The following is a 54,077-nucleotide window of genomic DNA, read 5'->3' on the forward strand; positions in this document are numbered from 1 at the left end:
GCATTCGGGTTTTTTTGCAGCAGTCAACTTCCCTTGGTGCACGGGAGGCATTTTGTCCCTTCACCCCTCCTCAGAACAATTCAGAGAGCCCCAGCTTGGTTTCAGGTGAAGGCTTGTCCCTCTGGGTCACCTTCCTGCCCTGCTGTGTCCTTCTGACTTTCCACCAGAAGAGCCAAACCTGAGGTGAGCAGCAGGTCAGGCATAAAGCAGAGCTCCAGGCTTGCTTGGCTTCTAGGTCTCAGCCCCTCCGAGCCAGCAAAGCTGCTGGGGACATCTCTGCGAGGTCCACCAACAGCAGCAAAGCTGTTAACGTGGTTTTTCCCAGGCTAGCTCACCAGTCAGCGGTGCTGGCACCCCCTCCGCACCAGCCCTCTACTCAACAGCCTCAAGTGCCAAGCGAGGCTCAGGCTGTGCCCGTCCGCTCCCCACGCAGGGCTGCCGGCCAAGGCAGATGAAGATGGCACGGATAACTCCACTCAAGCTATGGCTCAAGGAGGACCAGGCTGCCATCACAAGCTGGGAAATGAGGGAAATGAGGCAACGCAAAAACAATCGGATGCTGTAGATACTTCTTGGTTGCTTTTCAACAGCGCATCCCAGAGAGTGATGGACCCTCTTTGTTTGGAGCAAAGATGGCCTGGCATCACCCAGGAGGGGCTAGGTTTTGATGGGAGAGATGTGATTTAAGCAGAGGCAGGTTTAATGTGTGGGAAGGGCTTGACTTTCTTGACAAAAATCCCCAACCTGCAATCACCTAATAAACAGACTGAAATTTCTACCAGAGCTTCTGCTGCATCAGCTGAATTACCATGTGCTAGCTTTAGACAGCAGCGCCCCTCAAAGAACTAAATCCCCTATTAAAAAGAAGAAAAAAGGCGAGATGAAAAGCCGGGGATGCAGGCATACTGCGCACGTACGTGCCAGATGAGTAACGCGGGTCGGCAGAGACAAACCGGAAAGACGCACTGCATCATTAGCGGGGCTGGAGGACGCGTGCTGTGCCGGGGAGGATGCCAGGGTCATGCTGTCATTGGAATCTCCACACAGGATCAAAGCAGTGGTCCACCTCACCTCATCCCCCCACCAGCGCTGCCTAATAACAGGTAGTCTACAAAAGCCTGGGAGAAGCAGGATGGTGGGTACTTATGGAGTAGTCATGGAATAATTTAGGTTGAAAGGGACCTTAGAAGCTCATCTCGTCCGGCTCCTCTCTCCCTTAAAGGAGAGCTAACGTCAACACCAGAACAGGTTGTCGTGACCTTCTGGTCACCGAATGACTTGTTCCCAGTCATCAGCAGTCTCAGGAATTATGCCCCCCATAATTCAGCATGCAGAAATGCTGCAGAGAGAGACTCTTTTGCAAATTCCTAGAGCACCCCAAAGGGCTCTGGAGAAATTCCTGAAGAACACAAGGTCTCTGCCCCCAGAGAAAAGGTACAATGAAGGCAGACAAGTCATTCACACACACATCGGGGTGGGTGAACGGGAACTGTGAGGGCTTTCCACACACAGTAAACAGGGAAAAAGGCATAAGAGGAGTGGAGGCAGGAGGGAAGAATAAAAAAAGAAAAGAAAAAGAAGAAAGATGGAATCAAGGAAGGATTTCCAGCCCCAAATATGTTGCTGGGATGCTTTTAAGTCAGTACAAAATGCATCACCTATTTCACCTTCATGCAACACAGTACCTGCATTCCTGTGCTGTTATCATTCCTGTTTGTGCTAGGTGATTCTCCATGTACCAGACCCATTTCCAGTGAGCACCTCCAGGTTCTCCTCCAATCCCAGTCTGGGCTACTACCGCACCTATCTTCCGAAATACTGATACTTCACAGGCACCATGCAAACAAGCACTACCTGCTACTTTTGGAAACTGGAGGTCCAGAGCAGCAAAAAAACCTGCAGAAGCTCTGGGGAAAGCAAAGGAAGAAGCCCCCTGCACACCAGCCTAAATTACCTTGTCCAGCTGGGTTTAGAAAACCTCAGAGGAAGAGCCAAATAGCAGAGAGATGGAGCAAGCCATCCTACAGGCAGTTTGCAGCATGGGCTGGCCAGGGCTCTGTGCCAGGTACAGCCCCCCAGCACGGCCCCCCTTTACTCTTACTCTCCTTGCTTGAAGTGGAGGTGGCTGAGAGCCAAAGGAGCCTCTCAGACAGCACCGACCCAAGAGTTCGGGGTAGAGAGTCCACAGACATCTCTTGGAAGAGGAAGAGATAAGACCCTGTTTTCCTTTCGATGACCTCCCGCTAAAGAGGAGACAGGGTGACCAAGGCACCTGCCACGGCCAGATCTCCATACGTTCCACCGCGGTCTCAGCTGCTGGCCTGCTTCTGGCAAGGCAAGGCATCCCTCCATGGGGATGTAACACATGCCATGGTCTCTCCCTCCATCTGAGGAGCGGGCAAAGCCATCAGGCCATTGCGGGGGTGCCATCCACCACGCACCATCCCTGCGGGAACCTGCACTACCGCTCATCATGCTGCAAGCTCTGCCTGGCTTTGAGGGCAGCCCCTGATGCCCTTAGTGCACAGCACCTTGGCACGGTCAGGTTTTACCCGCCCCTCCCCCATGCTCCCCTGGTTGTGTTATAATCCTGCACACAAGGTACACCCAGGTCTCCTGAGCAAGGCTGAGAAAATCTTGAGCAGAGAGCTCGTTTAGCTTCTTATCTGATGAATGCTCCCAGGCCACTCACCTCCCTTCCCCAAGCCCGCCTGTAATTACGTCAGGTGCCTCCTTCCCACTCGGCATCAGGTGGGACAGGTGTATCTTCAGAGAAGAAATGTAAAGCTTGAAAAACAGGTTTTAAAACCCAGAGGGCACAGGGATGCAGAGGAGCCCGTTGAAGCTTTCCCCACAGGATGACGGCATTGCTGCTCTGGCTGCAGGAGCTTCTCTGCATAGCAGCAAGTGAAAGAGTGGGGTGAGACCCAGCAGCTGCGTGGGGAGAAACACCAGGAGCACCCGGGTGTTTCTGCAGCCATCTCTCCTGTAACACTGCCATTACACCCACGGCAGAGGGCAAAGAGGTCTACAAACCCTCCCAGGGCAACCTCCCAGCTGTTCTACCAGGCAGAGAGGAGCCAGCATTCACAAGCCCCTTCTCTTTATCACCTCCTTCCCTACAAGACTCAGTTTGCCGGAACTGTTTCAGTATGACGGCAGCATCCTACAAACCCATGCCATAAATCCAGGCTGCCAAGCGCTGGAGCACCTCCTTTTCCTCCTTCCATCCCCGAGAGTGTTAACGTGCTCTGCACCTGCCTGCGCCCAGGGCTGCGGGAGCCTAGCTGCGCATCAGAGGAACCAACCTCTGATCCCTAAGAACAGCCCTCCTTAAAGGCAACGAAGCAAATCCAGAGAGGAAAAGCACCCATAACCCACACCCCATCTCTTACGCAGGTGAAAGCAGCTGGCGCAGAGGTAAGGGGTAGGGATGGAGTGGGGACTCGCTCACATTTGTGCCAAGAGGAGTCATTTCAGAAACCCAGAGCCACAACTGGTTTCCAGCCTATGGGGAGGTCTCTTGGGGGAAGACATGGCTGCAGGGGGAGAAGCTAGTTTTCTCCCACCTCCCCAAATCCACTTGGGTAGTATGGGATAGACACTGCTGCAAAGTCCTACCCAGCCCTCAGGGGCTGTCTGGGTAGTAATAATGGTGCTGCATTTAATTTTAGGTGAGTTTAAGCTCTCCAAAGGCAGGCACCTCAGTGGTTTTCTCAGCCAGGTGCCTGGCATCCAGCAAAACCACGCTCGGCAGACACACACAGTGCAGTATTTGCAAGAACAATCTCCACGCAGAGCCCCCAGCACACGCTCCTAAGGACCCTGCACACTTTGCTTTGCTCTCCCCAGTGTAGCTGAGGCTAGATTTTAAACAGCAATGCTAGATCCAGGTTTTCCCTACCCTTGCATCAAGGCAGGGACAACTGAAAGCCACAGGAGAAAATCTGTTGGGTTAAAAGCCTTTTGGTGTGAGATGCAGCCATCGCAGTTCGCAGACCCTCCAGCCCCAGGTCTGTGCTGCTCCAGCGTGTTGCCGATGGGCTGAGGGCAAGAATTTCTACCTACTGGCATGGCAATGAGGTGTTTGGGCATCCATCTGCTGCTCACGCACCCAACTGTCCTCTCTGGTCCCAGCCATCAGGACAGTCCTAGACATCCAGGACCTGCCAGCAGGGCTGTGCCAGGCAAAAGCAGGGACAAGACACCTGCAGAGCCCTTGCAGACATTTTAAAATCCCCAATACCTGCAGCTTCGGCCAGGAGGGTTTTGTCGGTGCTGCAGTTTATTTCGTTTTGGGAACCGTTACAAGCAAAGCCAAAGCGAGCGCGGGAACCCCCAGCCAGCCCCCAAACCCCAACAAACCTCTTCCACAGAGACAGCCCTGGCATGGCCACCCTCCAACAGCACGAGCAAACCCTGTCTGACAGAGGCAAGGCCAAACCCATAAGCGCCAATTCCCGAGCATCGAATCCTTCCGAAAACAAAGCTCCCCGCAGCCGCGTTTGGGGCGCAGGGAGCCATGCCCCGAGCCTTTCGCCCTAGCACAGGAGGGTGAGACAATGCAAGCGAACGTTACACCGCTCCACGGGCGAGCTGCTTTCAAGGTTAACATGGCCCCGGACTGCCAGGCGCAGCCCTCAGCGCTACCTGTTCAGGGCTCCTTGGACATTCCGACCATCTCCCGGTGGGGGGGTGTCTGCCTTTATACCCCAAATGCGAGGGAGATCAAAACCTCCAGCAACTATCCCCAATGCGTTTGCCATCGCTAGCTGCGTGGGACGGGGACGGTCTCTTCCACACACGCTTATGCAGCGCCCAGCTCCCACCAGCGAGCTGCCAGCTACCGCAATACGAAGGAGCAACGCATCCGTGCCTAGAAATATCCCAACAGCCTTAACAGAGCAGCACCGCACCGCGTCCTTCCTTCCAGCAAAACCGCAAATTACTGACCTGTGCACAGAGCTCCCCCAATGCGAGCTGAAGCACTGACATCAGCTCTTGCTGTTGCTCAGGAATTTAATTCTGGGGGAGGAGAAAAGGGAGCGGGGAGGGGGGGGGGGGAGGGGGGGGGAGCAGGAAGGAGAAGGAACTTATTTATCAATAAGGGAAATAACCAGGAATCTTTAAAAACAACCAAGGCTCGGCACAGAGGGCAGCGTTTATCAGTAGAGAGTAACTGGGGAGGGGGGTGCTCGGTGGGTCCACGCACGTTGGGGGAGGTGGGGGGTGTATTTTAAAGGGGCAGCTCAGCTCGCTGGTGCCAGCGGCGCCTCCGCAGCCGCGGCAGCGGGGTTCGCACGCACACGCCGGCCGCCGGCCACCGCCAAGGACACGGGGCGACACGCCGGCCCCTTCCATCCCCTGAACACCCCAGCGCTGGTACCGCGGGTCCCTGCGCCACCAGCCCCGGCCCCCCAGGAGACCCCCCCCCTCCCCGCCATCGGCTGTCCCGGCGCTCCCCGAGCCCCCCCTACCTGCCCGGCAAGCGCAGGCGGCATTTCCAACGCCCCCACCCCAAAAACAAGCGCAGCGCCCCGACATGCGCGGCCGCGCAGCGCCGGTGCCCCCTCCCCATCCCCGCCCGCTGCAGGGCTGCTCCCTCCCAGCCCCAACACCGCCCCCCCCTCCCCCCCAGTTTTTTTCCTCGCACCGCAATAATTCCAGCTCCCCCGGTAAAGCCCCAAGCCCTATAGCTCCATATACACGTACGTATATAGGCACATGTTTTCGCGCTGTCCACCGGCGCTGGCCGCGATGCCGGCTCCGCTCCGCACATGCGGGCGCGCTGCCCCCCCCCTCCCCGCGCCCCGGGGCGCGCAGACCCGGCGCGTATAGACATCTATAGGGGATGCACTGACCCGGCGCGGCGGCCGCTGCCGGCGCCGCAGGGCCCGCATGCCGCGGCGGGCGGGGGGGGGGCAAGGGGGGGGCCGCTCCGCGCTGCTCCGCGCTGCTCCGCGCCGCTCCGCGCGGCCGGGAATGCGCCGGCGATGAGGTCATGCCTTGGGAACGGGGGGGGGGGGGAGAGGGGGGGAAAGGCAGCGTTGACGTCACCCGCAGCCAATCAGCGCGGGCGGCGCAGGGGCAGGGTGACGTCATCCCCGCGGGCGCGGAGCGGCGCGGGAGCTGCCCCCTGCGGGGGGGTGTGGGTGCGGGGCCCCGGTCATCGCTGCTGCGCGCCCCCCGACCCGGCCCGCGGGTCCCTGCGCAGGGGGTGCGCTGCCCCGCGGGCCAGCGGGCTGAGCATCGAGCGGCTTTGGTGTTCTTGGGGGGGGCTGCACCTTCCTGGCTACTGGGGTCCCGGGGGACACCCCAGGGCTGCGCAGCCCCCGCCAAAAACTGTGCTTCCCTGTATTTTTGGTCCATAGCTGGTTCCCACTGATGAATATTCCCTGTTCACAGCGATGCTCCCCCCCCCCCCCCCGCGGGCAGGACCACCGCTCCCGCCTGCTCGTGCCCCCCACCCGCAGCCCACCCCCAGCCCCCACTGCGGAGCGCAGGGCAGTGGGGTGACACGGCCGGCGGTGCTGGCCCGCGCTGTGCACCCAGGCTGGGAAAGGAGGGGTGTAAGAGGAGCGCCCTGTCGGGGGGTGGCACGGCAAAGGGTGGCCCAAAAGTTGGGGGGCTCAGGGCGAGCCCGGCCCATGTGTCGGCTGCCGGCTGGACGGGGTGGGCTCACCTCCATCCCGCCGCGGTGCCACCAACGTGGCCACTTTGGCTAATGTGCGGGGGCTTGTCGCCGTCCTTGGCCCTGGCCCGGCAGCTCCAGTTGAGAGGAGGATTAGGGTTTAGAAGCTTAGGTTTTGCTGGCGCTTAGGAAATCAAGGAAACCTTCCTCCCTGCCGATACGGATGCCGGATGTTTTAAAATTAACTCTCATCTCTCTGGCAGCTTGCTCAAGCAGGGTGTTGAGCTCCCACAGTTACTGGCGGCAAAATCTTTCCCAGAAAGGTCATATCTCGTAGAGCACCAGAGGTATAAAACCCTGCTAAACTTCTCGCCCTCCCCGTTGCATAAGCAGAGTTGAGTTCAAACCCTTCTCCTACCGCAGAAAATCAGCTCACCCAAAGCTGTCAGCAGGGAAGCGTGCAAAACCAGGGCTACTCTACCTAAACCGCAGGGATCTCAGCCCAGTGCCCATCATCGGTGGCAGGATGCTGGGGCAGCACCTCTGGCAGCACTGGGTCCTGGTGGGCATGGGAGCAGGAGCAGGAGCGTGCCCAGCATGGCTGGAATGGAGCCGTGGTCTTTCTTCCATTCTGCCTTTCCTGCTGGTTTTCCTGCCCAGCTCCCTCCTTGCAGCCGTGCGAAGTGCCCCGGCCAGGGAAAACCAGAAAGACTTCTCTTGCTCCAGGCTTAGGGCTGTTCCCTCCCCTCCCCAACACCCCTTTTCAGGCATAAAATAGAAAAAAAGAAGGGGAAAGAAATGAGTTTGAAAATCCCGAAGCTGCCTTGTCAAAGCTGTTACCTAGGCAGAGAGCCACGAGCACACAAAGCATGCTGAAGGAAGAGGATTTCAACTTTTTTTCCCAAACCCCAGTTAAAATCGATGTTTCCAACCCCAGGCCTGGCACGCCACTGCCCGCTGAGTGTCCCAGACCGGCTGTCAGGAAGGTTGCTCCCCGGCCAGCAGCATGGTGCAGGGGAGGAGGGCGAGGAAGGAGATGCAAGAAGGCTACTGGGCTGGTGGAAGGCAAGGGAGGAAGGGAGGTTGGTGAGGAAGAGGCAGAGGATGGGGTGTCCCGAGGGACTGCCAGACACCTGCCTTGGACTGTTCATTCCAGCAGGAGGCCGAGCTGAGCTCCCTCTTGAGCCTGCAGCCCCAGCAACCTCTCCACAGCCACCCTCCACAGCCACCCCACGCACCCCCTGGTGCATGCCTGGGTGACGGGGACCACCAGAGGTTTGACCCATGTGAAACCCCTGATGGCAGCAAGGAGGAGGAGATGCTCTGGCAGGGCCGGGGGCCAGTGGGACGCCGGTTCTCGTAGCCAGCGGGTGAGACTCCAGCCCACGAGCGGAGCGTGCATCTCTCCCACGCCCACTGCTTCTGAGCGAGGTGCTGCAGCCAAGCGCCTGGTAGGGAGAAACCAAAACAAATGATTCACTGCTTTTAAACTGCTCCTGGGATCGCATGGGGCCGGGAGCAGGCAGCGGCGGCGGCTTGCAAAACCTCACCTGCCTCCTAAAGCTGGGAGCTAACCCTGTTTAGATCCCAACCCTGTTCAACCTGAATTTCTGGCATTCGGGTGCAGACTCATGGCTACCTGGAGGAAGACTGACCAGGGGCAGCACCACGAGCATGCCCGGCCGGCTCTGGGTGGCTCGGGCGCACTGACCAGGCGAGCAGCATCCCTGTTTTTCCCGGAGGAAATTAAGCGGGAGAGCTGGGGCAATGCTGTTGTGGTCAGGCAGGCAGAACAAAGCAGCCTCACGCTCTAAGCTCCCATCTACCAGATGTGAATCTATTGTCTCAGCCCCAAGGCCGGCATCCCCCCCCCCTCCCCATCGCAACCATCCTGAGCCAAGCAAAAATTATTTAGCAAGTTGGTTATTGCTAAAGGAAAGCACTTTATTTCAGGTAAAGCACTTAAAAAATAATTCGCTCCACTCTGTTTTTTCCTCTTTCCCAGATTTCAGGCGCATCCAAAGATGGATTGCATCCCAGCTATGTGTTTTGAATGCGAGTTACGCTTGTACGCTCAATAGTTCTTGCTAAAATGTTTTCCAGGCCCCCTAATTGCCATGGCAGGCCGAGTGCAGAAGAGCACAGAGGAGCCTTCTGCATCCTACAGGGATTAAAATCAGAACCTGATCATGAAGGAGACTAAGCCTAGGAAAAAGAAATTGCTGCCAAACCAACTTTCTTACCCATCAAAAAGGAGAGACTTTTTGCCCACCTGCAATTACTTTCAATGGCAGAATAATTTTTATTTTGAGCCCTGCCCGGTGGTCAGACACAGTTCCTCGCGCCGCCGGCTGAGCCAGCCTCCCGCCCCCCGAGCCGGCAGTGGTGCAGGGGGCTGCTGCATTCCCACCACAGCAGGCATCGCCACCCCAAAACTGTGCTGATGGCTGATGCTTGGAGCCAACCCTCAGGCTGCCCTGGCTCTGCTTCTGCCAAGGGTGGTTGTTCCCACCACACGTGTGCCCGTCACCCTGGCCGCGCTGTCCCGGCGTGGGGCACGGCAAGCTGCTGCACGAAGGGGCTTGCCGGGTGCCGTGTCACCCTGTTTGGTGAAGGAACAGATTGGCTGCGGTGAGCTGTGCGTCCTGCTGTAGGAAGGGCATCACCGCTCCCCTCTTTGGCTCCTGTGCTCTCTGGGAGCAGGGCTCCAGCTCTCCCACCCCACGGCTGGGATGGAGCCCAGCAGATTCCCGGTGAATCCCAGCACACCATCTTCCTCCTGCAAAGCCCAGAATTGTGTCACTCCTTTAGTGAAGCGAGCTGACATGCTCGAGCAGGCAAAAGGCACTTCCAGCATCACCAGGCAGCTGTGTTTCTCACACAGTGGGCTGTCTTGGATTGGTCTCCATTTTTCTGATAGAAATATCTGCCCGTGCACAGCGTGGCTCAGCGCTTGCAGGGTGCGGAGCTGCGCGTGCATGTCGCAAAAGCAGCTACCGCGCAATTAATTGCAGAAGTAGCAGGCTGGAGGGTTGCGTGCTGTGCCATTCAGCTCAGCGCATGCTGCAGAAGCATTCATTCTGCGGCTCTGACTGTGCCGCGGGGCGCTCCTGCCAAAGGGAAAAGGGGAAAAAACCCATCATATGTTGAATAAATTCCCTCCGATTCCCTCCACCCCGGACATGTCTGAGAAAAGCTGGGCAGGAGTGTGCGGATGTGCCAAATGCAGGGCACAGTTGCTGGGTACTGGCATGACGGGTCGAAGTCAAGGGATGGGAGGGGCAGAGGAGCAGGACCTTTGCACCGGCCGCAGGAGCAGCAGCCAAGCCGTGCAGAGGCTTTGCTTGCACTAACACCCCTCAGGTGTGGGAAGCATGCCTGCTCCTTGGACCCCAGTGCCAAAACAGCGTGGCATGTTGGCACAGACGGGCTTGTCCCAGGCAGTGAGGGCGAGCGAACGGCTTTGGTGTGCCTAGAGCCATCTGGGGTCAGATTTGCTTTGCTGAAGGCAGTGGGAGGGGGTGGAGAGAGAGGACTGGGGAAGGGGAGAGACACCAACCGGTTTCATTTCAGTATATCTGAGTCTTAAATAATAATCACTGCCCAGTGCTCCGGGACAGGGCATGGGTTTTCTTCGCCATATGTGAATGGGGGGTGGGAAAAACAGAAAAACATTACCCTGGGCCAGAAGGCAGCATGGAGTTAGGTTCTGTGCAAGGGTCCATCAGGTCTGGACCCTTTTTCTCTACCCCTGCGCTGGTTTTTGTTAGGCTGCTCACCAGTTGCTAGGGTTTTTTGTTTTGTGTTTTGCTTCAATCATTTTCACTGATGAGAGCATCTGCTGCCATCTGTGCCTCCCGCTCCTCCCCCCGGCAGACCCTCGCTCACCGCCGTGGTCTGCCTGCAGAGCTGGGCGCTCCTCGCTGCCCGCCGCCGCACGTATCCTGCACAGCCTGCCGGCACCCAGTGATGTAGTGGAAGGAAGGGGCAGCTCCATCAGCCCCCTGCTCTTTCCCTGGGACCGCCGCCCGTGTCTGGGCACTGCTGCAATTGCAGCGGTCGCAGGACACCTGCGGTGCCAAGGTCCCAAGCGAGCCCAGGACCTGTTGGCGTTAAGCAAGACTTCGGTTCCTCTTCTGAGAAGCCAATGGCCAATGAGATGGTGTCGGAGGGGAAAACAGAGAGGTGAAGGGACTTTACTAAGGTAACCCAGGACATCAGCACACAGCTGGGAAAAAAGGCAGAAGCTGCTACTCACTGGCAGCGTGACTCTGCCTCCCGGCCCCCGCAGCACCTGGGAAGCAGGGTTATGATGCTACAGCTCCATGCTGGGTTTGCTGGTGGCTTACACACCCTGCCGAAGGATGGAGCTTGCCGTTCGCATCTCTCTGACTGTTAATTTGGGTATCCAGGCTGAGGGCCGCTCCAGCCCTGACTCGCAGCGCTTTGCCCGCACGCCTGGCAGCTCGCCACCGGCGTGGGAACCGGCGGATGCCGGCGCGGGGCTGGAAGGTCGTTACCAGAATTAGCTCCACCTCGCCGTGTTTATTCCCACCAGCCCCTAGACCTAGGAGACCTGTGGGGTCACATTGACTGACCAAACCCAAACCCGTCCACCCCAGCTGGGATGCGACGCCAACCGGCTCGGCAGCATTTGTGCAGGGGCGGCATCACCGAGCCCTGCGTGGCAGCTGGGGCAGAGCTGTGGGTGAGCACGGTGGGGTTTGCTCACAGGCGGGTGGGACGCCCACCCCTGGTGCTACTGGCCCCCCAGCCACCTCCCCCTGCCAGCGTGGAGGGTGACGGCGGGTGGGCCCTTGTGTCACACGTGTCCCGGCTGGCACCAAGGGGCTCATCCCTACGGGGAGCTGGGGCTGCCACGGGGGCTCGCATCGACCCGGCGGCGGGGCTTGGGGCGGGGGGCGCGTCCCTGGGCTGCTTGGGATGGGAGGGGATGGACCCGGGCTCCCTACCGGGGGCCAAAGGGCCCGAGGGCTGCTGGGCGCCCAGAGGCGGCGGGGATGGGCGGGCGGCCGGCGGCGGAGCGCGGGGGCCCTCTGCCTGCCTCCCGCAGCACGGCTCCGGCGGGGCAGCCCCGGCCCGGCTCCCTCCCGCCGTGTCCCGCCCCGGGGTGCGGGCCTGCCGTCAGCCGCCCCCCCCCCCAGCCATTGCACACCCCCCCCCAGCCATTGCACCCCCCAGGCAAGCGCCCCCCCCGCCCCCGCCTCGGTGCGCTTTGCCCAAACGCCTTTCGTGTACCGGGGGCACAAACCCAGCAGCCGTATTTTAAGCACAATCTCACAATGTCGGCTGAAAGGAACAATCACCCCCCCCCCCGCCCCCTTCCCCATTTTCCCCCTCGAACTAAAGAAAAAGTGAAGAGAGATCCTCATCAAGCTGTCAAGCTCAGTTTCCTGAAGGAACGCAATTAAATCTCTATATGGCAGCGTGGCCGTCAGTTCTTCCCCATCTCAAAAGACGCTTCTCAAGCATCATTCGGCTGCTCCTCTCCCACCCCCTCTCAGCTTCCCTTCGCCGCCGAGTGCAACAGAGGCTGCAGCTTCGCAGCCAAGAAAAGGTGCGATTTGGAGAGTGCGGTGCAACGCTGTGAGTGGCAGAAGTGAAAAGGCAGAGAAGCAACCCTCGAAAGCCTGCCTTCTGCTGCAGCGGGTGTCAGCCTTGGCAAACCTGAACTTCCAGAATTTTCTTGCAAAATTTAAAAAAAAAAAAAAATGAGGAAAAATAAAAGGCAATTAGAGGACCTGTCAGATTTGGCGGCTGCTTTTCTTTCCCTCGTTCCTTCAAAATGAAAAGAAGTTCGTTCTTTTGCTTAACAGCACAGTTGGTGTAATCTGGGGTGTACTTGCCTGCCAGTATATGGGGGTGCAGCTCTGCCACCTCAGTTTGGGGTTCCCGACACCGGCAAGGTGAAATGAATGCTAAGCACCTTGATGCTGCTGCACTTGGAAGACCTCTGCATGAATAAATTACTTTTATTTTCCTAAAGAAGCTTGGAAATCTATGTGTTCCCCTCATTTTTCCCATCTGGGGAGTGCTTTCCTACTGCCATGAGTTTGGAGGGGCTCTGCCAAAATGAAGGGGGGCACCAGGAATGAGGAGGGGAGAGCGCGGGGGCTTTGCAGCTCCCAGCCCAGAGCTGCAGGTGGGGTCGAGGGAGGGCTGTGGCAGAGCTGAGCGTCTGCCTGGGGTCCATCACCCCATCCTCCAGCCACGGGGTTACTGCATCCTCCTCCGCTACCCTGGTCTTGTCCGAGGCAGGTCTGGGTGGACCTCCAATCTGCTGCAGCACAGCAATTTCGGTCTTCACACCTCCTACAACGTGGGCAACAAATAATAAATATGATGATTACTAATGACAGCCAACCCTCTCCATCCCTGATGGTTTACACATGCAAAAATGCTGCAGAGTCAGTTCAATATTCCCCCTGGTTCATTAAACCAGCATCCATTTTCCTGCAGATAAGACGGTCCGTCAGGGGAAAGGATGATGGTAACTCATTTGTCACACTTGTTAAATGTAGGAAAGGCTGGCTTTGGGTCACTTCCAATTTTGTGTCAGCTCTGCCTTTTATCTGAGCCGCCCCATGCCTGCATGCCAAGCAGGCAGCTCTCTCCCACGTGGCAAGGGAGGTGGGGACAGCAGCACTGTCCTCGCAAGATTTCAGAGTCAGGGGGGTCTCTGAGTGCAAAAGCACCTGCTACATGGCTCCGATGGGTCCCAGCTCATAGAAAGGGACACAATTGTTATTGCAAGATGTGCCAGGCTCGTTGTTCCCACAGTGACCTAAACCCGGGGCTCTGAGCCCTGGGCAGTGCAAGTGGGGTCACCCTGCATGAGTTACCCCCGGGCCCATCCTGCTGGGCTTGTGTTTGGGCTGCAAAGCTTGAGAGGGCACCGGGTGGGGAAGGGTATGGAGCCACGACCTGGCTAATGGCCAGCGGGAGCTTGGTGCAGGTACGGGGGAGGGAAAAGTGATGCAACCCCACCTCTGCGCTCCTCCTAACCCTCGGAGGATTTTGGGGTGACTGGTCCAGGTCTTGACTAAACTATCACCGTCCCAGCCAGCTTTAATTTGCTCCAATTATCAGGTGCCAGCTCAGGGTGGCTGCAACGCAAGTCATTGTGGCTGCACCCTCTTTGGAGGCATTGCCACTGTGACAGGCCACCTCCTTCCTCTGCCAGGGACAGGGACCAGGTACAGCCCCTAGGTATGTTGGGGTGGAAATGCAGATGGCTGTGACCCCTCAGAACTTGCTTCAGGGGAGGGAGCAAGAACAAAGGTTGGGAGGAATCTTGCCCTCTGGATAGGTGACTGCGGTGCAGTTCACGGCTGAGATACCTCCCAGGGCAGGAGGTACTGCACCACCAGTGGACACTTCAGCGCAGAACAGACCGCTCATCTGGTCTGGTGTGGAAATGGGGCAGGTCCTTCCACCCATAGCTTCCCCCACAAATGAAGCCCAGGCTGGGGTTAAGGCGTGGAGACTTGGGAAAGAAGGAGGAGACATCTCATGAGGCTTGCAGGGAAGCATCCTCATGGTCTGTCCCCGTGGCTCGCTATGGCACAACCCTCACTGAGCACAGCCCAGAGACAGCACGCTGACTTAACCACGCACTCAGCAGTAGATGAAGTGTCCTACCATGGCCTGCCTTCATTCCCCATCTCTTGCTGCCTCTCTGCTGTCGTGGTGGGCACAAAGGTGGGTGCTGATCCCTCCTCCCGGCTCCATGGCTGGTCTGCAGAGACTGGTTTCCCTCTGCCTGAGGTCATCTTACAGCTGGAAAAAGGTGAGACGGTTGTGGCATATGAGACGAGACAAAGTGTCAGAGGGGCTAAAACTATCTTTCAGTCCTGGTCTTGCCATTAATTTGCGGTGTTTCCAAGCCAGGGTGCGTTGATTTGCAGCACTGCGGGCAGCCACGGGCAGCTCTCAGGAAGGGCTCCAAGCTTCTGCCTCATTCAGCAGCAAACATGCAGCGTCTCCAAAATCTGGCTCTTGGTGATGACCCTGGGAAGTACCATGGTAGCAGCAGGTTCAGACTGCGGCGATTTATTTCTGTCTTCGGCGCTGGTCCTATGAGGGGAGGAGGGACCTGCCTGCTCAGCTGCCTTTGCCTGCTTGCCATTGATCGACCATCACGGGAGTTGCTGAGGTTTCTGCTCTTAAATCTGGACCTGTGCCCTCCTTCACGGCCGCATGCGGCCCCGACCTGCAGCAGCATCCCTCACTCTGCTTTAAATCCCTCCCAAGCAGCTGCTGGTGACACTAGCATTTTCTCTTGCCAGCCCATAGGGACTAGGAGCCCAGCCCTCCTAAGGAAGGAATTAACCCAGCAGTGTCTGATATCAGAGGTATCTTTTATTGACCATTTACAGAAATACAGTAGCACTCAGTTTAGGGGACTTAGGCGAGTTCTCCAGAAGGTGCCTTCCTTCTCCACTCTGCCGGGAGATCCCGAGGAGAAACCTGCCCTTTACACTTTGGGGTGTCTCTGGAGGCTTTGGGGCTTCCTAGCATGAACATCCTAACACCCTCAGCTCCCCGGGGGTTGGGAGTTGTTTGAACCAGGGGATGAAACCCAAAAGAGGAAAAGAAACCCCCTCAGCACGGGGGGGCAGTGGGACGGTCTGAACACACCTGATATGTTGTGAGCCAGCCCTGCCGTGGTCCCCAGTGGTCCCCATCCATCACCGCATGTGCCTGCCGCTCGGCAGGACCCCGCCGCTCCTCCAGGCAGAGCTCAGCTGCCTGCCGCTAGCTGCACCTCGCTCTGTGCGTTGCACACTCTTGTCACACGCCTTGTTGGCCATAAAATAAATATTTCTTAGTCTATTTTTCTCCCTGTACATGTGTACGAGTAAGACCCTTTCCTACAGCAGTTCACGTACTGTTTGGGGGCAGGCAGGGTATGCTCAGCTGGGCTGATAAAACTTATTTAATTTTTATTTATGTACTTAATTTTATTTTTTTTTTTGCAATCAAGATGGAGTGTTTGTTTTTTGGATCTTGTTTGTTTGGTGGGTTTTTTTTTTTTGCGTCCTTGCTACAAGAAACAACTGCAGACACTTCTGGCATAGAGGCATTTTGGCGGTGGCCACTGCTGTTGGCCTCACTCTAGTAGTCAGTGAGGGGGTATCGCAGGAAGATGAAGATAAGGATGATACAGAATGTGGCAAGGGCTGAGCTGGTGATGTTAAAAAGCCGGGCTGTCTTGGCATCTTCGACTGCCCCATTTAAGTCATTGAGGAGTTTCTTATCCCGGACCTGAGACCAAGAAAAAAAAAAAAACAACCAACAAAAAAAAGAGAGAAATAAAATAACTGGGAGATGTATACAAGACATAACTTGTTTCAAGCAACACCCGCAAAGCCCAATGCACTCGTAGGGTACCTGTACAGCGGATGAGGGCTGGGATGGGCCTCTTTGCACTTGAACACTTGGGGTGCTGTAAGACACCCCCAGGTGAGGTTTGCATCCCGGCTCCGCTATGGGCTGAGCTCGCGAAGCCAAGCACTGTAATGCCGGCAGGCTGTAGACCCCTGGCAGTGGAGGACACCTGGAAGAGTGACCCGTTGCTGTTGCCAACCAAGCAAACCAGGTCCCGGTGACCCCTGGGATGGGGCAGTGTCATTTGGAGCTCGAGGGCGCACGAGGGAATGGAGGTGCCGTGGTGCACCCCATGCACGTGGGCACTAAAGCATCCTTCCCACAGCGTCACAGCCCCCTGGCCCTGCAGCACTGGGCTTTGGGCCGCCCGGCCCGCGAGCCAGAGGGCTGGCTGTGGTTTTGGTGTGCAACCCCCACACCTCCGTCTGCGCTGAGAGGCTGCACGGGTGAAACCTGGCACCGCATCCTACTGCAGCTCCAGGGCTGTGCACCAGCCTCCAGCATATTAAGCAGTCCTGGGTTAATGAGTTCCTTTTGCAGGTCTGATGCGGCTCATGTAGCGTTTCTGCCGCTGGCAGTTTTCAATCCTGACAGTGTGGTCTGCTCTCTTCATTATCCTGCAGGCTGGGACTTACGTGTGCTTGCCTTGGGACAGCTCTGCAGTGGGTAAGGACTGTGCATGTCCATGTCGCTGACCCGTCCCCACCTCCTCCAGGCTGCCAGGCAGCGGTGGCACCAGCAGGCAGTTGATGGCAGAGGATGTGATGGCGTTATGAAGCAGCAGATGGCACAGCCAGGCAGTGCGTGGCACTGCGAGGCAGTGATGCCACTAGCAGGAGGGGATGGCGCTACCAGGCAGTGGGTGGCACAGCCAGGCAGTGCACGGCACTACCAGGCAGCAGGTGGCATCGCCAGGCAGCGAATGCCACTAGCAGGCAGCAATGGCACTTCCAGGCAGCAATGGCATCGTCAGGCAGCAGATGGCACAGCCAGGCAGCGATGGCACTGCCCGCCAGCAGCAGCTCTGCAGTTCGAGCCCAGCAGATGGGGGGCCAGGCTCCATCCCTTCCTAGCAGGGATGTGTCCCTGTCCTCGCACTGCCCCTTCAGCCAGACCTCAGCAGAGCTGGGCAGCCGGAGCTGCGAGAATGTGGGAAGAAAGGACCAGGAGACTTTACCCCTCCTCCCTTCCTGTACCCGCGTGGGGTATCCAGGGTGGCCAGAGGGTCGCAGGCCGTGGGGCTGCGCATCCCTCGTGTGTCCTTTGCTGCGGCCGCGTGAGCCCTGCCCGGTCGCTGCCGGCCCAACACTAGATGTCGGTGGAAGCTGCGAAACCCAGCCCCAGGGTCCTGCCTGGGAAGATGAAACAGCTTTTATCAACTTGGAGCTTTCCAAAGAGACCCTGTGATGGATTCAGACCACATCTGAGTGACTTTTCTCTCTTCCTCCTGCAGTGCTTACCCGCAGGGCTGTCCCGAAAGCCTTCTGCGACTTGCCTGCGTATGGGGAAGGGTTGCTGAACCCCTCATGCCCACGGAGCCATGCTGGTTCATGGGGCCTTCAAAACCACATCTCAGACCCTCCAGCAATGTCCCCTCCTCCGTCACACCAGCGGGGACCTCTCTGCACACATACCCCTTGCTCTTCATTGATCCTGGACCATGGGTAGGGCAGCTGCTGCTGGCACTGGGCTGGCAGGAGCCGGCGCCAGCAGGCACTCAGGTGAGAATGAGAGCGCCGTTTTCCTCCTTGTATTAAATCCTGCGGTGCCATGTCCTCGGCCTCTGTTGTACCCCGCTCCTGGGGGCCTGCAGCTGAAGCTGGGGCCATCGACCCATCACCCCGCTGCTGGGCACTCAGCAGCTGCAGGGCATCCTTCTGGGAGCAGGGACAGAGGACAGTCACCGACGGTGGGTGGCTCTGTGGCATACTCGGCTGGTGCCCCCAGTAGCGGAGATGACCTCTGGGAGGGCAGCGAGCCGGCAGCCTGGGAGCCTGCACACCTTTTTGTGTCAGCTGTGTGGCCGGGATGACTCACCTTTGAAATTATTCAGTAGGTTTAGCATCCTGCCAAAAACCCGTGGGCACAGCAGCACCAGGCGGCTGGCACCTTCTCATCCACCGGTGAGAAGCGTGGAGGTCCCTGCAGCCCCAGCCCCAGGAGCACTGCATTCGGGCCAGAAATCCCGCCTGCTGCTCCCACAGGTTCTTTGAAGCTCTCACCTGCTCTCCTTGTCCCAGCAGCAGGGAGGCAAACCCTGCTCACGGAGCAAACGCCTTTTGCCCCTTCCTCCGCCATAACCCAGCTGCAGCTGGGAGCGGCCGCACCGCCGCAGGCGAGCCAGTGCTCGCTGCTGGTGTTCGCCAGGCAGACGGAGGTTTCTCCAGCAGACGAGGTTTGTCCAGCAGACCGGCGCGGCCGGCACGCTGAGCTCTGCACCCTTCCCGCGGCCAAACCGCTTGCTTTGCCTTTGTGGGGCCAGTTCCTCTTGGGCCCAGGAACACTTTCCCACTCCTCACCTCCTGCTCCTCCTGTCCCCGAGGCCCTGCCACCCTAATTTCCATGCCCAGCCCTCTCCCAGTGCCCCCAGCAGCCTCTCCCTCCTGACACCAGCTCACACTCAGGAGCGGTGCTTAGCTCTTTCCCAGGGTACGCTTCAGTGGCACCTGCCCTTGACTTCCCAAGGCTCTTCCTTTGGCCCTGCTCCAGTCCTGCTGCTGCTGAGCATCCCTGGCCAGGGGTACCCAGGGCTGCCCTCTCCCTGGTGCCACTCTTCCCTCCCAGTTCCTCTTCTTGTCCTTCACATCTCTTTTCTTTCCCGCTCTTTGGGCTCAAACGCTGGCAGGACAGCCACCTTCGACTCCTGCCAAAGGGCACCCAGCTGCCTCCTCCCCATGCCCCCCCCGCCCGGTTCCACCCCTCTGCTCCCACACACCCCTGTGGCACACAGCTCCTTGCCCCATCCTCACCGAGTGCTCAGTCCCTTTCCTCTTCTCCCTTTTTATTTCCACACACACCCTGTGGCTTCAGCGGTCACCCTCATGCAAATGATCCCTCATTGCCCGTTCTCATTTATATTGCAATGGAGCCTCTAAGCCAGGGACAAGCGCCAGGGCCCCTGCGGCGCACAAGCCGATGGAATGGAAAGGTGTTTCTGGCATTTCTCCTCCCAAAGCACTCACAGCCCCGGCCTCCCGCATCTCTCCAGGGTGGCCTTGCCTTCTTCTGCCTGGCCTTGCACCCCCAGATGTTTCCAGATGTCTCCCTTTAATGTCCTGCTGCGGCATCCAAGCCTGGCTTTGGAGGAGGACCTCTCCTGGAGAGCGGGCAAGTGTTTCGGCTCCTTCCCCACTTTGTCCTCAAGGAGATGCAGGTGTCTTTCTTATAGCCCAGCCTCAGCTTTTCTTATTCCCATGCTGCTGTGGCCACCACCGCTGTAACGTGCTGGCAGCGGGTGCCCCAGCTTCTGGGAGCCCTGGAAGCTGCTTCCTCCCACAGCCGAAGAGGTGAAGCAGGGTGAGGGAGAAGGCCCCAGGGTCACAAGGCTGAACCCCCTCCAGACCCAGGTGTGGTGCTTCCTTAGTCACACACCCTTTTCTCATCATCACTTGGACTCTTCTCCCCTCGCCTAAAACAAGACAGGGATTTTTGGCCCTGCTTTGCACCGAGATGCCTGGCGTGTAAGGATAATTGCATCTGCTGACTGCAGGGTGCCCCCAGGTACCCCAAAGTACTGCGTGGTGGCCCCTCTGGAGATCCCACCCTGGCCGAGGCAGACCTCACCTCTGGTCTGGCTTGTCAATTTATACGGTTCCTTTTCCTCTTCCATGCCTGGCCTTCCACAATTCCCACAAAAGCCTGCTTTTGTGCGTTAACAAAATTAATAGTGTAAACCTTCCTCCTTTCCTCTCCCACCAGCAAAAGGCAGTGGTGGCCTTTCCCTCCATGCCTGCTTGCCTGTCACCTCCCTGCTGCTCACCTTGTCCTCCACCATCTCCAGCTCACCTTCTCCTCCAATGCCTCCAGTGTGCCAGTGCCCAAAGGCTCTTTCCTCCCTCTGACCACCATCCCCTGCCCTTCCTCCCCTTGGGGTTTCACCTTCAGCTTCCTCTCCAAGCACCCCCCTTGGCTCCTACTGCCCCACTCTTTCCCCAGCCCCCAGCGGGACCTCCCCTCGCTCTGTGCTGGGGCTCAGCCCCTCCTGTTTTTGGGAGCAGGGAACTTGCTGCATGAGTACAAAGTGCTGCCTCAGCTTGCAGGAGGAGACAAACGGTTTGTTGGTGATGAGCCTAATGAGGCTGTATTTAAGGCAGCCTGGCTTTTAGCATGCAGCCTGCAGCTGGTTGTCTGTGAACCCATGTCTGTGAAGAGCTCTGCATCCCTACACATGAGCTCTGGAGGGGATCCTTGGATTGATTTGTTCTGTGAATCGGCCAAGAGCTCTCCAGCCCACATACCTCTACCATGCTGGCACCAGCGCCATGGGACTGTCACCCCTGTCTCACCCACCTCCAGAAACCGTTGCTGCTCCTGAAAAGCAGGCTGAGAGCCTGCCTGAGGGGCTGGGTGCCGCAGCCTCCCTGCTTCTTTGGGTTACCAAATAGCTACGAATTTGTGCTGGCCTGCTTCCACTCGAAACGGGGCAGCTCAACAGGCGGTGAGGGGGGAAGGCAAGGAGCTGTGCCCGAGCTGCGTGCTAGGGGCCAGGCAGAGAGCGGGCAGGAGGGCTCCGCTCTCCGGGGCTGCTACCGCACTGCATATTTTGGTGGGCTTGGGGGGGCAGGAAAACTCTGAGCAACCCCACGGGCTGCTGGTGGGACTTAAAAAGCCAGCAGGGCTTCTTGCCATCTTCGTCTCTATACAGGCTCAAGGAGGCATCTGTATCACGGCTCGTATCGGATGCCAGCTCCTCCGAGGTACCACCTCTTGGTGTGATGGGTATTGAGCAGGTCTTGGCTTGCCCGGCAGTCCCCAGAGACTGACCTAACGCCTGGAGCGAGGTCTCCTGCTGATCACCGGGTGCTGATGCATCATGCGTTACCACTTGGAGCTGGGAAAGAGGGAGGGAGGGAGCTGCCAAATACCGGGCCACGGCATTTGCTCGTGACCAAAACCAAGGGAATCCAAAGCATTGCTGTCGGAGCGATCCTCGCAGCTGTGCTGAGCTGGGGTTAAGGTTACTCCAGGGTTTCTAACTCCCCTCGTCCTGCTTTTTATCTCTTCTTCCCCAGCACCAACACACACTTACAGTTACGTGCGAGCGCCTTGCTTGCACTTGGGAGGCTGACCTTGAGAAGCCTGGGATGCTAGAAACAACACCCCAAGGGATACGTGGGTCGGTGTGACTCCGTTGCAGCCCAGTAAGCTGTGTCTGCTGAGGATCTGGCCCGCTATGGGTGTAAATAAAGATGAGGCATGCCATCACGCTCTTACTCAGAGCGCTTGGCCAGGATGTCTGTCACACAGAGTACTTGGCTTGGATGTCACAGTCTCTGCCTTCACCTGACTTCAAGTGTTTCTTTCAGTAAGAGCATAAACTCTTTGGTGCTGGGGTGGGTTTTTAGCATTTTTTTAGTAAATGGTGGTCACCACGAAATCGCATTTCCCTGCAGGAAGAAACCTAGAAGGCTGTAGCTCACATGCAAAAGGCCAGGCAGGCGTGGAGGTACTGTTCTCCCAGCTGTAGCTGAAGCCAATAAAAGTGGGCATGGGGAAGGAGACAGATTCACGGCAATATTCAAGTGTACCTAAGCATACATCTAGCTTCCAGTGTGGGCATTATGCTGCTGAAACCACTGGAAATATTAGGGTGTGATAAGGTATGTAATGAAACATCTCATGGACTTGGGGTACAACGGCACTACTGCTTTATTAACAGCATGAATCTGGCAAAAGCGATGACGGTTATGGCAGGGTATTGAAAATGCCATTTCTGGTAATGAAAATGATAATTCCTGAGATGGCTAGATGCTGCTTAAAGGAAATGTAAAAAGGGTAACCCAGGAATCATTTAATGCCATCAGTGCACTGACAGCCCTTCAGCCAGGAAACCTGTGCTCCACTGGCTGAGGGCTCTGCCCTCCGAGGTCACAGAACAGGCTCAGGGAGGGGAAGGTGCTCCCCCCTCAACTTGGTCTCTGCAGAGCAGAGACATCCTAGATATCTGCGGCATCCTAGTATCTGCTGCTCAATTGTCCTTACATTTAATTGCAGAGGAACAAGAGAAGTCTGTTTAAAGGGACATCTGTCCCCAGGGCATTTCTTGCTTCTGCTTTCTCTGAACTTCTGGGAAAAACCTTATTGACTGTAGAAGAGTTGAAAACAACAAGCTTCTGGAGAAACAACCCCAACATCCAGCCTGTCCGGGGTGTTCTGGAGGGCTCTGCAGCAGCTGCGTGTGAGGAAGGATCCTGTCTTTCTTAACACCCCAGTAGTCTTTCCCAGGACAGACCTCCTGCTACTGCCCCAGTGTCCCTGTGGCCTCTCACCGACTATCCCGACAGCAGCCTGCGAGGGCACCCACCATCCCTGCGGCCACCGTGCCTCTGAGGGATGTTTTAGTTCTGTTTTCCCCCTGCCAGAGCCACAGCCGGTGCGGAGCTCCAAACCCAAGCAGGGTTATTTCTACCCGCTCAGGTCCACGTCCGTTCGGGTGCCATCGTTACACCCGAACAGCTCCTGCCTCCGCAGTCCGGAAGCCAAGGCTGGCTTTTGACAGCCATCTTCTATTTTCCTTCCCCTGATTTGGAGCAAGTTTGCCCGTTTGCCTTCCCCCACCACTGCTGCTTTTTTTTTCACACTGGAGTTTATGTCCTCTAGATCTTTGCAGGCAGGTGCTGAGCCCACACTTCTGCCTCGGCACGAGGCTCCAGCCCCGGGTTACTTCTGGGCTTTGCCCTTCCTTCCACCTCGTGTCAAGGATAGCGAAGAGTCCAGCCTCTAAAAACTTTGTAGGTGGCAGACCCTACTCCATCCTGTCCCCTGGGGATGGGTCAGCCTGCTCCTCAGGCTGTCCTGACCCCACTGCTGGCTGCCCACATCTACCCAGATACTCACTGCAGCTACCGCCGTGTCCCGGTGATGTGACAGCCTCTCTTAGTCGGCTGTGACAAGCCTCTTGCACGGGGAAGACACCGATTGTGAAAGGCAAATTCAGATGAGCAAAGACATGAAAAACAGGGAGGAAGCCACTTTCTTACCTCGCTGGCTAAAACAGTGGGGGGCGTTAAGGGCCTCCTTCCCCCACTAGTGTTAGGCTGCTGCTGCCTGGATTTGCCCTTCGATCAGTCTCGCTTGTAGTGATGCTCAGCCCTGGTGTGATATAAGCCGTTAAGTGCCTTGCCCAGGCAGCAGCGAAGCCGGCTGCACGGGTGGTGGGTGGGCGCTCACCTTCCACCTCAGGGAAGGGGAAACGGAGGCAGGCACCGCAGCGCCAGTGCTGGGGGAGCCCAGGGCGTGGGTCGCTGAGCCTCTCTGCCAGAGACCCCGAGGGGCTGGCGCGGTCCAGTTGGAGCTGGATGGGGTTAAGTGACCTGCTTCTGTGAGGAAGCCCATGGAGCCCTGGCCTTCCTCTAAATGCTGCCTGCCAAAACAAATCAGCAGCTCCTCTCCAGGGCCACCCAGCCGCCCCGGGCTCCCTGCACATCCATTCAGGCAGTTCTGCGTCTGGCAGGCTCCGGCTGAGGGGCTGCCTGTGTGCTGGGCCCCATCCCTGCCCTGCAGCGGCCCGCTGCCATCCCCACCGTGGGCCACGCTCCATGCCATCACCCCCCCCCCAGCAGCACAGCTCTATCCCCCCAGCCCCGATGCTGTGTGAAGCCCCCCTGCACTCGCTTCCACCTCCTCAGCTCCCTGGCGCTCGTTCAGTGAAGCTGGCAGGTCTCCAGGGCTTGCCTGGGAATTTATAGGGCTCGGGGCGGGGGGAGCCGGCCACCAGCATTAGTGTTTTAATTAGGGAGAGGGCGAGAAGGAAACAGCAGGGTTGCCCTGCACTTTGGCAGCCTCTCCCCCCCCAGCCAGATGCCAGCTGATCCTGGCTGGCTGCTTCTTACTGCTTCTGCCCCACCATCCGATGCTGCTGGATCCTATCCTGATGATCTCTAACCAACAGGATCCCGAAGAACAGACCGAATGCCGGGGTGCCTGCGGGCACAGCACGAGCCAAGCCAGCCCCACGTTTTCTGCCCATCACCCTCCACCTCCGAGGGCACTGGAGCAAGCCAAAGCACCTCTTCCCCACCTGAAACAACATCCCCGGCTCCAAACCACACCGCCTCTCTCCCCATCTCCAGCAGCTGCAACCTTTCATTTGGGTGGCAAAGATGTGATTTACACCAGGCGCGACCCCCAGGCCCCCCCCCTCCCCCCTCCGGCCACCCCGAACCCCACGCCTCGTGCTCCGTACTCACTTTCAATGAATAGGCCAAGGCGATGAAGCCGAGGCAGCAGAAGTTGAGGTATACAAAGTTGAAGATGGACCAGAGATAGTAGTCGTTCACCTCGGTGGTGTCGGGGTAGATTTCGATGACGGTGGTGGGGTTGGTCATCGTCTTCTTCTCCACCGAGTGCTTGCACGGGACTGCCGGCCGCAGACTGTCCCCTTTGCAGCTCTTGCTCTCCATGAGATAAACGGCAGAAGAAGGGGACAGGATGGGCGAAGCTTGCCGGAGAGCGGGGGGCTTGGCGATGCAGGCAAAGCAGCCCTGGGGGGGGCCCTGGGGGGGTCTCGGGCTCCAGGCCACCCCCTCGAAGGGGCACGGTGGGCCCAGGGGGGGGTCCTGTGTCCTCTCCGTGGTGGCTGCCGCGGCGTCACCGCGCTCTGCCCTGGCAAAGCGAAAGTCCCCCCGTGAAAAATGGGGGTGAGAGGATGGAGGGGGCGGGGGGGGGAGAAGAAATAGGGGAAAGGAGCGGGAAAGAGGAACCGCGGGGGAAGGCAGGAGAGGGACCGGGAGCCCGAGGGGAGAGCGGGGAGAGGAGCGGGAGCGGGCAGGAGCGGGAGGAGAGGCGGGAGGCGGCGGGGGAGGGGGCAGCGCGGAGCCCCGGCCGGGCGCGGAGCTGCCGGCGGCCCCGGCCCCGCGGCGGGAGCAGCGGCACGTCCCGCCCCCCCGCCTGACCCGCCCCGGCACGGGGGGTGACACAAAATAACGCCGGTAAGGGAATAAATAAAGACGGACAGAAACGCTCGGGAGGAGGCGGGGGGTCCGGGCTGCGCCCCCGCCGCCCTCCCCGCCCGCTGTCGCTCTGTCGCTGCCTGTCGCGGCCCCTGTCCCATGTCGGGACGGCAGCGGGTGGCTGGGCTGGGGGCTGCGGGGGAGCGGCCCCCCCGGGGCGGCAGAGCAGCCCGGCCCCTCGCCCTCCTACCTCCTGGGGGGGTGGCTTTTTCGGGGGGATTTTTTAAATTTTTTTTTTTTTTATTTGGCTGAGCCCTCGTCTCTGCGGGATTCCCGGTGGGATTGCATTGCCAGATTCCTTCCACCTGCCAGCGGGTTCCCCTCTTCCCCCCTGCCGTCCCCCCCCCTTTTTTTTTTTCGGGGGGTGGGGAGAGAATATCGTGTCCGGAGAGGAGGAGGAGGGGAAAGAGGGGATGAAGGCAGAGGATGGGGAAGGGGATGAGGGGACGGGGAAGGGGTGAGTAGGAAGAGGAGGTGAAGGCGGAGGATGGGGAAGGGGGTGAGGGGATGGGAAAGGGATGAGTGGGGAGAGGAGATGAAGGTGGAGGACGGGGAAGGGGATGAGGGGATGGGGAGGGGATGGGAAAGGGATGAGTGGGGAGAGGGTCCCCCATCCCCCAGCTTTGCAAATAGGAGAGACTGGTCCACCTCTGGCTGCCCGTCCGTCCGTCCATCCGGCTCCCGCGAAGGCATCAGGAGGAGCGGCCGGCTCGCGCGGAGGGCTGCGGGGAGCCGCTGCGCATCCGGCTCAGCGCTGCCTCCGGCTCGGCGTCCTCGGCGCGGGAGGAGGGGGGGGGGGCACCCATGGGCTGGGGGGGGCAAGGGGGGACTTCGAGGATGGGAAGGTCAACCTGCAGCCCCCTCCCTCCCCCCCCGAACATGCCCCGCGCAGGAGAGCTCCTCCGTGTCTCAGCCCTTCTCCTGTGTCTCCCCCTCCCCGGGGACGTCACCTCCTGCTTGGAGCATCCTGGTACTGCTCAGCCGGAGAAGGGCATCTCCTGGGGGCCGGCCGAGGGGCTCCCCGGCCCCCGCAGGGGATGCTCGGCCCGACTGTCCCCAGCATCACCCACAGAGCCCCCGTGGTGGGGGCTCGCTGCAGCCAGGGTTGCGGGTTTGCTCCCACGGGCCTGGGGGAAACCTAAAGCGCGACAGGGGCTGTGGGGGCAGCTGGTACTGCGGGGTGGGGGTGGTGGTGTGGGGGAGCAGCAATGCAGTGCCGGGGGGGTGGTGGTGTTGGGGAAGTGGTCCGGTCGTGGGGGATGAATGAAAAGGGGATAAATCCCGCCTGTGGGGCGATAAATCTTGCCGGCACTGAGCAAATCTCAGTGCGGGCAGGGGCGGGAGCAGCCGGCAGCAGGACGCAGGGCATGTGGCTGCTTCAGGGGCGGGAGGTGGGGATGTCACTAAGGATGGACGAGCCAGGGAGGATGTGGCCGTGCCCAGGCTTGGCACAGGATCAGGGAAATGCTTGCTGTCTCCCGTTGCCAACTGCCCGGGGAGCTGCCTGGAAACCTGATTCTGGGGTGCTGCAGTAGCATCCCCCCGGGGATGCGATGCCCGAGAGCAGCTGGTGCCGTGCAGGGACAGCTTGCAGGTCATTTGGGAGGACACAGCTGTGGCATGGCGGGGGGTGAGGACATGAAGACATGCCATGTCACCCCACAGTGGCAAAGTCTGGCCCGGCGCAGGTGGCCTTGAGGCAGCAGCCAGCTCAGCTGGGGCGCTGGGAGCAGAGAAATCCCAGAATACTGGGAACAGGCTGGGTAAAACAAAAGTTCATGTGAGCAGTACCTGCAGGGGAAGGGAAATCCTCTGGAAATGCCTTAAGCCTCCCCACAAAGTGCTGAGCTAAGAAATAAGGATGGTAATTCACTCGCTGTTCACAGGCAGGTTTGGCTCCCGTGTAGGGACACCCACACTGGTCTGTCCCTGTGGGTCAGCGCGATGCAAGGGGACTTCTTGCGTGTCCGCAGCGCTCCCAGCCCAAAGGGGGTCCCATTTCCACGAGGCTGGTTTAAGCCCTCTGAAGGGGCCTACGCTGGTCAAAAAAGGACAAATTGCCCTCTGGTTGGGGATTTATCACTGCTGGAGTGGTGTTGGGTCTTGCCAAAGCAAAGGGGGGTTTATTAGTGCTACCGCCGCCTGCGACGAGACCCAGGTCTCCCTCCAAGAAACTGCTGAGAAGCAGAAGCAGCGCCAGGGTAAAAGCGATGTTCCTGTGGGATTAAGAGGTTTGCAGGGAAGGCAGAGCTGCGGCCAGCTGTCGTCAGCTTTTCTGGAGGGCTCGGACAAACCTAGGCAACCCGCAGCTGTGCAGAGGATCCTTCCCGTAGGCTCAGGAGGAGCAACGAAACCCCTTGGGTGCAGCTTGCTGCCTGCCACAGGAGCTGCTGTTCATTGCCTGTGGAAAGCCACGTAGGCAGGGCTGCTCCTCAACGGCAGGCAGGGACGGCGGGCGAGCAGGGAAAAAGGTCAAAGAGGGGGTCTGAAGGGGGCAGGAGGAGGCAGCAGGGTGGTGCTGGGGCATGTGGGATCCACAGAAGCAGGCACATTCCCCGGTAGGGAGAGCGTTGAAAGGTCAGGGAGGTTGGATGGCTGCTTTTTCTCTTCTCCAGGTACCAGGTCAACCCTACAGTTTGTCGAGCATGTTTGGGTTTTGGGGATGGTAACTCATCATCTTTCTCAACGCCAAGTGTGAGCTGTGAAAGGTTTATTACTGTGGATCACAACGGCATACATGCAGCATCACTGATTCAAAAACCGTTCATGTGACCCTTCAAAATCAGGGAACGGGCTTAAAAAATAATGACTCAAGGAATAATAAACCTCAGCATTCTGCACTCATTTTAACACTCCTCCAGTTTTCTGGGGGTCTTTGAAGGTCATCAGCGCAAGTCCTCAACTGTAAGGTCTAGAACCACCTTCCTTTCAGATAAAAGCTGGGGTGAGTATGAATAATCAATCGTCAGTATTACTGTGGCATCAAGGCCCGCATCCCCTTGTGCTAAGCAGGGGACAATGAGAACAGAAAGATGTTTCCTGGCCTAAAGCAATTCTCCTGTAATCATGTTAGAGACATGTCGGCTGTAGCATAATCAAGCGCTGTAAGACCCGTGAGAAAGTCTTCCATCTCAAATCCTACTCCAGCTCCCTAGAAAACCATTAGCAGGACCTGTCCCTGCCTTTTTCTGAAGGGAAAACCCCCAGCCTCCTGAATGCTTTTTCCTGTTCCCCCTATAAAATTCCTCAGTGGGTTGCTAAGCCCCATGAGTAGTAAGGCAGCTTGAGGCTTGGAGGGGCAAATCCCATCTCCCCACTCTCCCGTGATCTCTGTCTCCTGTCCTCTAAGCCTTCAGTCTGCACTCCACTTCTTTTCCCTCCCAAAGGAACCTAAAAATAAATAAATCCAAGAAAGAGCAGGAAAAGCCACCAGCCCCCAAAACAACGTGCTTAGTCATTCTTGATGAGTAAAAATAGTTTCGCAACTGAACAAACTGCTGAGCCAACCAGATGAGCAAGTCCTCTCCCATAAATGAGGGGTCTCATCCTCACTCTCCCTGGGCAGCTCCTTGTCTGAACGGGCTCTTGGCACAGCCCTGAGCAGAGCTGGCTGGGGAAGGATCAGACCCGTAAAGACAGCCCTGAGGGTCAGCGCCAAGCGCCCTGCTGCTCAAGGGGATGTGTAATGAAAATTTTTATCTTCTTTGCATCAGTGGAGACGTTTAATAAAGAGTGAGTTAGCAAATTGTCATGTGCACGGAGTCCTGCAGAGACGGTGCAGTAAACAGAGGGTCTGGTGCAAACTGGGGCTTTGCTGGGCAGCACAGCAGGGGCCATGAGCAGGCTGCTCAGGGGGTAGGTGTGCTCTGCTCCCCGCTGGAAAACCATGGGTGGACAATCCTGGCTCTTGGCTTCTCCAGCTTCTGGCCAAGATCAAGCCTGCGATTGTTCCCGCTGAGGTGTAACGTTCAGTACTCACAGCACGATTAAAGGCTTAGGCACAATCCCCCCAGCAGAAACAACGCCCTCGTATTCCTGTCGATAAGTATTTGGCAGCGGATGGCTTGTTCTCCCCTTGGGCCATGGAGGAATGGTGGGCTGCATGATTGATTTTCAGGACCCAGCCAGCCCTTTTGGGTTAAATCCATCGCTTTAACGGAGCAGAACAGCTGATTGGGGTATTAAGGCATCCTTGGGGGAACAGAGGCTCGGGACGTGCCAGTGGGGAAATCAGTTAAGCTCTCCGTGTGCTTAGATCTGCTCTTGGAAGATGGGATGGGACTTGGCTGCATCCATCTTGCTTATGTAGATGATGCTTTTTTCAAAGTAGGGATTAGCTCTTATCTTCCACCTGGCACATGGGGCCTTCACTCTGCATTGGAGTCTCCAGCTCCTCTACAGCAGTGCTAGGACTAAAAATCGCACAGCCGGGCAAGAGGGATGGATTTTTCCTATGTTTTGAACTCCCCCCCTCCCCACCACGTTCCTCATCACCGGGCTCTGGGAGCATAAACTCCACATCCTAGTGGGTTTCAGGCTGGACTTAGAAACTGGAGTCCTGCTTTAGCTGCTACAGGCCCCCTGTGTCCCAAGCTGAAAAGGAGCTTGTAGCTGGCACAGAGGACCAGGGGACAGCGTGAGCGTCCTGTTGGAGGACTACCCCTGGCAATACTCGGCCAGGGAGATGTGGCCCCAGAAGGCTGTGGGATAGGAGAGATGCTGGGTCAGATGGGTGACTGTCACGTCACCCTGCAGAGGCTGGGTTATGTTTTAATACATTGAAAAAGACAAACGCAGCAAGCTGCCAGCATGTTTCCTTACCAGAGAGCAGGGAAGGAGCCCTTCCGAAACGCCTATGAGTTCACACGAGTGGGTGACCAGACGTACTGGGAAAACAGGTCAGGGAGGCACAGTCTCTGGACACCAAGAAAGAGTTTGGCATCTCAGACTGCTTAAGGAAAGACACTCTCAGAGTTAAGGGGGGAAATACTGTATTTTCTTTTCAATTTTCTATGATGAGACAGTAATTCTGACAGCAGATTAGATTAAAAAACCCACACAGTTAAGAGTTTGTTTGAAAATGCAAATAAAAGAACAAGGGGAGGAGGCTCATTCAGGGAAGACTATGATGAACCGCTCCTCTGACCCATCCGAAGGTCTGTCACTCAGGGCATTGCTTTGGGCCGCGCCGTCTCCTGACCGCCCAAGGACAGACATGGGCCGAGCCTTGAGCTACCATGGAGGCTACAGCACAGCCGATGTAAGGCATCGCACACCCAGCAGAAGCATGGCCTGAGGGCTTGATCAGGGGCTGCGCTGCACATCCTGCTTCAATCTGATGCTGGAGGTGTCCAAAACCTGCTGCCAGCTCCATGTCAGGCTTCCCCCCTCCCTGCATCACGTCTGGTTAGCAGATACCCAAAGGGCTGTCTCTGTCTCGCTGTGCTGAAGAAATCCTGCAGTTGGGAAATGATGTAGCAGGACTCGGAGGAGCTCTGGGCACTTAATTGGTGTGAAACTGGGGCTCTCCGGAGAGGTGCTGGGTATCTTCTGGTTTTGGAGTACCTACCGATGATTTGGGTTTTTTTGGTAAGATGCTACTGTTCTCTAGCCAGTCTGCAACAGATGTCCTTAGGTGTCCAGATGCAGGGTTGCAGGTGGAGATTTACAAGCAGGCAGAAGCAAGCTTTGGAAGCAGCACTGGTCACGTCTGGGGTTGTGGGGGACAGTGAATGTGTCCCAAGTGTGCCCTGGCCTGTCCCCACTGCCCATGCCAGACCCCTCCAAGGCACGAGGCACAGTTAGAAAGCCAAACGGATCAGCTGCAGCAGGTGGGGACAGGGCATCTGCAGGCTGTGTCCTCACTGCTCTCCCACAGCTCACCTTGGGACCTCTTCCCCACCTGTGCCTCTGATGCTCGTGGTGAATTCAGCATAGGGGATGACGTGCATGCATTTCGCTGGGCATAACCATCCATTCACCCACTACCCAAAGACCCTTCTCGGGAACTTCCTTGGCCCCACCTGTACTGCTGGCAAGTTTTTCAGTGAATTTTGGGGAGCCAGGATCTTACCCTCTATTTTGCCTGGTCTGGGGTCACGGCTGGTGCTGATCTCGCCCCCTTACCACCCTTAGCTTTGCCCTCCACCTGCTGCCACTCCCTAACTGGAGAACCTGTTCCAGCGCGCTGGGAAAGTGAAGAGTCTTCTACTCCCAGCACGGGCTGGGACTCTTGGCAAACTCTCTTCTGCTTTCCAGTACTGCTTGTAACACTTCATCGTCCTCCTGGCTCCACCAGTATTTGCCTATTGACGTCAGCCCAGTGAAGCAAAAGGCTCCATATGCACTTATCTGGCCCTCCGGGAGGATCTGCAAGCACAGCTGAATCAGCTACAACCCCTCCAAAGCAGCACTGCGCCTCACTCCATCCGCAGCACGGGGTGGACATGAACAGAGCTCTCACCAGTGTTAGTAAGGTGGAAAGCAGGTAAGGAGGGTGTTAAGGGCAGTTGGGTTTCAGAACGGGGCAGCCCGGAAAGCAAACCCAAGTCCAGCAGCTACCACAGCACCCTCCTGCCCAGGAGGCGCGCTGGCTTTCTCAACTGTCTCTTGAGAGTTTTGGCCAGTTCGAAATGTTGCAAATGATGTTTCCAAAAGGTCTTAGGTGGCTGACAAACACCTACGGATTTTATTGGTGTGATGTCAGCTTGAAGATCACTTAGTTGCTTTAAGAAACATTATTCTCAACTCACTGGCTGTGGATGAAGCTGGGAAGATCTGCGGTTTGGGGAACCTGGGAGAAGTTCACTAAACTTGAGGGAACCTGCGTCAAGTGACTTTGCTCAGCAGAAAGATGGGTCTTCACGGCCACAAATTCAAGTGACCTCTTTTAAAGCCTATCTTGACCCCCTTTTATATTCATACTCCCCGAAGAGTCCTGCTGGCTGGAGCTCCCCTACAAATCCCCGTCCTGTTAGGTCAGGCACGCAGATGTCATGCCTCCAGCTCTCTCACTAGTACCCTCACTACACAAAAACACACCACCAGAGCCCTTGGGCTCTGAAACTCAACCCTTGGGGCACACTACTGCAACCCCCCGTCTCTCCAGCCTGGGATACAATCTCCTAGCACCCAGCCAGCACAAACCCGCTGAGAAGTGACCTAGCAGTCTGCACCAACCCGCTGTAGAGGGGTGATGAAGACAGGCTCTCCCCTGCCTCCCCACTCCCCCACTTCATCAGTGAAAAAGCAAGTAGTAAACACGCTGGACAGCCTTCCCCATCCCTCCCCAAAGCCCAAACCCAAGAGCAGCTGTACAGCTTCTCTGCAGAAACAGAGGTGCTGGGTGCTGGCGCCAGCCAGCTGTCCCCCCAGAAGGGAGACCAGGGCTGGGAGACGTGAGAGGGTCTTGTTCAGCTCTGAGAATCATTCTTAAAAACAAATACTGGAAGACCTAGCAGTAAAGCAAGGGGCTACTCCTGCTGGAGATGTCAAATAGAGACCTCCCAGCACCACTTACTCAACAGAGGGGAAAAAGTAGCTAGCAGGGCCCTAATGACTATTTTCCATGTAATTTAAAATCTAGTTCCGTTTCTTTTTCTTTTTTTTTTTGTTTTCCTTTCCACTCACTGGATTTCTAATCCTCGTAATCTTTCTCTACAGCTCCCGTGCATGTGTGTAAGTGTGTGTGCAGCAGAGGCAGTGGGGGTCAGGCGCTTAGACACATTTGGCAAAGCCAACAGAGTCATTATCACGGTCAAAGACGGTGTAGTAGGGACCGATGAAGACATCTCCCAGGATCCAGAGTGGGCCCCCGGGGGGTGGGATGTCCAGGCCTGAAAAGCCGCTCAGGCAGATGGTCTCTCCTTGTACAGAAACCTAGACAGAAGAGCGAGAGCTTCAATCCGAGGAGGGCCTCCCCTTCCTTCAACCCTGTAAGCTTGGGAGGAACACCCGCCAGTGCCGGCTGCGCTTCAGCCTCTCCCAGCCTGAGCTCCGCAGCTTGCAAAAGTAATTCCCAACCTGCTGCTCCCATGGCTCCAAACCCAGCTTCCCTTCCCAGAACCTGTATGCAGCGAAGGGTCAAGTAAAGCCACACCTGCCCATAAACCTCCCAGTCCACACAGCTCTTGAATTACAGCCATTGTTGAAATTCTGCACAAGATGGTCCTGCAAGTTGACTCTGCTGGCTTAAATGCCAGGCTGGTGGCCTCTGCTATGATAAGGCTGGACTCACAGCACCAGAATCCAGCAAGAAAGGGCAAAATATCTGTATAAAAAGTGATGCAAAAGCCTGCCCGCCCTTCCTCTCCCATCCTGCTATCCCTCATGAGCATCAGGCAGTGGGTCTCATTCCTGCAGGACCTTTGGTGAGGTTGCCTGGGTCCACCAGCAGTGCCACCACCCTGTCACCTCAGCCCCTCAGGCTTTTTCCCAAGTGACAGCTCCAGCCTTGCTTTTGCTGCTCTTGCCTTTTGGGTTTTGTGGTTGAGGTTTGAGTGGAGGAGGCAAAAGTCAGGCCTCGGGGGAGAAGCACAGGGCTGGCAAAAGCTGCCTGGGCATACCTTGAAGACATACTGCTCGCCGGTGAGCTGGTAGGGCTTCCCTCCTAGCGTTAGCGTGACGACAGGCAGAGATGACACCTTATCACAGGGGATCACGTACTGAAACAGCAACAGTAAAGGCTTTAGATGGCAGTTCCCACACCCTCAGGAAAGGACACAGTCTCCCCCAGGCGCAATCACATCTTTGCTGTGGTCTTCCCCCAAAAAAGCTCATCTCAGGGTGCAGAAGAGGCCTGAGGTGGGGTAAACGGGTTGCTCCCTGCCCAGGGCTGCAAACTGAGGGACCTGAGGGTTTTATGGATATGGGTGGAGCCAAAGGATGCTGGGCTTAGCTTTTGGCTCTGCTGAGCCCTAGGGCACAGCACCCTATGCAGCAGGGCTGAGGTCTTTGTCACTGGAGGGGGAGACGTGGCTCAGTACAGCCTAGAGACATAGGGCCTTGCAGTGTGATGAATCGACAAGGATGATTTAGTTAACACTGGCAAGTCTTGGGGAGGGTGGCATCTAAGCCAGCTGTTGCTGCAGCCCACGGTCTTGTAACACTGCAGAAAAGTCCTAGAAGTGTTCATGGCTCTGTGATTTGGGAGGGCTTTCAGAACAGAGCATCGTTCCTAGAGGGTCTTTATATCCCTGTCCCTCCACAGTTTCCGGGAGGACAGATGACCTTGTGAGGTTAGCTACAATGGTTAAAAACTTGGCAGGGAAGGGTTGTTACTTGCATTAAATATATTTGTATTAAAGTGCCTCTGGACTCACATTAATGTGAGTCCTTGGCCTCAGCTGCAACTCACACCCCTTCCCCTCCACCTCCCAGAGACAGTGTCAGAGGTGACCCAAAGCCTCCTGAAGTTCCCAAGACCTGGCCCTCTCCTGAGAGCATGAGCGGGGCGGTGAATGCTACCCGGGGTCAAAAGACTGCGGGGTCCCTGCTACACCAGGGGCTTTTCCAGGAGCACAGGCTGGGAACGGAGAGCAGAGGGAACAGAAGACCGGGGTCTCTAGAAGCATCTGGGTGCAAAGCAGGGCATCAGCGCAGATGCCGCAATGGCCACGGACTCCCACTTTCCCAGCCCAGCCTCACCTGGCCTTTGATGAGTGGTTTTGCGCCAATGGCTGTCTGCAGCTCCTTCACCTCCTTGGTGGGGCCGGTGATGAGTGAGGTTCCTGTGTCCACAATAGCCTCGCAGCCCCCTTTGCACAGAGTCAGCCCGTTCGCAACATCCACCCTGGGGAGAGATGCCCAAACAGAAGACAACCCTTAGAGGCCTCCCAGCGAAGGCTGCAGGAAAGCGGCAGGCAAAGAGCTGAAGATGGGTGAGCCTGGGCAGCAGGCAGGCACAGAAGGGAGGGCTGTGACAGATACCCGAGAAAGACAGGTGCCTAGAAATACTGATGCAGTGCAGACCTCCCAGCTCTCCCTCATCTGCTTCTGACTGAGTGGGTGCCTTGAGGTGTTACTGTGGTTCTACAGAGAGCCTGGACCACTGCCTGCCTACCCTGCCTGCGACCTGCACCCCAGAGCAAGCACTGCAGCCAACGTGAGCAAGCTAGGGGCAGTGCACGAGGGACTCTTAGGACCTGTGCCTCTGCAAAAAGCAAAGGGTTAAAGGGGTGGTGTGACAGCGGAGAGGGTCGTGGGCCAAGGAAGGGTGCGTGGACCTCAAAGAGGCATGACAGGAGCTGCCATTACCCACAGCACGTCTGACAACAGTGCAGACGGATAAAGCCTTCCAGCCAAGGGTCTGCCACGCTTTGCCAATGCGGCAGGGCTGGGGGAAGATGAGAACTAAAACCCTGCGCTGGGGAAGAGATGCAAACCCCGAGAAAAGGATACACTCTGATCACAGGCCGCTTTTAAGTTCCCATCACGTGGCAGAGCTCAGAATAGACCGCAGGGCTGGCGGCTGGCAGCTCAGCCTGTTCTCCTCCCCTCTGCCTCCAACAATGCACGCTGATTGCCACGCCATGCCCTTCAGTCAAGGGCTGGCTTCCTGGGGCCTCATCCTGCGCCTCCGGAGCTGTGTGCAGGGGAGCCACGCAGCCTGGGCCTTGCTGAGAGCTCAGCAAAGCCGGGGTTTAATCCATGGGGTTCGCCCTGCCTGCAAGGAGGGCACACCAGCGTTTTTACCTGCTTGGCAAGGGTGCAGCAGGCATTTTCAAGGGCCAAGCCATAAACAAGAGGAAAGGATTTTGCAGAACATCTCCTGCAGTTTTCTGCCTCTCCTCCCTTTCCAGCAACAAACGACCCAGATTTCCAGCCTTAGGGTGGGAATTTAGTCTGCTTTTTTTTGGCGTGATGTGTTGCAGGGATAGATACGATTCTTTTTCGAGGAGGGTCTCAGCCCAGCCCCAGGTGTGAGCTGTCTGCATGTGTGTCCCCATGCACGTAGTCAGGTGGAGGGGGAACTTACGCATCCATGTGGACCTGCCAGTACGCCTTGCGTGTGACGTTGACCCAGCTGAAGTCACCGCTGTAATACTTGGGGTCGGTCCCTCCCAAAAGCAGCTCACCACCAGGCTGAGCAGTGGGGTCTCTGAAAAAAAAACAACAAACCCACAACCAATCCCCCAACCTGTTAACATCAGGGGCAGGACAAGCACACACCCCTCCAAGTGCCCCCAAAATACACGCTGGGGTGCCTGGGGGTGAAGCACGGCATTAGCAGCATTGGAGACAAATGACTTGCATCACGCTACAGTATGTCAATGTAAGGACAGCTGTTGTGAGATAGAACGGGGTAGGGAAACGGGACGATTTTAGCCCAGCCAAAGCATCCTGCCCTGCAGCTTTTCGCCTGGTGCTTTCTCACGGGCACCTGGAGAAACTCGCTGCATAGAAAGGGGATGGCAAAGGGGAACCGAGCACTGACACAAGGACTCCCCCAATAATTAGCTCGTAACACATATCTGTGCAGGGTCGGACACGGCTGATGCAGCGTTAGGTTATCTGCACTCGACTCCGCGCCAGCCAGCAGCCTCGGAGCCGAATCCTCAAGGTTACTGTCAGATACAAGCTCACTGCCGAGCAGATGGGAAGAAATATGGTGATGGGGGAGGGCTGGTGCTTGAACGGCCAGCAGCAGCCCTCTCTGCCCTCCCCACTCCCGGCGCGCTACTTTTTGGGCTGAAGTAGTTCAGAGTCTCCCCTGCGGTACCAGGAGGGTGATGGGGCGTCCTGGTGGGAGCAGCAGAGGGTGGGAAGGTGCTGGGAGCCACAGAGGAGGATCTCCCCAAGAGGTGAGGGAGCGATAGCCCCACCATTACTGGTGACTGGTGGGGGCATGCTTGCCTGGGGGGTGACATGGTGGTGGCCACGTGGCTTGTGTATTTTGGCAACAGGCTAGGGCTGTGTTTACCCCCACAACGGGGACAGCACTAGCAGCATGTAATCTCATGATCGCAACCCTGCTGTTACTTCTCTTTCCTCTGGACACATCTTCTGTCTCTTCATCATTTAAGAAATCCAGTGGCAGATCTACCCAGCTTTTTATCAATAAAATGGCTGCCCTTCTACTTCCCTTCTTCTTACTTCACAGCAGTTAAAGGAAGAGATTCTGGCCTGACATCTCCAGCAAGGAGACCTTGCTGAGACCTCCGCAAAGGTGCTGGTCAAGGGTGTAAACCAGCACACAGCAAGAGATGCTACTGGGAGACACAGAGAAATCCCTAGCTGGGCTTGCCCTTGAAACGAGAAGTGTGCCACCAAAGCCAACGCTACCTGTTCAGGTAGAAAGAGAAGATGTTTTTCTCAATCAGCTTCTGTTGCATGATGTTATCGAAGAAAGGGGTGACCTTGTCCACTGAGATCTTCGGGAATGCCATGCCCAGGATGCCGTCGAATTTGGCAGCGATGAATGTGATGCCTGGCTGCTTCACGGCCTCCCCGAAGATCTGGTTCTTGATTTTCAAGTTACCGAGCTGAGGGGAGATTGGGAGGGAAGGGAAAAGCAGATTGTAAAGAACACTGACTCAGGGGACCAGGGTGCAAACTGAACCCAGTCAGCTCCTCAACATGCTGCCACACTCCTGCCTGCTTTCACTCTTGCATTTGTGGGCAGCTTCAGAAACCAGATACCCTGGTGCCACTCTCCTCAGGTGGCAGGGGGGCGGTGGGACGGATGCAACGAGACAGTCCGCTCTGTCTGCACAGTGGCACCTCCCGAGTCCCTGCAAAGCTCAGCGCACTCCTAAGGGCAGGGGCCCCCTTTGCTCTTTGGCCACCTCACTCTGGCATTTCAGCCTTTTGCAGGCTCCTGGCACTGGCCATGACATTTTGCAGCCCCTCCTCTTTGCACAAAGGGCCCTTTATCACTTTGTCCCCGCTGCATCCCTTCCCCTATCACCTACCTCACCCTTTCCTCCCAGTCTGAAAAGCTTTGTGCTGCACCTTTAATCCTCTCCCCCACCCCGTACATCTAAGTTATCTCTGTGTCCTGCCTTCTTGGGCACTGCACCCGTTCCCAGCTGAGAGCACAAATCCCTCTCACCTCTGCCAATAACCCCTGTGATCTCCCCTACATCAGAAACATCCCCAGGATATTGCTGCATCTCCCAGAAGAGCCACAAGCCTGCAGAGACCTCCCATGGGAGGGGAGAAGACCCAGCCAGGGAAGCAAGGTTGAGCCCGAAGCACAAAAATAGCAAGCGGAGTACTGTGAATGCAAAGGTCACCTCTCTTGCCAGCCATCAGAGGGACCGGCGTTCCCTGCTGGAAAGCTGAAACGCCTTGCAAGGGCAGATCCCCGGAAAGGAGATCACAAAAAGCAGGATAGCTCTGCTGACAGGGAGCAGGATGTGTCTGCTGGCTCTAGCAGTTCAGGAGGTTTCTGAGCTTCTGGCTGACCACAGGCAATTTCACCATCCGCGCTAGGACAGTTTCAGCCTCTCAGCCTGCAGCTAGCAGCCCTGTAGTGAACCGGGCCGGACTGAAAAGCTGGCCTCTCCTACCTGATGGCAGATAACGATCCCTGTAAATTACTAATATCCCCCCAGGGTTAGACAGTACAAGGCTGGGACTGGCGGTGCTGGCTTTAATGGTATCAAAGGCTTGTGCTAGGAAAGGGCTATCGAGCCTTGCAAAAGCGAAAAGCCACAGGGCAGGATGTGGGGCGAAACAGCTCACAGCAACGCATCCGCGCGCTGCCGCATGGCGAGCGCCCCAGTTGTACGCCACAGGTTTACGAAAGCCACCGCTCTACCACTTGGCACAGCTGGTCCTGCACCTCAGAAAGTTCGATAAAGCTTCCACTTAAAAAAAAAACAGTAAAATGTGATGGACTGATACAAGGGAGCACTAGGTTCGTCTGACTATTGACCTGGCTGCACAGCCCAAGAGGAAGGCATTTATCTGCCCGGTGCTGCAGCTGCAGCAGACCCTGCCCGCGCTTGGCCCGCAGCAGGACTGAAACACAGTATTTTCTTCAGCAGAGTGCTGGAGCCAGGTGACAGGTCCTTCGTCTCTGTTCCTCGGCTGGCTCTCGCCCAAACACAGTGACCAAAAATCATTACCAGTGGATGGCTGTGTGGTGGCTGCCCTCCAGCACTGTGCAGACAAGTGTCAGCACCCTGCAGCTCGCCTGGCCTCCTCGTTGGTGGCCCCAGCCAAGCAGGCAAGTGCTGGATGGCGAAGGCAGACTAGAGGTGAGGGCCTCCATGGCACAGTTTGGCACCAGGGCTCAGGGCTCCCTCTGCAAAGGCACAGAGGAGAGGTGAGGAGGGGCATTTCCTCCGTGGCGTATCTGTACAGCAGCCCCAGGAGTGACTTCATGCCCCATGGCCAGCAAGGTTTCCTCTGCTGTCCTTGACAGACATCCCAAGGTCAGGCTGTGATAAAGGGATGAGATGTCTGAGCAACAGGGGGCTGGCTAAGCCCACTGCTCTTCGGACAGCAAGCAGCACCAGGGAATGTGGTGCTACAGTGCATCATTCCTCCACGAAAGGAGAAACGATGTTTGATATGAGCTTGTCACCCCCTCCAAAAAAAAATTCAGGGCTGAGGGACTCTGGGCCACCTGCCAATTAGTGCCTTTCGGTCGGATGTCAGTGCTACCACAGGCTGCTGTGGCTGCTTCCACCCATCAGGATGGCTGGAGCTGAGAGGGTCACCCTGAAGGCTGTTGCAGTGTCTGAATTTCCAGACTACACCTGACTGGGAGCTTGTCTACAGGATGCTGTGCATCAGAGGAAGCATCTTGGTGCTCAAGCTGAAGGTCCCTGACCTGCTGAGTTGGCCCTGCTCCAGCATACTGCAAGCATGACACTGCTCAGGCTCCATGCATGAGGTTTCTCTTGCTTCTGCCCAGACTGAAACCAAATGCTACAAGCTGTGCTGGCTGTTAAGAGCCATCTCCACTTCACGAACAAGCTCAGGCACAAAATCCTTCCTCTGAGCCGCCGGGAAGTGGAGAGCTAATTAGCAAGCTGGCATTAGGGTGATAATTACAAACCATGAAAAAAAAAAAAGCTGCAATTTTACTTCTGACTCACTTCAGCCCCTGCTTTAAGCGAGAAAGTGCCTAAACCAGCCCACACGTTCACAGGACAATGAAGTTCACTGTTTGTCTTGCTGCCCCACTCCATTACTGAGATGAACGCAGATGCCTCTGCCTGCTCCGTATTTTGCAAACCCAATGTATGAGAACCCATTAATGCTCCATACACAGTGCCTTCATTTGGCGAGAGCTGTGGGAAGGCTCAGATGGGTGGAGGTTTTTTTTTTTTTTTCTCTCTTTTTTTTTTTTGCAGTGCGGTGTTTCTAAGTGAACCAAGGGATGCAGGAAATAAACTGCATGAAACAAAAGCGAAATGGTCCCAAGGCTTGGTGGGCTGCAGGAGGCAGAGTAAAACCAGAGGTGCGAAGCTGCTGGCAGCCCCTGTGGCTCTCCCCTCCAGCCTTGTCTGCACTGATTTTCAGGATTCATCGAGCCTGTCAAAGTCCCTCTCCCCCAAAGAGGGTCCCGCACCCAGCCTGAGCTGTTGGCACCTTTGGATGCAGCACAGAGGCAACAGCTAGTGCTTCTATGCTAGCCTGAAATTTTCCTGCTGTAAGAATGGGCCAAAGAGTGCTCCTTGCATAAGCCACCCACTTTGGGCTCCTCTCAGATATTTTTCTCTTGACGTTGATGAAATTGGTAAGCCAATACTTTTCAGCTGAACCTAACATGGAAAACCCTAAATCCTTAGATTTACGTGCTTATTCAAAACTTTTGCTTTGTCTCCCGCCAGCAAAGCAAACTTATGCTCTTATACCTGCCAAGGGACCAAGTAATCTGGGGGCACGTGCGCTGCAGTTTGGCAGTTGGCAGACTCTCACGAGCATCTGTACCTGGGGGGCAGTCATGAAAGGTGCCCACCCCTCACAGGACAGAAAGCTCACCAGCAAGCAGGGCCCACCTCAAGCTGGCAACCCCCCCTCCAAGGTCTCACGCAGCTTTTGCAAACATAAGCACTGGTTCTCAACACCAGGATGGGGCAGGGAAGAGCCCGTTTCTCACCAGTGTTTGCACAGCTGCCCTGCATGGATGTTGGCCAGGAGCAAGCTGGGCACCACCAGCAGCCTGTGCAGCGGCGCTGGCATGTGCCTGGGCTGGGAAATTCCAGAGTCAAGAGGAAGAGGGTTGGAGGGATGGCCAGAGACCATGCTCCTAGCCTGCTGACCTGCTGATTAATACCTTCCCCCTTCTCTGCCTGCCTTGGTCATTGTCACTGCCTCGTTTCAAAGCACTTGGAAACATGGTGCTATGCAAGTAGGACACTCAAGAAGGGGGACCCATGGAAATCAAACGGCTTTGAGCGTTCTGCCGAAAGCGGGGTTGGGCCTGTGGGGGCAAGGGCAGCTGTTACTCACCGTGACGGTGTCCTGGCTGAGGTACCCAGAGAGGCTGCCTGTCCCGTAGTGGATGGCAAACTCTGTGCCGTTCTCCACGTAGGTGCTAGACTTAGAGGCATCGTACTTGTGGTGCAGCACTGCAGCCAGGGAAGGGGACACAGAGGGACAGAAAACATTAGTGCTCCTTGATACCTAGGGCTCCCCAATACCTAACTCCACCCCCCCTAGCTCATCTGGACAAATGGACACTCAGGGATGTGAAGGTGGGTCTGAACCCAGCATCTGCCAAGTCCAGACTGCTTAACAAAGCACTTCCAACATCTGGGGAATTAGGTGGGCAGATCCAATTTGGCTGTGAAATCGGATTTGGCCACTGGGTATTAAAAGGCTAGAGGCTGCATCGTTGGTGTGTCAAGGTGCATTAGCCAGCAGAGCAAAATGTTCCCCCCTGTGCCATGGAGTACCAGGGTGGCTTTAAATATAGCCTGTGCATTCTTGTTACTTTTGCCAAAACTGGCTAGAAATTGTTTTTTAGATGGTCATTGCTTTTTGCACTGAGAGGGCTCAAAATATTTTTTTTATTTGCAGAGAAGGGCTTTCCCCTAGTCTAAGCTGCTTTTCCCCTTGGAAGGGTTTGGAACTGTACAATATGCCTGGTTTTATCGCTGGGCAGATTCCTCCTCCACAGATTCCTCCCCAGTCATGAGCTGGGCAGCGGAGTGTGGCGAGCTCAGCCAGCCCAGCCCCACGACTGCTGGCTGAGCAGGGCAGACAGTGGCTGAGGACCAACCAGCCAAGCCCTACAGAAACCCACATGCTGTACAGGGACTTCCCTGGCTGGGCTGTCTGGATGCTGCTCTGGCAGGAGGTCAAGCCCGCTGCATACTCACAAAACGAGTCCTTTGCTCCCAGCACCTCCCATGCCACTGCCTTGAGAAACCAGCTCCCTGCTACAAATCAGGAACCTCCAAGACAGCCCAGATCTGGATCTCACCACCTTGCCAGTATCCTAAATCTCATTTCACATATGCAGGAAGGTGGTCCGCCTCCTCTCTGGGCACTACCAGGGCCATACAAGAAGTCCAAATTTCCTCTTTACCCCCAGTGCTCACTGAGGGCTGCCTTTCATGGTTGCATTTGTTGGCTCCACAGGTTTCTCCATTCTGCTTAGGCAACACAGCTGGTGGCTTCTACATGGCATTTTGCCATAACCGGGTTTGACACCTTCAACAGCGGAGGCTGATTGCATAGGAATGCCACTGAGCAAAAAAACTTGTAGTCCCCAAGATGTTTCATCTCACCGTGCCTACCTGTCTTTTGTTAATTATAAATCCGTAAGCATGCACGCACATGCTCCATGCATTAATAAACCAAGAACTAGGCCAGTTTGTATCAGATCTGGCAAGAGGCTGATTTTTTTTTCACTAGCTTTACGCAATGGGGCAACAGCAGCATCGGTCTATAATTTGGGGAGAAACATCACAACCTGCGACGCTGCTCCCCAGCTGCAGGGCTGAGGCTGTTGGGGAAGGTTCGAAGCTGTGCGTGGGTGATGCGGCACGGAAAAAACAGGAAGGGAGTAATGAAGGATGGATGGAGGAGGTTGGGATCCTATTTCAAGCTCTGACCCTAAAGAGTCCATCAGCCTTTGGCAAGCCCTTTCAGGCTGCTGCCTCAGTTTCTCTTGCCATGCCAGGACCTGCCTTCTGCAGGGAAGAAGCTGTTGAGCCATGGCTGGCACTGGTGACACTTACAGCAGGCGATGTCTAGCAGGTGACAATGCACAGATGGCACCCAGAGGTTGGAGGAGCCAGTGTCAAAGACCACAGTGAACTTCTGTGGGGGAGTTCCGATACCAATCTCGCCATAATACTGTGCCTGCAAAGGAGGAAAAGGGAGCCATGAGCAGAGGTAGCTGGCTAAAAGCTGGGATTAAAGACCAAAAAAACTCTTAGCACTGAAAAAGGGACCAGCTTCTTATCTAGACACTGCCCTCCTCTTGTTTTTGGCAGTGATGGGCTCCCAGCCTTCCTCCTCTGTAAGGGACGCTCTCCTTTGGTGTTCAAACTTCATTACAGCAGGTGTGAAAAGGACAGGCTGGGGCGGAGAAGAGGGAAAGGTGCTTGCAGGGGAGGACTTTTCAGGCAAGGAGACAGGACAGAAGAGAAGGGGGAAGGTCTGCAGGCTGGCATGCAGTTCAATATACGGAAGAGAAAAAGGATGGGAGGAAGCCAAGCAGAACACCTGCGTTATTGAAAAGCTGAAACTGGCTGGGAAGCTGCTTTGCTGGCAGGTTTGCCGAGAAACTGTGGGTTGCAGCGAGCAGCAGCCCTGCTCACTGCAGGTGGAGGTATAACTGCTGGGGCATTTGGTGCATGCCGGTGAGCCTCTGGGGTGGCAAGGAATAAACAAATGCTCAGTCACGGGTGTGGAAAGACTTTGGAGGAGCTGGAGGGAGAAAAGGGCATCAGCAGCACCACCACTAGAAAGGTATTCAGGGCTACAGGGTGAGAGCTTGAGTGAAAGGGATAACCCTCTGCCCTGCAAGCCCGTCTTTGCTGGGACTAGAAGAAACCCGAGTGGCTGAGATGTTTGTAGGGCATCCCTCTATCCAGAGGGGAGGGGATGAATGGGGAATGCTTGGCAGGTCCTGGACGAACCTGTTTTTCCCCAGCCCTCCCGAAGAGGCAGAGAGCTGTGTCTTGCTTGACAAGCAGCTGGATCAGGGCCCTGGAGAGAAGGCTGCTAGCAAGGGAAGTCAGCCTGTGGGCTTTCCAACCCCCCCCGTGTACTTAATTAAAGGGGGGGGGCAGAAAAAAATAAGGTTATCAAAGCGGCTCACCTCCTGTGAGCTTACTTTGCAAGCCTTGCTCGCTGAGTAATTACTAATCCATTGCGATTAGGCGTAATAGGGAGGCAGCACTTCTTTCAGCGATTCTGCAATTATTGCTGGGGCTTGAAAATTAACCACTGGTGCAGGGGCCCTATGTATCAGATACACAGACCCGCAAGGGGTCCCAGGGGCTGGTGGGGACCGTACAGGGCAGTCTAGGTTGTGCTTTCATCCCAGCGGCTCCTCCGGCAGCAGGAGCCTTTTCAGCCAGGCTAGGAGGGACCCAGCAATCCCTTATCTGCCACACCGCAGGTTGGGCTGGTCCCCCTGTGACAAGGGAGCAGAAGCCTTCCCCGGGCGGTGGCCTGAGCTGTGGTCTCAAGAGACAACACTGTGGCACAATGACTAGCGCGCTGGCTTTTGACACCACTGATTAAAACAACGGTGGCCCTTCCAGCACAGCCCCAGCAGGACAGTGCTGGCTGGATGACAAGAGCCCCTACAGAAGGGGAGCAGGGGGAATACTCTGAATTAACACCCAAATATCCGGCATCAGATTTATTCTGTCAGCCAGTGTTTACATGCTATCCCTGCAAGAGCCATGAAGGTACCCAGCGGGGAACCCAGAAATAGGAACCCCCACATGTATCTGGCAGCTGGGTGAGGGCAAACCTCACATCCTTTATCGGGCTTTTCCTTTTATTGCTGCTTCCACCACAAAGCTCCCTTTGCTCCCTAAGCTGCTCGAGAAGGTGGTAGCGGTGCACAGTGTCTTTCCCCGAGGCTGTGCAGAAAATGAAGGCTAGAGAGAGGAAGGGTCCTGCGTCCCCCATCCCATGGCAAGCTGGTGCCCAGTGTGAGCCCTCTTCCCCTGTTCCATGCTTGCTCTTTTATGCCCCAAGGAGCGGACCATGATTTTTATGCCAGTCTTGCAGAAAGTGGAGCCGAAACAGACCAGAAGATGCTAGGAAAGACCGCCAGTGAGCAGGTCCCTATTTATGATTGTTAATTAGTGACAAATGGGAAAGGACATAGGTCACAGAAGCTGCAAAGTTCCCGCTTGGATAGCAGTGGGGTGTTTGTTATTACTATTACAATTATTGTTAGTAGTATTTTTGGTTTAGCAATGATGGCAAGCAACTTTCAGCAGCCACCCATCAAGCCATGGGGGTGCACAAATCTGTCTTACGGGATCAACATCTCTCCCTCCTTCACCGTCCCAGCTGGGCGGGAGGAGGCTGGCACATCCCACCCCCCCCGGGATGGGCACCCCCCAGAAGTGACAGCCACCCGGCCAATATCAAACTGGGGTCTGCTGGGTGTGTGTTGGGGGGTTGCAGCGGGGCGTTACTCACGTCCATGTAGTTCTTCAGGATCTCCGGAGTGGGCTCATCCACGTCGGCAAAGCCCAGCTTGAACTTGAGGAGCTGGGTGAGGGCGTTCATGTCCGGGATCTCGCTGCCCACCTCGCTCAGGACCCGCCGCATGGAGGGGAACTTGGTCAGGGGGATCCTGCGAGGGGAGGGCAAACACCCACCTGTTAATAGGGGGTGGGGGGTCCACCCGGGGATGGGGGTAGCACAGCTACACCGAAACCAGGGGACCCACCTGCGTGGGATGGGCAAGGTTTGTGCTCCTGCCAGCACCCCGTGCCAGATCCCCTGTGCCGCGAGGGGGGTGGCAGGTGGCCGCCGAAGTCCACCAGAAATAGGGGAAACTGGGGTGAGCCCCCTCCATGGGCCCCGACCCCCACCCGGGCAGTCCCTGCCCTTCTCCCCTCTGCTTCACCCACCGGGAGCAGCCCCGCCGGGGGGCAGCGGGGTGCCTGCGGGAGCGGCCCGGCGGCCAGCACGGCACGGCCCAGCACCTGGGGGTCCTGCCCCAGGGTGTCCCCCCAACCCGGGGGCCGCCGGTGACTCACCGGATGAGGGCCGCGCAGGGCCCCGCCAGGGCCAGCAGGAGGAGGAGGAGGCGGCGGCCGCGGAGCCCCATGGCGGCGGCGGGCAGGGGACGGCGGCGGGCAGGGGACGGAGGCCGGAGGGTCTCGCCGATGCAGGGCCACCGCGCCCGCTGCCTTCCCCGCTTTTGTAGGCGCCGAGGCCCCTCTCCGCGCTCCCTCCGTCAGCTGACGGGCTGACACCGCAGCCGGCCGCGTCACGTGAGGGCGGGCCGGGCCGGGCCGGAGCGGGGCGGGGGAGGGGGCAGGGGCAGGGGCAGGGGCAGGGGCGGGCGGGGGGCGCCGCCTCACGCCCCCCCAGGCCCCAGGCCCGACCCCCGGCGGCGCGGCCCGTGACTCAGCCGCGGGGGAACGGCAGCAAACACCGCCCGGCGCGTCACGGGGCGCCCGCCGCGCCTGCTCGCTCCGCTGCGTCCCGGAGCGCCTTTGGGCCGCTTCCCGGGTGTCCTGGCTTTTCTCCTTTCCCTGGGGAGGTGTGGGGGGGCACCCCCAGGCAGCAGCACCCCGACACCGCAGAGCGCAGCCGCCCCCAGGCTGGCAGTGAGGGGGCTCAGTCCCCAGCCCCATGCTTGTCCCCGGCAATGTGACACACCCCCCCCGCCCCCCGACTGGGACTCATTCCTCCGGGCTGGGGTTACGTTGCGGGGGTGGCATTCCCTGGACATAGCTTAGGAGGGGCCAAGGGGGTGCTGAGCCAGATGTGGCCCCCCACCCCCCCAGATGCCACCATGGTGTGGTGCTGGGCTGCCCACAGCCACCAAGGAGGGTGCTGGTGCCAGGCAGAGCCTGGGGGGCTAGGCCCACCGGCAGACGCTGAGGTGCCCCCCCCCCCCCCAAATGCAAGGGCAATCACGGGGGAGCACTGGGACAGGGTCTTCGCCACCACCGGGGGGTCACGGCAGGGCTCAGAGGTGCCACCCCGCTGCTTGGGAGGCGGCGGATGGGGCTAATCTCTGCCCGGTTTGGCCTGAGGGAGCGATGGGCCTGACCGAGCTCCTACAGAGCCACGAGACCAGCTGGGAAAAACACAAATAAAACCGGATTTGCAGATACTTTCCCTTTCAAGTCCTGAGGGTTGAGGGTGTTTGTTTTGTGTTCCTGCTTGTGCCCAGCCTCCGGGGTGGGAGAGCCGCAGGCCCCGGGACGAGGTGGGCACTGCTGGGGTGAGGGACCCCTGGCTTCGTGGCAGGGTCCCTGGCCCTCACCCACCTCCTTCCTGCTCATGCAACTTCTAGAAAATTGCTGGGTCATGCTGCTGGCGCCTCGCCCACGCCACCTCTTCCCCATCCTCTGCCTCTTCCATCCTCCCGTGGCCTCACGCTGTACCCCACTGCCCCGGGTCTGTGTCTGCCACCCCCACCCCCACCCCCCCCCCACGGGCTGTGCCGGCTGTGTTTGGGGGTCTTTCAGCCCTGGGCTGCACCACCTCTCCAAATTGCCATGCCTCGGTCAAGCCAAGGGTATCGGGAAACCTGCCGTCTCCCCGCGGTACGCAGCACCCGATGGGATGAGATGTTCTGCAATGATGGCTGGAGGCGCTGGCTGAGTCCGCTGCGTCCCGTTATTTCGGCCAGCCCCCGCTTTCCTCCTGCCCCTGCGGGCATGTGGTCAAGGCAAGTGCCACTGACCCTGAGTCAGCAAAACCTGGCACCCTCCCACCCCGTGGTGCTGCGTGACTCAGCAAAACCCCGCGTGGCTCTTTTCGGGCCAGAGGCCAAGGCATGGTGGGTCCCCAGCATCTCTAGCACCGTGGCTGCTGCAGGCTCCAGCTCAGGGGTATCCTCCCCTTGCCCCGCCGGGTACCACCGGCGCTGAGTGCCCCCAGGTGGGAGCGGGTCAGACATAAACTAACCCAACCGGTCCCACCCAAGCAAACCCACCCTCCCCCAGGTCTCTAAACCCCTTTGCATATGTGCTTTGCAGACAAAAAGGGTAGTCCTGATGCCAAGCCCTGGGCTCCCCTACAGCCTTTCGGGCTCTCCTGGAGCCCGCGGTGGAGCCAGGGAGTTGCCAGCCCTCCTCCCTCCTCTTTGAAGTGGTAGGGAGACCATAGCTGGCTGGGCAACTTGCCCCCCACCCCTGGGGGCACCTACAGCAGCTCCCCCACCAGCATTTCCACTCCAGCCAGTCTGCCGTGTTTGCCCCATACCATCACACAGTGCAGAGCAAAGTCTTTCAGCAGGGTCAAGCAGTCCAGACCCAGTCTGCGTCCCCTTTATTTAATTCCAAGGGATTAAGGGCAAGCTTTGCTGTTCACAAAGCTGTTATGAACGAGCCTTTGCTTGGGCTTCGTGGTAGCAGGGCTTGTGTCCGCATTCGGAGCTGCGCTCATACCAGTGCAAGAGAGTTGCTGCTTTTAGTCGTGCTTCTCTGAGTGACTTCCATGTCCGCTGTGCCCATGAGCCCAGATGCTTCCCAATGGTTTGTTGGGAAAAAGGGAGGATGGGGCTGTATCAGGGAATGTTATGATACTGGTCCTCTCCTGGGTGCCCGCAGGGTGGGAATGGACTAGGGGACTTATCTCCAGAGTGTTTAATTTGGCTCCAGCCCTTGGCACCATTGGTCTCAGAGGTGACACCGCTGTGCCTGAGCACTGGGGGACCAGTGGGCCCAGCACGGAGCCAGGATTTCTGTGTTCGGGCTCCCTCAGCACCTCTGTGGGATGTTTGCCCTGATATCAAGGCCCTGAGAGGCACAGTGGGGATGTTTAACCAGGAGCTGGGAGCACATCTTGGTATTTATAGGCTGGGACCGTGAGAGCTGCATTGTGTTATCTCCAAAAGATAGGCTGGCATGAGCCTGGGCTCAGGGCTTTTTACACATTTTTCCTTTTTTGCAGAGCAAGACCTGGAGCACCGCGGCTGAGGCATCTGGAGCAGGCAGACATGTACAAGAGATGTACGAGGGACCTGTCCCCCCTCGCTCCTATTTTTGGCGCAGTGGATGAACCCCTTTCCTTGCTGGTCTGTCTCCTCAGCCCCCTGCGTCCCCTCGGCTGCCGGGGGGTGAGCCGGAGCGCTGGTCCCCGCGGCCACAGCCGTGGGCGTGGGGTGACGCACCCCTGGGATCGGGCCATACTTTTCGCAACCTCGATCCTTGCCAGAGAGGATTCCCAAGGGTCGAATGACTCAGTCCCAGTGGCTCCCACAGGGAGGAGCATCCCAGCCCCAGCCCTAAGAGACTGGGGTCCCCTCCGTGGATGATGCTGGCGTGTTCCACCTGCCCCTTGCTGCACGGTCAAGGACCTGATGCTGCTTAGTTTCAGGCTCTATTTTTTTACAGGGCTCTAGCAGCATCTGCAGCCTGGCAGCACTTGGGCAGGGATGCTACAGTGGTCTCTTTCTCCTTACACATGGCCATGCATTTACCTTTGCCTTTTCCTCGATGATTTTTTTAAAAAATTATCTATCACAGTGGTAGCCAATGCCCTGAACTGCAATGAACTAAAGGGCCTGAAAAGCTTCAGTTCAGAAATGCTGGTTATTTTTTGGCCAAGAGGCGTCAAATGCAAAGCTGCAGCTGGGATTTCTAGAGGACAACCATCTCTTCAAATTCGGGAAAAAGTGGTCGAGATTTTGCAGCTCATTTCTAAAGGACAAAAGAAAAATATTCCTTGGTCTGAGCTGAGCAGAGCCTACAGGCACACAAGCCCAGGCAGGTCTGGTTGCAAACATCCTGACTCCAACTTAAGGTCCCGGTGCTGGTGTGAAGCTGCTGGATGCAGCTAATTAGCGGAGCCTGATTCACCAGCTCTGAGCCCCCGAGGGAAGCGGCGGTAACTTTTTCCCGGCGCGGTGCCAGGACCTCGACCACTCCCAATGCCGTTTCCTAAACCGACGTACAATTCACAGGTGAGGGTGCATTTTCCAGCAGCACGGGCACATCCCAGATTACACCCTTTTTCTGGGCGACACCTGCAAAAGAAAACTTGAAGGTGCTTTAGCAGCAGCTCCAGACGGTGGGAAACTTGGGAGCAGGGGAGGGGTTGCACTGAGCACGGCAAAGGGACGGATATAGGCACTGGCCACCACGTCCCAGCGCTGCAGGCACTGGGGGAGATGTCCTGGGCATCACGGGCAGCAGCAGTCCCTGGTCCGTCGGTGCTGGCTGAGGCTGGTTTGGAGGCAGAGCTGGCCAGCAGCCTGCTTAAACATTTTTTGGCTGTCAGCATGGACTGCAGTGACCTTGGGGAGACACTAAGTGGAGTTGCAAAAGGCTTAGGCTGGGTGGCAATTGTTCCCTTGGTGTCTTCTCACATTGCAAACCCTGATCTTGGTGGCGGGCGAGTGTGGCTGACTGGTGGCTGGGTGGCATGGCTGGGTGTCACAACGGGCAGGAGCCCTGAGCGTGGCTCCATCCTCATCAGGGCCATTTGCAGCAGCCTTTAAGCGCAGGGTGCTTCCACCCCGGTGGACCTTGTCCATCAAATCCTGCTCTTCCAGCTTTTCCCCATGATATTTAAAAAAGAAAAAAGACTTTGTGCAGCAAAATGTTGATGGTCTTCAAGCCTGTGAACTGCCCTGGTGTCTTCACTGGGATTTACTTGTACACTGTCCTGCTTTGCTGGGCTGCTGCCAAACTCAGCATCGCCCATCCCCATGTCCCACGTACTCCGTGGCCCTGCTCAAATCCCTGCCACTCCCATGCCACCCGTCCGTGCCTGACCCCACTCAGCGTTGGACATCCTTCCGCATCCCCCGTCCCGTCCTCCCCCGCGGCTGGGGACACACCTGGTACCCACTGCGGGGAGGAGGGACCTGCCTCACCCTGGTTGCCGGCCCTGTCTGCTCCTCAGGGCAGGGATCTCGTGGTGTTTGCCTCACCTGAGTTATTTTGCAGCAGGCTGAAATTGCTGGGGATGGGCAACAACAACCCCAGCAGGCGCTGGCAGCAGGCAGCGTGACCGGCGGCTGACGGGATGGGATGGTAAGTGGCAACGATGGCATCGAGTCATCACCTCCCACGCCAGGATGTGATGGGGAGCACCGGGACCCGACTCACCTTGTTGCCTGCCTTGAGCAATCCCTGCTGCGGTCCCAGGGGCCATGTGAGCCCTGCTTGGGGCAGGGGGTTATCGGCTCACCGGTGGGATTTCCATGCACAATGCAGAGATGTGCCTCTGGCCACACCTGTCCATTTTCTCTGCCAGCACTAGATGCCACTTAATTATTTCCTTTCATTTCCAGCTGAAGCTTCCCCAAGAAGGCCATCATTTATGCAATCATATATCATCCATGTGACAAAGCACCAAAGCAATTGAGCCTTCTAGTCCTGGGAGGAGGGTGGGCTCAGGAAGACAAGGCTCAACACCCCACGGCAACCCAAGGATTGGCTTAAAATTGCAATGTGTTTCCTTGGAGAGGGAACAACCATCCAGCTTCCACTGGAGATCTGTCACAACCTCCTAGGGCGGTTGCTGCAGTGTGAATAGGCCAGGAAATCTCTTAATTCCTACCTATTTATTGTTGCCTTTCTCCTAAGCTCCAGCTTCACTTGCTGCTGCAGCCAGCATTTTCCAACGTGCCTGACTGGGGTTAAGATCTTGAACCCACATTTAAGCACCTTGGCAAACAAAACCTGCGGCTTTGCACACCCTCTCTCTGAGCTCCCGCACGCAAACCACCCTGTTAATGATTATTTGCAGCGTGGGACTTGGCATCTGAGCCTGTCTGGCTGCGAACCCCTGAGTGTTTCTGAAGGAGCTCTGCCACCAGGGTGGCTTAGGGTAAGGGTTATGGTCAGAAATGTGAAGATGCTTCACTGTGCTCGCAGCTGCAGGTGCTTGTAGGCTGTGGGTAGAGGGAGGTGTGGGAGCATCCCTGGTGGACACCGCAGCTGTGCCTGGGTCCTGCAGCCTCCAGCATCCTCTCCCGCTGCAGCCAGGAGTCAGTAAAGCTGAGAACTGCTCGGACACTGCCAATGCAGATGTCTGTTAGCAGCTAAACACCTGCCAATCTCCCCTCCCTGCAGTGCCACCATTTCAGAAAAAAATCCTTTCTTTCTCATAGTGCTAAGTTTTTCTTTTTCGCGTTGCAACCCTGAACTGACTGGTGCAGTGAGTGGGGGATTAAGGGCAGCTCCTGGGCAAAGGTCTCCTGCAAACTCCTTGGGGCCAGTTGGCTGCAGCCTCCGATCCCTGGGGTCACGCGCACCCCCCCCAAACAAGGGTTGTTTGTTCGGCACCGCCGCAGGGCTGGGCTCGGTGGAGGAGGCAGCCGGCCGGCCTGCGGCTGGGCAGAGCAGGGCATTGCCTGCTTCCCTCCCTGCACCGGGAGGGGATCCTGGGGTGGCCCGGAAAGCAGCGGGTCAGTGCTGGGGGAGCCCCTGACACCAGGCAGCTTTGGCTGGGGTGGGTTGCTTGGCTTTGGCTTTGGCTGGTTGCTTTCCAGCAGCCTCTGTCAAGGGGTTTCTGGAAAACAATGGTCAGATTCAAGTGCAGGTCCTTGGAGCCCCCTTTGCACTCCTTTGCACGGCAGTGGAAAGCGGTGAAACCCAGCAGGGCTCAAAGGGATCCTGTCCCTGTGGTGTGACCTGCTCCTGCCTTGCCCTGGCCCCCAAAACCTGAGATGGATGTTGGAGAAGCATCCCACTGCCAGCCCCAGCAGCTGCAACCCTTTGAAGAAGGGAGATTAAAATGCCTCAGAATGCCAAGACCTGAGGAGCATCCCAAGCATTAATGAACTTATTACAGATGCCTCTAAGACAGAAATGACAAGTTTACCCTTGCAGCAGGGGGTGAACTAGCAGTCCTTGCCCTGGAGGGTGATTTTGATGCTCCATCTTCAAAGCAGGGCAGAAAAGGGCAGTTTCTGATGCCACATCTTTGGAGCAGGGTAATAAAGGGCAGTTTTGATGCTACATGTTTGAGCTGTGGCCTGAAGCAGCTGCACTTAGCCCCATATGTTGCACTTGGCCCCATATGTTGCAACCCTACAAACCCTGAGTTTCCTTCCTTTTTTCTCATTTTGGACATGTTTTGCCCTGTCATCCCCCGCTGTGCTGACAGTGCTGGAGGAAGGCACGTGGCGCCTTTCCCCTGCCTCAGCAGCTTGCACCCTGTGATGGCTCACGTGGGCCTGTCCCCACCACCATTGACTCAGCCAATTCCCCCTTGCCCAAGGCACTGACCAACCTCCTGCCAGTGCTGTCCAGGCATCGGCAAAGGCAGTGGGTCAGAGTGGTGGACGATGTCCAGGACCATCACCACCACCACCACCACCACCACTGGGTCTGTGTTCCCACCGCCAGCTGCCACCGAAGCAGCTGGTCGTACACAGTGAGTGGGGCTGGAGATGGGTGCTTGGATCCCCATACCGAGCCCAGTGGTATCCGACCTGCGTAAATGTGGGACAAACATCTGTACCTGGTTACCAGGCATGTTTTGAGCATCCTGTAATTAATGTTTGCTCGGTGACAGAGGTTGATGGGTGCTTATCAATATTAGCAAATGATGAGTGGCTGATGATGTTGATGTCACTACCTTGAAACTTCTAATTTCAGCATCTGAACTGAGTAAAAGGCCTGGGGGCCAGGCTGCCAGTGCCAAGATCTTGCCTGGCTTAGCATCTCTGGAGGTGGCTTGCTACCAAAGCCCTGCACGCCTGCAACCCTGCCCTGCCCTGGCAGCCCTGAGTTCAAACCCGCACAGTGGCTGTGGTGGCAGGGATGGGACCTGTGCTGGTG

The 54,077-nt window shown here is 57.1% G+C and overlaps 2 protein-coding genes across 2 annotated transcripts; both read right to left on the reverse strand.

Moving 5' to 3' along the window:
* Nucleotides 1-14,993: 14,993 nt before the first annotated feature.
* On the reverse strand, nucleotides 14,994-30,047 carry IFITM10 (interferon induced transmembrane protein 10). Its single transcript, XM_080403725.1, has 3 exons — nucleotides 25,861-30,047; nucleotides 24,451-24,865; nucleotides 14,994-15,919 (listed from the first exon to the last, which is right to left on the reverse strand). Exons 1-3 carry the CDS (start codon nucleotides 25,884-25,886, stop codon nucleotides 15,770-15,772), a joined length of 591 nt encoding a protein of 196 aa, XP_080259851.1. The 5' UTR covers nucleotides 25,887-30,047; the 3' UTR covers nucleotides 14,994-15,769.
* A 139-nt stretch (nucleotides 30,048-30,186) lies between these two features.
* CTSD (cathepsin D) lies at nucleotides 30,187-46,617 on the reverse strand. Its single transcript, XM_080403686.1, has 9 exons — nucleotides 46,359-46,617; nucleotides 45,793-45,949; nucleotides 43,359-43,482; nucleotides 41,623-41,741; nucleotides 37,495-37,694; nucleotides 36,188-36,310; nucleotides 34,858-35,002; nucleotides 33,777-33,875; nucleotides 30,187-33,090 (listed from the first exon to the last, which is right to left on the reverse strand). The coding sequence occupies exons 1-9, from the start codon at nucleotides 46,427-46,429 to the stop codon at nucleotides 32,929-32,931; spliced, it is 1,200 nt and encodes a 399-aa protein (XP_080259812.1). The 5' UTR covers nucleotides 46,430-46,617; the 3' UTR covers nucleotides 30,187-32,928.
* Nucleotides 46,618-54,077: the final 7,460 nt, after the last annotated feature.

Source organism: Falco punctatus (genome assembly GCF_963210335.1).
Source record: "Falco punctatus genome assembly, chromosome: 10".
NCBI classification, from domain to species: Eukaryota; Metazoa; Chordata; class Aves; order Falconiformes; family Falconidae; genus Falco; species Falco punctatus.

Excerpts from the sequence above, each read along its gene's own strand:
- IFITM10 (XM_080403725.1), bottom strand. The coding sequence starts at position 25,886 with ATGGACGGACGGACGGGCAGCCAGAG. Across the intron at positions 24,866-25,860 it reads GGACGGACGGGCAGCCAGAG|GGCAGAGCGCGGTGACGCCG; the intron begins GTGGACCAGTCT and ends TCGCTTTGCCAG. Across the intron at positions 15,920-24,450 it reads CCTTGGCCTATTCATTGAAA|GTCCGGGATAAGAAACTCCT; the intron begins GTGAGTACGGAG and ends TCTTGGTCTCAG.
- CTSD (XM_080403686.1), bottom strand. The coding sequence starts at position 46,429 with ATGGGGCTCCGCGGCCGCCGCCTCCTCCTCCTCCTGCTGGCCCTGGCG. Across the intron at positions 41,742-43,358 it reads CCTGCTAGACATCGCCTGCT|TGCTGCACCACAAGTACGAT; the intron begins GTAAGTGTCACC and ends CCCTGGCTGCAG. Across the intron at positions 33,091-33,776 it reads GCGAGCAGTATGTCTTCAAG|GTTTCTGTACAAGGAGAGAC; the intron begins GTATGCCCAGGC and ends TCTTCTGTCTAG.